A 72089-nucleotide genomic window follows, 5' to 3' on the forward strand; every position below is an offset into this window, starting at 1 on the left:
CACGTGTCACTCGCAGATTACTCCAAAAACTAATTATCTTCTAAAATCTATAACTTTCGCATTCAATCTCCGTTTTGACATTCTTTATATCCACGCGTAGGTGGCTACATACTCTACAACTTTCGTTTAGACTCCGTCGGCTAATTTTGACTTTATTTTTAAAGTTATATTTTAACAGGCCTGGACAAGTAACATCCGTTAAAAATTCATAACTTTGTCATCCGGCATTCGTTTTCGTCTATCTTTATATCGTTCAGTTCTTATTAACAAGATCGTCAATTCTCGTTTAGATTGTGTCGGCTAAAAAACCGGTCGATCTAAATTCGAATTTCAGGTTGTGCACTGCTATGCTAAATCTTAGAAAAATCATAACTTTAGTCAGATTTGGACGTTCTTTTTATGCACGCTCTCAGTTTAACGTATACTACGAATTTCGTTTAGATCGCTAAGGCTAAAAATTATTTTATCGCAAACTCACTTTTTATGATTCCGGTGTCGTGCCGGTTTGGTCGTAAAACTTTGATAGGTCATAACTTATTCGTTATAACTCGTATTTTAGCGTTTTTTATATGTATGGAACCCTTGTGACATATACTATAACTTAATTAAGATTATTTATTCTTAATAATCTTCTATCAAAAATTCATTTTTGACGCTTATTGTCTCTAAATTGACTAGCCCGAATATGCGGGCGTTACAGACGGATAGGTTTGTGTGGTTCAGTTTATGAACTTGACTCATTGTGGGAACGATTTGCAATGGTTCTATATGTCTGGGAGTTATACATCGATTAGGGTTTTCAGTTTCAGGCATAGCGGTTGGACACTCGTTAACTTAGGGCAAAGCTGAGGTTCATTCTTTGTTAAGGCTTGTAATTTTTTTTAATTTGAGTTTAACAACAATAAGGGTGGGCGGTCGTCGAAGTGAGATGACTTCTCCAGCCTTATTTGGAATTCAGGGAGTTCAGATAGGATCATTTGGTTTGACAGAGGAGATAGTAAGGAATGATTTTGAGGACGAAATCTAATTTAAGCGGGGGAGAGTTGTAATACCCTGTTTTGGATCATTCTGTAATTCAGGGTCATGGGACAGAAGTTAATCGTGTATAGGTTTTGGGCCTTAAGGAGGCAAAGTTTAGTCCTTGTAGAAGGAGGTAATGATGGTTGCGAGATCTTCTTTGAATTGTGTTTTGGGCCGAACGGTAAAAAGAGAAAATCATGGGTCGGGGTCTTGCATAAAAAATGGATTTTTTTTTCGAGAAGTTTTTAGTCCAAGCTATCTAGATAATATTGTGGGGATCTTCAATACATTTCTGTGGATATAAAGATCGTCACAAACGTAGTTGGAACGAAAAAGTTATGACTGTTAGAAGTTAGGAAGGTTTTGGGGTTAGGGGCTGTTTGTTTACCTCTTAATTGAAAAATTAAGAGGCAACCTCTTAAAATATTAGATGTGAGGTGTTTGGTAGCATCTTATAAACTACCTCTTAATTAAATAATTGTCTCTTAAAAAATCAGACATCTATCCGCATCTGAATTAAAAAAAGACACTTATGCCCTAAAAAAACACACATCTTTTCTTTTCTTTTCTTTCTCGTACGCGCTTCTAATTTATTTTTTTCTCATCAGAAAACGTTGCCACTTCTTTCTTCCACCCCTCCTCCTCCAACTCCGATCAGGTTTGCCACCGCCGCTTTTCTTGTGTCGCATTCGCCTTTGGCTCCGATAGCTCCGCCTATGACATCTTCTGCAGGTAATGTTTTTCTTTTTTTCTTCATCTTTAATTCAAGTTTAATGGTTGAAAATAGAGTATGGTAGCTTCTTTCCCTGAAAATCGAGCACAAAGCTACGTTTGTTTTCTTTTTCTAAATCCATATACTGTTTGAAAATCGATTTTAGAGGGGTTTTTTTCTGAAATCAGAGGAATGGTTGAAAATCGAGTTTAGAGAATTGATTTTATTTTCATCTCTTATTGTAGAGAATATAATCCAAATTTTCATTTGATCAATTGTATACTATGTAGTCAATTTCTTAGGAGAGTCGATTTAGATGTTTTCTACTCATTAGTGCAGGTTTATCTGTATAGGTATAACGTGAAAAGATGAAGGTACATGAGTTCACTCATTGAAGCTCTTATGCACACCAACTGTTTTTGAAAAGTTCTTTTAGCTTCATCGATGTATGTTTTGTGAAGTTCCTAGTCAGAAAATGCCCTCTTTTTTTTTTACCTCCAATGGTCTAACAACAAAAACCCAGGTCCATAAACTAGAAGAATCATCATTGTCTCACATATGGATTAGAGCATTTGGTGAAGAATAAAAATATGACAACATCACAGTTGACTTTGAAGTTATCCACCTTCAATGGATATACTTTTTCACAATGGATTTTTAATCAAATCATAAATGCCCATCCGTAGTTTGGTGTACAGGAAGTAGGTCTTTGGTTCAGAAATTGGGTAATATACATATAGAATTGGTGGTGGTGTTTTTTTTTTCTCCCATAGATTGAAAGAAGTGCATTTGGAAGAATTTATGTTTAATTTGGTTATATTGTATGATGCTTATGTTTCCATGGATTGAAATAAGTGAATTTGGAAGAATTTATGTTTAATTTGGTTATATTGTATGATGTTTATGTTTCCATGAAAGAAGTGTATTTGGAAGAATTTATGTTTAATTTGGTTATTGTATGATTATTTGTAACTTTTATCAATTATGTATTTATCATTTAGCACACAACAAAACTATAGAAGGGTAAAATGGTCATTTTTATCATTTAGATAACAATTCATATGTTCCAACCAAACAACATGTTAAAAATTCAGATCTTAAAAATTCAGACCCCTTAAAAATCCAGATCTTAAAAATTCAGATCCCGCCAAACAGCCCCTTAGTCTAGTACGCTAGGCATACAGGAAGTACGACATACTGTGCATCCCTTGTACGATGGGCGTACCAGGAGTACGCTCGGTGTACGCGAACCCAAACCCTACTTTTGAGGGTTGAGCCCTATTTAAGCTCCTTAACTTCCCCAAACCCATTCCATTCTCAGCATCCACCTCTCCAACACCCTCCCTTGAATCCCTAACCCTTGTTTGAGCCTTGTGAGCAAAAAAAGAAGGTTGTTTTGAGTGCTTTGGAGTGTGCTGGGTGCATCATGGAGTAGAAGGAGCTCATTAGAGAAGTGTTGGTTGCTTTGAATCTTATAGATCCAAAATTTGTTCACCTTGATCTTTCTTTTAGATGTATAAAGCTTGAATCTTGATGACGCATTTGTTAGATCTAGCTAGTTTTGGGTGTTATGAGCTTTTGGTTACTTTAGTGCATAAAGTTTAGATCTTGAAAGTTTGTAACCTTGTTATGGATAAAGCTGGAAACTTTATCCATCTAAACATCATATTGATTTAGATCTAAAGGTTGGAGACTTGGACTTAATGGATTAAGTTGAAAAAGATGCACTTTTGGTCCCTTTAAGACATAAAGACTAGATCTTGGTTGTTTGGACCATTCCAATGGATAAATTTGGAAACTTTATCCATTATGGAGCTATAAGGAACCATAAAAATGTGATATTGGTCCTTCTATCCCTTCCATGCAAGACTTATGATGTCTTAATGGATTAAAAAGTCAGAGTTTTGGCTTTTGGACCTTTTCTAGGAATGGAAAGTCATAAAGGTGGGAACTTTATGACTTAGAATGATGTTAAGGGTCCAGATCTGAGTGTTAGGTGAAAGGACTTAAGAGAATAAGCACTTAATGGAAAGTGCCATTTGACAGAGTATGATGGGCATACCTTTGAGTACGTTGCGTGTACTCGTGTGGAGTTCAATATATGGATGGTGAGTACGTCATGCGTACGAGCTAAGTACGTTGGGCATACTCAGCTTGAAGTTTGACTTCTTGACTTGTTGACTATGACTTCCATTGACCGTTGACTTTTTTAACCAAGTTTGACCTTGGTTTAAACTTGAGGATTTTGGGCTATTAATTAAGATTTTATCTGGTTCTGGTGTTAGTGGATTCACGGGGGCAAGAGGTGTAGAGAAGGGATCGTATCGTAGTGTTTTAGAGTTCTTCGATTCAGGTGGGTCTTCTCGCTATGCTTGTGGGTCGAAGGCACCAATACCGACCCGCTAATTTGTGTATATAGGATGCTTGTTGTCTTTGTAACTCTTGCATGCTTGCCTATGGGGTAGTTTATATGTGCTGACCAGCTGGGTCTTATTTGTTGTTACTGTGATATGTGATATTGTGTGTACTGAGACTTCGGGTAGTCTCCAGGGTTGTTGATAACCCACCGGGCATGCTGTTTGCCCACTGAGACTTTGGGTAGTCTTTAGGGTTGCTAATAACCCATAGTTGTTATATGTGTTATGGTGTATGTGATAATTTGGGGAAATCGCTAATCTTTGTGCTTATGATTTGTGGTTTAAATGTTTTAAGGTTTTCTTATATTAAAGGAGGGGCACAGATTTATCGCATCGCATCAATGGCAGACTTATGCACATTTTTTTGATGATACTCCGATAAGTGTTTTAAGATTAAATGGGCTTATTTAAGATTTTGTAGTTGGGATTTGAATAAACAATTGAATTTTTAATTGAAAATTTTGGGTTGAAATTTGCGGCGTTACACATAAGCTTATCCCTCTTCGTCTCTAGATCTTAAGCCACTCTTTCTCTGTCTATGGATATGAAAACCCTTCTCGGACTTGTTCATCTCAAGTCCTCAACACTTTCATTTCTTTTTCCTCCAGATTTATGGGTTTGTTCTTAAACACACACACACACACATGAACTCCATGAGTGGACCCAAAATTCAAATAAAGCCCTAAAAACAGTTTTTTATTTCGGAAAAAACCCATAAATGATTACTGATGAAAACACTCTATATTTTTGAATTTTGTTTTCAACACATAGAAATGAACTCCATGAATGAATCTAGATTTCGAATAACATTCCAGAAATGATTTATAAATTTCGAAAAAAAAAAAAACAAAATGCGAATTTTGATTTTGTATGTATGTATTCAGTCCCATAAACGATTGATTTTTGGTATTGTTTTCTTAATTGATTTTTGTCTGACTTGAAGATTAGCCTTAATATCTATGAAATCTAATGAGAGAGATAGAGAGAGAGAGAGAGATGTCCTCTGATTTTTTTTAATTATTAAAATGAATAAATAATTATTAAACTTAAAAAAATGAATTTAAAAATACAAAATAAATACCCAAGTCATTTCAACTTACCGAGAGACCAAATCTGTAATAAAACTAGCTTAAAAAGACCATAAAGCCAAAAAAATCAAGATTTGGTAGGGGTGAGCAAACCCAAACCAAAAAACCGAGAAACCAACTAAAACCGACAAAACCGAAACCGAAAAAACCGAAACCGAAGCAAAACCGACGGTTTGGGTTTGATATTTTTAGAAACCAAAAAATCGGGTTCGGGTTCGGTTTCTAACCAGAAACCGACCCATCCAACCCAAGAAACCGACTCATACTTAAAACCGACAAACCGCCCCAAGAAACCGACCCATCCAACCCGAGAAACCACCCATACTTGATTGTGTTTTAGTTGTAATAGACTATTTCGGGCTTTAGTTGTAAGTTGTAATTGACTATTTGTTGTAAGACTCATGTTTTTTGAAGTACTTAACTTCAATTTGCTATTTTTTGAAGTATCTAACTTGTTGCTTCATTTATGGAAAATGGGTTAAAACCTTAAACCCATGGGTTTAAACCCAGAACCCGTGAGTGTATGGGTTGAACCCAAGAAACCGAAAAACCGCCCAAACCGACCTTAGAACCCAAGAAACCGAACCGACCAGAAACCGATCCTATTGGGTTCTAAAAACCAGAAACCGACCATTTATGGGTTGGGTTGGGTTTGAGTCCAAAACCGACCCAAACCGACCCATGCACACCCCTAAGATTTGGACTAAATCTCAGAATTTTTTTAAAAACTAAGGTGTTGTTTTTTTTTTAAAACCACTTCAGACCATTTTTTTGTTGTGCGGTGCAGCACACGCGCAACACTTACAAGAAATATATAAAGAGTTAGTGCTTGGTTAGCCAAAAATCAAAGTTTATTAGAAGTGTGGTCTAAAATTCCTGGAAAATTAGCTTTTTATGATTACATCAGAAATAATCTGGCAAACCCTCTCGGAACAATTTGTTTTTTGGAAGGTTTCCGACTACAAAACTTCGGCACGTGTTTATATGGCATGTTCGGCACGGAACGTTTTGGAGTGTGTGAGAGCTTCCAGCTTCTAACGTTTGACAAAATGCTCCGTTTAAAACAGAAAGCCTTGTTTGACATTACAATCTTCTAGCGTTTAGTTTAATCAAAACGCTCCAAATCCAAATGTTACTTCATGTAGCGTTTAACAAAATGCTACAAGCTACCCGCTACCTGCTACAAGTTACCCGCTATCAGATAGTTTTGCCGAACACGTTCATAGTGCGGCGCAACACTTGACTTGTCTCTTCATAACGTCTTCAACTTTTATTTTTTCCAAATGATTTTTTTTATAAATTTGGTATAACTATTTTTTTTAACTTTGATTTTTTTTTACCTTTGATTTTTTTATTTTTTATTTTTTATTTTTTTTACGGATTTGATATAATTTCTTTTTATAGTTTCCACAATTTTTTATAACTTAAAAAACTTGGATTTTTTTATTTTTTTTTATCGTTTATGTTAATAATTTTTCAGTTTTGATTGCATATTTTTTAACATGTGTGATTCTTTTAAGAACTTTGTAGACATTGTTTGTAATATTTTCTTAATTTTTTTTTCTTTTTTAAATTAGTTTTTTTAGAATAAAACAGATAATTTCTTTTACATTTTTTAGAAATTTTATATTTTTGTTTTTATATGTTCTTTTTAATATTCTTCAAGGTTTTAAGACTAGAACTATTAAAATTTCAGTGTTAACAACTATTTTCAGTTTATAAAATTATATTATTTAAATTTCCACTGCAATTAAAAAACAAACATGTTTATCCAAACATACTTCTTATTTATTAGACTAGTGGGTGTGGTCTCGACAAGCACCTTATCTACCTCGGCGAACACCGGACCTAGCTCTTGACATGGCGAGCACGGCTCGACAACTCGGTAGATTTGTACCGATGAGAGAGAGTGTATGGTTTAGGGAAAATGGAGAGAAAATGAGGATTTAATTTTTCTTGCATGTAACAAAAATGGAAGAAAATTTGTATAAGTTCACGTGATGGAGAAGACAACAAAATTTTCTAGATTTAACATAAAAGGTCCCTAGGGTTTGGTCTACTAGCAAAAAATACCCCATCCTAAATTCTCTCTATATAAATAGCTTCAAAAATTATATAATCAACCTTTGACTTATAAATCATTTTTATTATTCTATTTAAATGAAATTTTAGTTTAAAAAAATTTATATGTTTGAAATGTTTAATTTTTAAAATTATTTAATTAAAAAAAATACCATGACAATTATGCCAAGAAAATAACAAAATTTTGAAGGAGTATGACAAATGACGATCCAACGTGCTCCCACTTGGACCAAATGTGTCACCACAGCCGGCCTTAGGGATGAGAGAGTCCTTCCCTCCCAACATACTCAATTCATTGTCACATCAGCGCCACATCAGCTTTTTTCTATTCTTTCTTTTCCAACCCTCCCAACCCACAACATATGGAAACTCTATCTTTCTCAATCCATTCAACCCATTTACTTTTTAATTTTAAAATAAATACAAACCAATAAAAATTTTATAAATTAATTAATAAAATATTAATTAATTTATAAAAACAAAATATTAATTATATTTGATATTATTACATTTTTGTAAATTAAAAAAGAAATATTATATATATATATATATATATATATATATATATATATATATATATCCATTCTTAATAAACGAAACCATATTACACGTGTCAATCCTTTCAATGCATCTTTAGTCAAATGTAAAATTACCCTTCTATCCTTATTTTTTAAATATCAAAGAAAACCTACGATTTTAAATGATATGCATGAAATATGGAAACGGAATATGATATCTGTAACTAATATCCTTTTTTTAATATGATCAGATTCTTAAAAAACATACCTGATTCATGAAAGGAAAGACTTTATTGCTTACCATATTGATTCTTCTATTTCATTCAATAACTTATGAAACGGTTGTATTTCAAATTCAACTTCAAATATTTTTATAAAATCTCAGCTATATGAAGATTTCAAATTCAAATACTATAATCAAATCCCTAAATATACGGTTAAATGATATATGTTCCTATTTATAATTTATATTGTATGCATATATTTTCAATTTACACGAATTCGAAGAAACCCTCCTCCTGCGTCGTCTGACTTCCTCCAAAATATGCTTCTTCACATCTACATATTATACAACAGGAAACAAGTTAGTTTCTTTATACTAAGATTGTTCATTCACCATAATTTTTTATATGCAGTCTATTTATCATTATATTTCTCAATTCAAAAAATTAAATATGCTTAATGAATGTTATTTTATGTGGGTTTAGTGTGTTTCTATTGTGTTGTGTTTCAAACCATTTTCCAAAATAACAAAACTTGACAAATAAATTTGTATCAATTGCAAAAATATGTGTGTACTTTCAGGAAAAAAAATCAAATTTCTTTAATTTTTGCAGTTAATCAATTCTACTTCAAATTTGAATATATGTAACCCAAAATCTGTAACTTTTCTTAATTTTTGTTCCAAACTCATAATGGTCTTTTAGATCTCATGAGTATGATAACAGTACAGGGGCGGAATGGTCACCTGTTACAAATAGCTAGAATATATGCATAAAATAGCTTTTTAGCATCAAACTTTTATATTTATTGGATATAAAATATCCAGATATCTAAATTTTTGAAAGTACCTTGCTATTGTATGCATATGTTAAAATGTTTGTTGTCCATTTTTGGGTTTTATGGAAAGTACTTGGACGCATAACACAATAGAAAGACACAACAAAAAAATAGGCCTTTAGCATCCAACTTTCATATGTATTACGTACAAAAAATGCAAAAATTAGTATTTGTGAAAGTACATTGCTATTTTATGCAGTGTTATATATACATATATATATATATATATATATATATATATAAAACTGTAATTGCAAATAAAATTATCGTTCGGAAATAATTGCATGTGAAATATCAACTACAATATGTTTAAACCATGAAGATTAGGTGTAATTTAGCGGTAAATAGCAATTTAATAAAAAAACCGTATCATATAAAGTAGAATGCTATAATATGTTTATAGTAGAATAATCAATGACAAGGTTATTGGATGTTGTATAAAGACTTTCTCATTTATTTTTTTCCTTTTGGCTTTAGGTCCAAGTTCTTCCTGGTTAGCAGTCATGTCCAATACTACCCATTGAAATTATGTCCTCTCAAGAAAGATACAAACAAAATTTTCAAATTGAATATGATGAATTTTTAATTAAGCACGAGATTAAGAGTATCGTTGACTTATTCGAACCAAATGACAATGTCATTACAATTACTGTCTTTCACATAAATTTTCAATACATTAAGATTAACACTCTTTTTTGCCACATGGAAAATCCTCCACTCATTCTTAATATAAGTTAAATTACTTTTATACCCTCCACCTATGCATATCGGTTCCAATAACTTAAAATCAAGAAATCAGCCTCTCAAGATTTTTGGATTGATAAGCAAAATTCTAGCAAATGCAGGTAATCGTTTCCATTGTCAATCTTAATTTATAACATTTGAAATCATCAATAGATCATAGCTCATTCTCATTCTTTCTCTTATTTTCTATGTTTTTTTAGCAGCGTATAGTCACCACATCCGCCGAAATTAAATTAAGCAAATCCAGGTGAGCCTTCCATTTTTGTGAAAGAATCCTACACTTTTCCTTCTCTTCCCCATCTGGTGTTGTAAGGTTATGTAATTTTTGTATGGGATTGTAAATACAACTCCAACGCCATCGATTTCAAGACTATTTCATTGCCGATTCATCACTCCCATTTTCGATTCATGTTTCATCGGTCTTCATTAGGTATGTTTTTTTTTTCTGTTTGGCATACCTATTTATGTTTTGTGTATGTGCGGGTGTGTCAGTGTGTGTGTATGTGACACAATCAATAATCCGCTCGCACATCTATAAGCTATTTATTTAAAGGTATACTTTTATATTTTTTTTGTTCTTATGTTTTTTTGGCAGGCAGAGTGATATCAACTTCATTTGACTATTTTATGTGTTTTTGTGGTGTGGGGTTCTATATGAAGCAAGATAGCCTTTTTAAGTGAACTTGATTATATATATGCAGTTGCGAATTCTGAATGCATGAATCTAGATATCTGTGCAAATTGAGTATCGGTTAGTGTTTTTGTTTTGATGTATGATAAGATGAATATCTTCCTGCACGCCATGTGTTTGATTATTTGCTTGTGTGATAATCTTTAGTGATTCATATGTGTCGAGCTATAAGGACAGTATAGTAGTTGAAAGCTTTCTAGATTATTGAATATGATTCACCGGATTTTGCTTGGTTTGATATATGAAACTTATTTTTATATGTTTTGGGTTTAGTTTCCTCGCTTTCTTGATTTTTGCTTTTAATGTTGGCCTAAAAACGTTGACAGTATGCCATTATCTTGGTTAATATATAAGCTAGATTAAGAAAATCATCTTACCTTGTACAGGGTGTATAAGTTAGCAAAGCACTTACTAAATATATATGGAAATGCTATATACTCTTTACTTGTAAGCTTAATTTTGGTATTTTGCCAGCAATGTACTTCATTTTTACCAATAAAGCTACAGGTATTTCACATAATAATATTGTATTTTCATTTCCTCCGCACGTTATGTTAGGTCCAAAATAGAAATATACTTTTATTTCAAATTATACAACAATTTTGAAAAAGGGTACATTATGTTTTCAAATTTGTTGCTATATTTATATTTGAGCTTCCCTTAGATCATGCTGTCATTTCAAGCCAGATTCGAAAATTATATGGCTTAAACACCAAAGTACAATGTTAAACTATTTAAAATATGACATGGATCCAATAAAAATGACATGGCTAAATCTTATTAATTTAATAAAATTTTATAAAACTTTTACTCGTGGTTTCCACGGGTTGTAACCTAGTGTGTGTGTGTGTATATATATATATATATATATATATATATATATATATATATATATATATATACTAATAAAAGAGTAGCTCTTTTGTCATGTGTCACCATATTAGACATTTTAATTAATGTGTTGCCACTTGTCAATCTATTAGTTTTCCATTATAAATTTATTAGACCTCCTCATTAATGTGATTCTATTTTAAATTATAAATTTTAAAATTTAAATTATTGTTTTCATTAATCCACAAATAAAAAAAATCTAATATATATTAAAAATTAATTTTATATATTTATTTGAATCAATGATTATAATTCTACATAACTAATAAAAAATATCTCTTAAATTAATAATTTATTTAAAATAACTTATTAATAATTTTGATTTTTTATTATAAAAGTTTGATTAATTTTATAACCGTGGTTCCCACGGGTTATAAACTAGTATATATATATATATATATATATATATATATATATATATATATATATATATATATATATATATATATATATATATATATATATATATATATATATATATATATATATCAGGGGCGGCTCAACCAGGTTGGAGGCTCTAAGCGGACCAGAAATATGGGGCCCTTTGCCATTAACTAGTCTTTTTAGATTCAAATTCTCTAATGAAAATTTCATAATCAATTTCATTTACTAAATCTTTTTCAATTGACAAAATAACTAATCTTTTTTTGTGATTATTGATAATTTAATTAACAATAACTATCATCAAGACAATAAAAAGTAAACTGAAAGTAAATAGTAATGGATTACAGATTTATATATTGAAAATACCTATTTTATCTGCTTGACAAAGTGAGTTCTTAACAACAACCTTGACCTTGAGGGCTTGACTCCTTGAGAAAACTGAAATGGAAATATAGAATTGTAAAACTGAAATTCGTTCCAACCACAATCGTACCTTCCAATAGCCAAACTCCAAGCATGATTGTTTGATTCCAATATCCAAAATCCAAACTTGATTCCAAAATCAAACTTCACAGAGTGAAGATTAAAAAAAATAAGTCCTATTAAATATTAACCTTAATAGATAGTCTAATCAAAAAAGAAGAATCATCAATTGAGTTTGATTTTTAAATTGAGAGAATCAAAGAATCGGAAAGGATGAAGAATACCGTTTGATTTTGAATCGATGTTCAGACTTGTGACTTTAGACTCATTGATGAAGTGATGGCAATCGATCTTTTGAACAATCAAGAATCGATTTTTTGATTTTTTTTAACGATCCAAATGATCACAGTTAAGAGTTCAGAGAGGCACCAGGAAAAAGAAGAATGGAGAAGACGAGAAGAAGAACAGTCGGTCGGTAGAAAAGTTGGCAAAAGAGTTTCTCAATTTCAATCGTGCGTGGGATGGGAGAATCCGAAATCAGCAGCAAAATTTAATTAACGGACTTTTGGGTTAAGGGGCCCTTTAAAAATGGGGCCTAAGCCCTTGCTTAATTTGTATACATATTTTAAGACGTTCAAACCATCAAGCTAAAAATACAAATTGTCAATAATAAAATAATATTAAAATTTTAAATCACGTGTCTTTGAAAAGATATCTTTTACCCAACTTCTTTCATATTAATCACTCTCCTCATATATGAGGCTTTTCCTCTGTTTTTTAGGAAAGTTTGAATCAATCAAAGTTTAAAACATAAATCTAAACGAGTCATCTCTCATTCTTGAGACCACGCTCCTCTCACAAAACCCTACAGTCTCACCATTCCTTTGCTTTTTCTCTGGTCAAACCTATATACCCCCTTCCCCATCAACACCACCTCCTAGCATTACCTTCGCCGCCTCTTTTAACCATATCTGATCACAAGCACAAACGAGAAACCATTCACGACCAGCATCGCCATATCCACCTTTTGTTTCTACCAGAAGTATGCTGAAATCATTCACCATCTTCTCTTTTTCTCCCCAAGAAATCAACTATCATCTCTTTATATCTCTACAAAATCAACCGGTCATCTGCTTTGCTCAACGCCGCCGCCATCCTCTACGCACCTTAGATGTCGAGTGACCACCTGGTATGGTGTTTGATTTGTGTTTTTAACTTTTAATCCATCTAGATCTTTTTTGTGTTTCAGGTGTTGGTCACCGCCGTTATTGAAGTTATATCATCAAGTATTAGTTTATAAAGATATTGAAAAGCTATTATTTTTCTCTACGATCATTGTTATTTCCTCATTAATGACGATTGTATGCTGTATTTTTCAGATTTAGGATCACAAAAGCAACACCCACTATGGATGATGGGAAGTGGAAGGCTAGACTCTCTAGGTTTAATTGTGCTTCAAGTGTTGATCCTCTTGAAGAACAGAAAAGAAGATAGATATGCATCACTTCTCCACCACCAGGGTCTCTTTTTGTGTGTAAAGCCTCTCCAAAATCCTTGAAGCCAACCGTCATCACCCTCACCAACACTCTCCTCTATCTCTGCACCTGCCACTTAAAATCTTTTGCCTGAGGATCAAAACAATAAAAGGTCTGGTACTAAAAGAAACATTAGTTTATCGTATCTACTGGTACCACCACTCAATAAACCCAATGTTGGTCACCTGCTAGAGTTTCTCAACTTCGTTATGCCCCCTTTTGAGATCTTTCTTATCAAGAAATCTGCAAATGAAACAAATAAATGAAGAGTTTGGTATCAAGTTCAAACATGTTGTAGATTATGTTTATGTACATTTGTTTGTCACTTTTTTGCTTGATTTTTTTTACCCTTTTTGTGTGCTCGTAATGAAAATCGGTATTATTTTGTTTTTTTTTTTTTTTCAGTCCAGTGCAGGAATGGTTCAAATCGACCACCGGCTTTGATTTTGTACTTACTTTATCATTGTGGTTATCAGCTTTCCCAGGTTCGATTTAAATTTATAATCAATTTTGCAATTGTTGTTTCCTTTATCTTAAAACAATACGAGATGCAGGTGATGTAAAGGGTAAACTAGGTTGCTATGTAAACGGTAAACTAATTGTTAATCATTTTATAATACATTTTTATTATCTTAAACTTATTACCTCCAACTTATGATGCAGGTGATGCAAACTAATTATTTCTTTGATTAATTTTTGTGGTTGTGTTGGTAACAAAGGTATCATTTTTTTAGTTCGTAGTTTTTAGTTTAGTTATTTATTTTATTACCTTTCTAAATTATTGTTTGGTCCATTTTGATTCTTCCATAGTGTCCTGTCAATGTGCATCAATTGAGTGGACAAGCCCAGCTACTCTGGCTGATTTTTTAGGGCTTGATCCTTCTAAGGTATGTATTTGTTCCCTTATAGCCATAATATTCTTTAATTTTTTTTTAAATACTATCATTGAGTCATATATCTATGATTTTGTCTTTATTTTTTGAATAAAATTTACCAAAATAAGTGAAAATAAACTTGTAAATTGTTGATATCAAGTAAAAAAGACAAGTTGACTTGCTTATATCTACAGACTACAGGGGACTAATGAGGCTATTTGAACATTTCAATAATTATGAAGGTTTATAAGTCAATAATGTTTTCATTTGATTTTGAGTTGATTATAATTAATATGTGATTGATTTCATAGAGATTATCATCACAAACATGTTTAAACAAAGGATGGTAGCGTGAAAGCAAGAAATAGTATTTTTAATGTATGTGGCTCACCATTTTAGCTTTTATCGTGCATGTAGAAAAGGTGTCGTGAAGTTTCCTAATTTGTGACAGAGTTTAATGTTGTTGCTCTTCATAGAGGCGGAATTCAAGGCGAAACCGAGGTTGACAACTACTCAAAAATCAATATATCTTTTAATGACAACAACTCAAAAATAGCTACACACTTATTATTATTATTTTGTTTCTTATAGCATCCTACTTTCGAGTGATAGAGGCTAAAAAACAATCTCTCTTTCAGTGGCTGTCAAATAATGTCTGATTACAAATTGTTTATTTGTTATTTCATAGCATCTTACTTTTATTGATTTTTTTATAACATCATACTTTGGTTTGAAACCTTGAATGCTTAATTAAAGATTATTGCTTATTGATTTGTTTTTATAACATCATACTTTGGTTTGAAACCTTGAATGCTTAATTAAAGATTACTGAAGTAATCAAAAGTTCAAATGTTTATGATACTTTGTGTGTCGCAAAGCATCATTATTTTTTAGATTTTAAAACATATGTACATATGCATTTGTGTCTATTTATGTGGGATGTTGCATGAGATTTGACATAAATGTAAAATAGCAAACCTGTTGACTAAAAGTTGAAAATTGTTCTTCACACATGGAATGTGATATGGATAAACACTAGTGTATTAACAAAATGACTTAAGACAAAATTAAAAATATCAATATGGTAAAGTTGTATTTGAATGAAATCATGAAGGTTCCTCTTTCAAAATTAGTTATTTTAAGAGAAATTATAATGAACTGCAAATGGCATATAATTTGTATTAACAACTCATACATTTATGAAGAAAAGTGGACATAATGGAAATTTTAAGTTATAGAAAATAAATATGAAAATGATTAATTAAAATTCAATTTTTTTTAATAATAATCGGTTATTAACTATAAAGTCTACACCTGAACATCTTTTTTTTTTTTTTTTTTATAAATAAAGTAAACTAAATCAGTAACTGTCAAAAGGAAAACACATAAACTGCAATAGAAACGGAAAAACATCAATTTGGTTAACCAAGAAATCGGAAAAGATTGTCATTTTTAGTTACTGGATCGGCTTTTATAAATTCATTTTATTCAAATGTGTTTTTCGAAAACCGTAATAAATTTAAATTCTTCAGATTGAATAACTAATCCTCGAAAAAAATCATAAAAACTTATTTGATAATCTAAAATTAAGTATGATATATAAGTTTCGGATGCATCTAATTAGGTACCAAATGGATCTAATAGCCAAAAGAATTTATTTGTCGCCGCCGCTTTGCGCGGGTAAACGGCTAGTATATATATATATTGGTGTACAGAGAGTATGAAAACCCAAAAAAAAAAAAAATAAAAAATAAAAAAATAAAAAAAAAAAAGATTAATGGCAATTCAATTAACGGGTTAGTGAACCCGCTCACCTAATAATAAAAGTCTCACAAGTTATCATAACCAGCCGGCAACGGTATCGTCCCCTTTGGTACCGCCGGCACCAACCTTGAGCCCACTTATGATGCCGTCCTCCCTTATAGGTTTTTTTGTCCAACGTCCACTCTTTATGCTCAAACTTCAAAGTTCTCTCAATTTGATCTTTGGGATTTCATATGCACACGATAATTGATGCAAATGCTTGCGTTGAACATGATGAACGGGACTCCCAATTTCAGATCAAAGCTTAGGAAGATGGAATTCCCAGTTCCATGGAGGAAGCATCGCGCCAAGACCGATTCTCGTCATATCTTTCCTCGATTACGAACTCAAACTCACGTTCTTTGGTACGCTTAACTGCTGCTTAATGTTTTACAATTTCACCGTTCATCAACTCATCTGGAATAAAACGTAGTTCGAATTGAGAGTCGCCACGGTTCATTATGGATTTTGAATTTTTAAAAACCTAATATAGTTCTAGTTCAAGTGACTGTATATATTTGATCATTTTAGCTCTTGAATTATGGTGAAAGAAGAAATTTGAAAGCCTTTTGCTCTTATTCTTCCTAAAAGGATATAATGGATTCAGACTTTAATCTCCTTTGACGTATATGCTGTCATCCTTGTCCATTCTTTATAACTTAAATTCCAATTCGGCTGCTTCCTTTTATGTAACTCACAAAATCCATACATTAAAATATCCCCAATCTTCATCCAAGAACATTCCACATCATCCTAGAGATACTCGTTAATCAAGGAACACCTTTTTGACTTCAACCAATAATAATTCAATCCCCCTATCTTTGGTTGAATCAACATGAAGTAACTCATATATTAACTGTGAAAATCGTAACAGAAGTAGGTGCTGTTTTTTTACTTGACGGAGACAAGACTTAATCTGGCAAAGGTCTCCTAAATGCAGAAAGAATAACTTTCATAACTGTTTACAAACTTGAACTTATTTTTTATATCCTAGTGAGCTGTCAATCTCTTAAATATTTTTTAAATATCACTTATCAAGACAACGCATCATCCAGATAGCAATTAAGGGGAAAAAACAGTACCTTTCTTGAACTTGTTGTTAAATGCAAAATGTAATAGTTGTACATGTCATTTCTCTTATCCTAAATAGGAAAAGCCACTAATTATAGAAAATTTGGAATGAACTTTTGTAATCACTCTTGCTTTTGCCTCACTTAGAACATGTAAATTAGCATAAATAAACACTCAAACTACCATAAAAGCAATTACTTGACCCATTACTTGGATCCAAGTGGCACTCACTACGGGTGGACGTGGATCCGAATATCCGATCCATGACCCAAAAACCAACTTACTTGGATCAAGATTCCCCATATCTCCTTTATCATTAATTACATTCATCAAGCTAGCATTAGTTTCCAATATTTGTGGGGCTGAGGGGACATAACATACTTCTTTCCTATATCTGTCTTTTATGATCAGCTTGATGCTTATCTATAAAAGATGTTTATTCAACATAATATAGTACCTTGATTAGTTTCAGCAATGAAGAGATTGAAGCAGAGATCATGTTTTCTGCAGTTGGTATTGGTGTCTCATTCTCATCATCTAGACAGGTACTAGAAAGTTATATGACATGCTTTGTTTGTTATTCTTGATAGTTTCTATTCTCCAAGTTTTAGAGCCATTCCCTTAACTTTAACATCAAATAGGCTCATCTTTTTCTTATATGCAAATAGCTACAGTTCATTTTATATAGCTTCTCAATGCTAGTCTACATCAATTCATCTTACGTAACTTCATTTTTTTACAAATCTTTTTTATGATCAGCTTGATTTGGAATAAACAAGAAAGTGATATGTGCTTGATTAGTTTCTTTTATTTGAAAATGCAGCTTCCTATGCAAAAAGTTTTGAGCCCTCAAAATGGGAAGGAGTAAGGACTGACTTATTGACTTGGTTCCATAGTTCATAAAGATGGGATTAGTAGATGAAAGAGGGTTGTTTTTGTTTATCATATACCTTTCACTTTCCATTCAAATTGGTTGTGGTTGGAGTGACACTTTCACTTCAGCTATTCCATTGAAGGATGGAAACAGAAACACCATAGTTTCCTCTGGTGGAATCTTTGAAATAGGAATCTTTGAAATAAGTTGATAAGTCATTTTTTATTAAAAAGTATGTTTGGATAACCTTATAGTCATTTTAGATGAAAAAGTTATAAACACTTTTCAAAAGTTGTGTTGTAATTTTTTAAAAACACATTTTTAAGGGTAGTAAAAAGCTGTTTTCAAAAGCAAATTTTTATTTACCAATTACTTTATTAAACTTATTTACCTTTTGAAAAGTTAATAAGATGACCAAACACTCCCTTAAGTCTACTTATTTAAGAAGCTTTCTAGGAAAAGAGACACAGGCAAATACAATGGAAGTGGTTGGAACTTGGAACTTAGTATGCATCTCCAATCTTTTATTTCACTTTCAAATATGTTATTATTATGTTTTTTTTTATCATTTTGTTATTTATTATAGTTTTATTTTTATTTTGTAGTGGTTACATATCCCTAAGAATATGCAGTGGATGGATTTTTCTCGGTAAAATCTGACGTACTTAGCTTCATTGTTTTGGTGTTGGAGATTGTTACCGGAAAGAAAAACAGTGGATTCTTTCACCATGACTACCATCATAACCTTCTCGCACATGTAAGGGGCTCTTTCTTTCTTAACTTTATGGGCTGAATGGTTGAACATTTGAAATAGATAAGTTACAACACAACAAATAAAGAAATATTGTCCCTAATTAATTGGGTTAATGTCATAAAATAACAACCAATAACACAAAATTTGCTCTTTAAGCCACTTATCTTTTAATTTTACTCAATAGGCTTTTAAAGTTTTTTCGAGTTCCCATTACACGATTAAAGTGCATTTTAATTTGGTAATTTTGTCGTACCGGATGTCACAATGGATGCAATCTCAACGTAGTGTAGACCTAAATGAACTAATTTTGTCATATTGAATGCCACGGTGGACGCAACATAGGATTATGTATCAGTTTAGTCAGTTGAAATCTATCTCAATGGAGTAATAAGAATCCAAAAAAAAAACCTTTAGTGACCTATTGAATACAATTAAAAGATAAGGGACAAAAAAAATAAATTGTTTATGTAGCACCCGGTTCCTGGTACGTAAATGTTATTTGAGTATTTCCTTTCTTTTAGCCTTGGACTCGGCGAGTCATAGGTCCGACTCGCTGAGTGGATGCGGGACCCGGGACACGTTTAAGTTGGCGACTCGGCGAGTCCATATCCTGGACTCGGCGAGTCATAGCTGTCGGATGAAACCCTAAGTTTCAGGGGTTTGCACCCTATTTAAAGGACTTATCAGCCCCAAGCCGGCCCCCATTGACCCTTAAAGCCCTGTATCTCTCGTTCTAAGCTATTCTTTGAGAGTTTGAGGTTAGTGTGTGTGTTTTTGAAGGTTTGGAAGGAGGAAGGAAGTAGATCCAGAAGAAGGGAAGCCATCCAGGTATTATTTGTGTTCTTCCAGCAGTTCCTTTGAGGTATAACCCGTTTTCCCCTTGATTCTATGCTTAAAACTTCATTTGGGTCCTTCTTGGTCAAATCCCCAAGCTTGTATGTGCATTGTATGTCGTAATAAGATGTTTGGCCTCTGGATCTAAGCAAGATTGAGCTCCAGGAGCTCAGATCTGTTAGCTTTATGGCCCCATGTTGCTTGTTAGCCCTAGATTTACCCTTTTGAGACATTTTGAGCCCTAAAATCCATATTGGTGAATATCCACACGTAAAGTTGGAAACTTTACGTGTGATTCGTGTCCCAGAAGTCCAGATCTGTGAATGGCATGGACTGGAATCGAGCAAATCTGTGTATTTAGTGGATTCATGGCAACGACTCGGCGAGTCGTTCATATGACTCGGCAAGTCTGTTCGCGAGTCTCCGAGTTTGTCCCCTTTTCGTAGTGTCGAGTGAGCAGTGAGTCACGGGGTGTGACTCAGTGAGTCGGAAGCTTAACTCATCTATGGAGGTACTCGGCGAGTCAATGCCCTGACTCAGCGAGTTCAAGGCAATCTCCTTAGATCAAGAAAATACTCGGCGAGTTGTTCATACAACTCGGCAAGTCTCAGCATAAGTGTTCTTCGGATGAAGATGGACTCGACGAGTTGTTCATACAACTCGGCGAGTCTTAGCATCAGTGTTCATCGGATGAAGATGAACTCGATGAGTTGTTCATACAACTCGGCGAGTAGGATGAAGGACTTGAATATTGGTTAAGAAGGTAAACCCGCCGAGTCGTCGCCTAACTCGAGGGGTAGGACCGGGATTCAGGGTAGTCGTCTGGATAGGGACTCGGCGAGTTGGAAAGCCAACTCGGCGAGTCGGGTCAACTGAAAGTTGACTCTGACTATGGCTTAGGGCATGGTCAGGGGTAAAATGGTCTTTTACCCAAATGTCAGTGCGCAGTGTTTGATTGGGTATATTGTGGGAATTGCAGCCGGAGGATTTCCGGAGCAGCAGCAGTAGGCAGTCAGTTCCCGATCAGATCAGCAGCTACTTCGAGGTGAGTTACCTTCCAGTAGCGGTGGGTCTAAGGCCACAACGCCGACCCGCCAGTAGGAGACGTATGGTAGATGATTGTCTTTGTGATATCATCTAGGTTTACTACTACCTGATATGTTATATGCTAGCATGATACGTTGTATGTGATAGTAGTCGAGTTCGGTTGTTAGGACCGAAGGGTAGTCAGACACCCCAGATACGTCTGACAGTATATGATGATATGTTTGCATGCTGGCTTGTTATGTTATATGCGATAGAGGTAGTATGAGGGGACCAGTCCCTGGGGTCAGTTGTTAGGACCGACGGGTAGTCAGCACCCCAGAATGGCTTGACATGGGTAGTCAGCACCCCAGAATGGCTTGACACGGGTAGTCAGCACCCCAGAATGGCTTGACATGGGTAGTCAGCACCCCAGAATGGCTTGACACGGGTAGGACGGCACCCCAGAACGGCCGTACCGGGTAGTCAGGCACCCCAGAATAGCCTGGCAGTATGTATGTTACGTGTTTGTATGGTATGTGGTACGACGGGGGAACTCACTAAGCTTTGTGCTTACAGTCTTCAGTTTTGGTTTTAGGTACCTCCTCAGCTAGGGGAAAGGAGCCGGCGCGGTAGCAGCATGTCACACACACACACTCTCCGGTTTCCGCATTTACGAGCTTCACTGGGATTTGTACTCTGATATTTTGATTGAAAATATGAATTGACTTTTAGACATGGTTCACTTGTGTTATGATTTGATCAGACAATGTTTTTAGTTTTTAATATTTTCTAAAGTAATGTTTTTAAAACGAAATTTTTGGTCATGAAAATTGGGTCGTTACAGTTTATCTGTAACAGCCCAAATTTTTGCAAAGAAAATTTTTCGTTTTAATTAATCAACCGATTACATATTCTATAAGTTTTCAAAACATTTGTTTCCAATTCACATTCATTACATCAACGTTGTGTTTTTATGAAATCATCAGAGAGTCCCCAAAACTTCCAAAAGAAGAGGTAGAGTACACGCCACGTCATCATGCCTTGCCTTTTCCCTTAGGCTCTGAAGTACCTGCAACAATCAACAACCTATAAGCGAAATGCTTAGTGAGTTTCCCAAAGCATACCACACAATCACATATCCTGATAGCCATAAAGCTACACACATAACACATAAACCATGCATACATAAAATCTGTAATAGTGTCATGGGCTACCCCACATGGTCTTACATCCAGTGCCATGGGCTACCCCACATGGTCTTCACCTAGGACTGCCATGGGCTACCCTACATGGTCTTACATCCAATGCCATGGGCTCCCCTCGGGGTCTTCATACAATATGCAATCTCATAGCAAAGCAAACACAGAGTATCTAGCACATCTACCATAATCACATAATGGGCCGGCCTTAGTGCCTTAGACCCATAGGTATGGTGAGAAGACTCACCTGATACGAATGCTGAACTAATACTTTTTCGACTGGATATGCCCCACGAACTGCTCCAACTCACTACCTAAAAGTGACATATAATACCCAGTCATTAACCTTAAAGTCCGCCCTGGTCCACTTCAGTTAGGATCAAGTCAACAGTCCATGTTGACCATAACTCGCCGAGTACAACAAGTGACTCGCCGAGTTTCCCGGGATAACATCTACTCGCCGAGTCATTGAGATGACTCGCCGAGTTCATAAGGTCTTGATAGATAATCTAAGGTCCACTCGTCGAGTTTCCTTGCTTGCCACTCGACATGTTTATGACCATCGAATCAATTGGGGGAATCTTACTTGACTCACCAAGCTGTTCCTTCAACTCGTCGGGTTCTAGGCAATCTTCATCCGGCTTGCCGAGTTGTTCATCCAACTCGTTAAGTTCATAGCAATATTCATCGGGCTGGCCGAGTTGTTCATCAAACTCGCCGAGTCCATGCCCGTCTTCATATGACTCGCCGAGTCTCCCCTGAGACTCGCCAATCTCGAGCCATACAGACTCCTTAGAGCCATGCAATGCTTCCAAATTACAGATCTAGGCTCCTGGGGCATGCTTTTTCACGTAAAGTTGCAAACTTTACATGCATGCAAGGCTTTAAGGCCCCAAAATAGCAAATCTAAGCTTGGAATTGAGTCATACACTTGAGGGGAGGCTCATGCTAGGCTAAATGGATAACTTTATGCATCTCAAGGTCAAAAGGAGTCCAGATCTGAAGTTACAACTTCAGATCTTGGCTTAAACACAAAAGCCCTTTCCTAGAATCCATGCACAAAAGGGTTTTGGAAGGAATGAGTCAAGGAACAGCTTAATACCTTCAGAAAGTGCTCCATAGAGGTAAATCTTGAATCCCCACGAGTCCTTTGCTTCTTCTAACTTGTTTCTTCAAGTGCTTCCTTCACCAAATCTCTCCTTCAAGCTTAAACCACCAAGAAACACACTCACACTCGAATCAAGGTTTTTGGGAGGAAAGGAACTATAAAGGGGAGGCTAGGGGAGGCTTATGACCCTTTAAATAGGGTGCAAGGCCCCGAAGTTTAGGGTTTCATCTGCCAGCATCTACTCATCAAGTCCCATAGCGAACTCGGCGAGTAGATCATTAAACTTCACAGGCAAACCCACTACTACTCGACGAGTAGGGAGGCCAACTCGCCAAGTAGGTTCTAAAAAGACAAACCAAAATATTAATATTAATACCTGAGGATCAGGGCGTTACATTGATTGTCATTTTATGACATTAACCCTAACTAATTTTGAAAAATGAAGTCTATTGATCTGTCAATAGTCATTCATTATCATCGGATTCAGTAAGTCAATTCGATCCAAAAATGAAATATTCTTTATGTATACAACACTGTATCTGAATCTTGACAGACATCATTACTAATTCATCCACAACACATTTGGCTTAAGTGGGTTAAAATATCATTTTTTTTGTTGCAAGCATGGATACTTTATCAACAGGGCGGGTCGATGGAGCTAATTGATGAGAATTAAGTGAGTCGCATCGTTTATATGAAGTGTTGAGATCAATTGAAGTGGTTTTGTTGTGAGTTCAAAGAAACCTTGAAGATAGGCCTACCATGTCTTCAGTAGTTGTGATGCTCAGTAATGAAAGTCAACTGCCACAACCCAAGCAGCGTGGTTTCTTCTACATGAAGCATGCCCCTCAAGATGACATGTCATTTAGCACCCATGCACCATCTTCAACTACTGCAATCACCATTACACTAGTATATGGGAGTTGACACTATATATATATATATATATATATATATATATATATATATATATATATATATATATATATATATATATATATATATATAAAAGCAAAGAAAATTATGCTAGTAAATGTATATATAAAATATAATTTACAGGTGCACTGTTGAATTCTACTTTGTTTCCTCCTTGAAAACTAAGATCCAATTAGTTTTCATTTTGGTACATTATTTGGAGTTGTGTTTATTTAAGGACCATCTATGTAAGAAATTTTACATAAAGACCAAGCATTGTACGTTTTGCCAAGCATATGGATCATTTATGTAATTTAGATTTTTTATGAAGTAAATCTATAGGTTTCAATTTTTGTGTTGGTTAGTTCCTAACCCATGTAAAATCCCCTTCCATTCCAACCTGCGTGTAACATCCCAATTTTCGAGCCCAAAAATTTCATTTTTAATTAAGTAATTCACAACATAGTTTACCAAAACATTTCCAATGTCATATCATTTTATAAAAACAATAACGACGTGTCTGAAAATCATATTGTCAAAAGTAAAATGAATCATAGTACAATCCCAGAAAACTCCATGCGGAAACCATGTGTGTGTGATGCGCTGCTACACCACCATGTGTGTTTTCGGTTGGCATGTGTGTGTTTTTAGTTGGCCAGAAAACCACCATGGCTGCCAACCATGGTGGTTGTCGCCTCTATTTCGGTTCTACCACACTCTACCACCACCGGCCACCACAAGGGTGGTTGTATGTGTGTGTATGTTAGTTAGTGTGTGTGTGTATGTGTGTTTATTTTTGTAGTAAAGCATTGTAAGTGTAATTAGAAAAAAGAATAATGAAAAGAAACTCTAACCACCACCGAGAGGTGGTGGCCGCCTCCTTGAGCCACCATTGACCACCACTACCCGAGGTGGTAGTGGGTGGTGCCCGACTAGCGAAACTCTAATGGGCCTAATAAACCCTAATTGATCAAAAGACCTAGCTATTGGGCCTAATGGGCTATGATTGGGTTGGAAAACCCTAATTTTGGGATTATTGGTTTGGACTTATTGGGACCTGCATTTGGGACCATTGGAGTGAAGTAATGAATCAAGCCCAATTTCATTGTATGTTTGGACTTAATGAATAAGTTCTTAAAGGATTAAGACCTTAATGGGTTAAGTAGGAACACTAAACTCTAAACGACATTTTATGTGAAAAACCCTAATTGGGTTTGGGTTCTTATTGGGCCACTTATGGACTAAGGAAATTATTGGGCCTTAGGATAAGACCCATTAGAGAGGATTGGGCCCAATTTGGAAAATTGGGCCTTGAGGACTATTAGCTATTGGGCCATCAAGATGCCACATGTTTGGACTAGATAATTGGTTGGGCCTTAAAATAAGTCCATGTAGAGGTTTGGGCCCAATTTGGAAAATTGGGCCATATGTTGGGCTTTGGCCCATTACTTGAATATCGGGCCTTTGGAGTGTGAGTTGGACCTTTGGCTTGGAACCCAATTATTAATTGGGTATTGTTTGATGTTGGCAGTTCGGGAATCTATCAACCAGCAGCTGGAGTTTCATCCGCGGGACTTCAGTAGTGCAGGTGAGTCTCCTCATCATACCAATGGGTCTAAGGCACCAAGGTCGGCCTATTATGTGATTATGGTATATGTGTTAGTAGAGCCATGTAGTAGAGATATGTGGTACGATAGTTAGCAATACTTTGTATATTTCTAGCTATAATTGTTATACGCGGGGAAATACCATGGGGTGGGCCCATGACGCATGAATGTAAGACCATGGGGGTGCCCATGGCCTTCCGGCAGGGAAAAGACCATGGGGTGGTCCCATGACACATGGGTGTAAGACCATGGGGCGCCCATGGCATCCTTGTGCAGGGATATGTGGTACAGATAGCTTTTACAGCTAATCTGATATGTGATATGTGGTAGACATAACTTTTACAGTCAATGTTATATGGTAGAGATAGCTTTTACAGCTAACAATATATGTGGCATGTGGTAGAGATAGCTTTTACAACTACTGTGATATGTGTTATGTGGTAGAGATAGCTTTACAACTAATGTGATATGTGTTACGTGGTAGATATAACTTTTATAGCTGATATGATATGTGGATTGTGTGTGGGGTATGCTCTGGGGAAGTCACTAAACTTCGTGTGCTTATAGTTTCGCTTATGGTTTCAGGTATCATCGATTTGGAAAAGAAGGGCTCGGATTGATCGCAGTGCACACACCTATGATTTCCGCAATGAATGATTTTGGGATAAACTCTGATAAATATTTTACTGAATGATGATTTGAAATGTTTGAAATAAATGGTATCAATGTTTTAGCTATATTAAAAATGAAAATTTTACCCCTGATTTTTGGGTTGTTACACCGTTTGGATCTCCAACATAAAATGTAACATCCGGATATCCAGGCATGGAAATTTGAGTATTCTATTTTGGGATATGAAGAAACTTGGCGAGTTGACGCCTCAACTCGTCAAGTATGGTCGTGACTTGGTGACCTGTTTCATGAAGGGACTCGACGAGTCGGGTATCTAGACTTGCCGAGTCAGCGCTGTTAAGGAAAACCCTAATTGTCCGGGTTTGAGACCTATTTAAAGGTCCTTATGGCCTTCATTTGCGGCCATTACACCCTGAGAAACCCTAGAGAGCAGAGAGGAAGCTTATAGTGCAAGAGGAGGGCTAATTCATCATCCTTTGGTGTGTTTTATCAAAGGGAAGGATGGATTTCGAGTTAGACTGTCTTTTGGGACTCAAATCTTCCATCATTTCGTTCATAGCTGCTGTGAGAGGTAAGGATTCATGTCCATCTTCGTTTGTGTAATAGATTTCATGAATTTAGGGTTTCTTCTCTTCTTTTGGTAAGAGATCTAGAGTATGTGATGTCCCCTTGTGTCAATATCTTCAGATCTGGACCTTGAGAAGTCCAAAGAGTCCCTATTCTCCAGCTTTATGCAGTCCTTTATGAGTTTGGGGCTTAGGTTATCATTTTATGGGTTATTTCTCCACTTATGGCTATATGTGTGTTGCATGAACGTAAAGTTTGAACCTTTACGTGACTTTTGAGTACTAGAAGGTTAGATCTACTAGTTAGAGAAGCAGATTTGACCCTTAGAAGGTCGAATGAGCATAATCATGGAGGAAACTCGTCGAGTCCGTGGGAAGACTCGACGAGTTGAGTCGGGTTGCCCCGCAATTCGAATCCAGTGGAAACCCGTCGAGTGGAAGGTTCACTCGACAAGTCGAGTGAGGCCTTGGAGGAGTCAGAAGACACGCATGGACTCGCCGAGTCACTCTTGAGCACTCGACGAGTCTGGTCAGAGTTGACCGTTGGCTTGAGTTGACTTCTGTTGACTTTGGGGTATTGGTCAACATAAGTAATAGAGACCATGGAGGGGTAAAATGTTCTTTTACCCACTACCCGATTAGAAAGGGAAAGAGTAATCTACGGTTTAATTAGAGTTAAGATTTCGAGTGTTAATTAGAGATATTTGCCTTATGTGTTAGGCGGTGGCGAGTTCGAGATTCAAGTCTAAGGATAACTGCTTTCTGCTTGCCAGGTGAGTCTTCTCACTATACTTTACCATGTATGGTAACTAGTGTTATGTGATAGAGTATCTTGTATGCTATGTATATGATGTGTTGCACTGCATTATTTCTATGTGATTTATGTTGTGTGTATATCAGAGTTTGCAAAGCTATGACCGGAAGGTCCACAGAGTTAGGACCAGAGGGTCCACAGAGTTAGGGCCAGAGGGCTCATAAAGTTATAGTCTCGAGTGGCTAATATGCGTTATATGTGGTATTTTGGGGAACTCATTAAGCTTCGTGCTTACCATGTTATGTGTTATGTGTTTCAGGTTTTCTCAGGATCACGGGACGGCACCGGCTCGATTGTACACACCAGAGGAAGAGTTATGTTTTTGAGGATCCTAGATTATTATTTAATTGAATATGGAGTTATGTTTTGTAATTTAAACAAAATGAGATTTTTACGAAAAGTGTTTTAAGAATTAAGTGATTTTAAATGAAAATTTTAGTTTGAAAATTTCGGTGTTACATAAAACGTCAGGAGGTGATGAAATCACCTGCCTTAGAGCTTATATTAAACCAAAATAAAATTATAAGTGCCAGCTGATCCTAAAAATGATGTAAATATGCTCAAGTGTCGAGAGAATCATAGAGAAAGTAGTAGTCAAAGTGTGTGTGTGAACAATGACCAACTAGGCTTTTATACATAACAATAATAACTAAAATTCTGACATTCTTGGGGTCTTCCTTAATCCATGCTTGACCCGAATTTTACGATGGTCTTCAACGTTCATGAGGTATTGACCACGTGTGTTTTGATCTGGTCAATTCCTTTTTAATCAAGATTTAAATTCATGCACAAGATATCTTAAGAAACACGATGACAGTCTAAGATATTGATTAAATCCAAGATCTTGGACTTGCCCGATATATTAGTACGAAAATTGTAAGACAAAAATTCTACCCATAACAACATAGTAACTGAAAAGTTAGTTGTTAGCTGAAAAGCTAGCTACTAGGTGAAAAGCTAGTTGCAAGCATATAACCTAACTGATAAAAATGATATTTTGTAAAAACTAGTTGAAATATTTAAAATAACATAAAAACATTTAAGATAATAAGTTTTCTATAATTAATTAAGGATATATTTGGAATATATTAAATAAGCTTTTGAAAAACCAGAATAAGTAGTTTAAAAAAAAAATTAGCTTACAAGCTATTTTTTGGCGAGCAAAACATAACAAATTAAAAAAGTTTAAAAAATAAATTAGTTTATCAGCTAGCTATGGTGTGTCAAGCACAACCTAAATATTATAGATCTACTCCATGATATCTTGTTAAACATGACAAATTAAAAAATACTTAAAAGAATAAGTAGGTTTATCACTTGCAGTTTGTAAAACATAATATCAAGAAGAAACATAATCTTAAGAAAAAATGGTCAAACTAAAAGTATTTAATCGAAATCTCGACATATCCTCTAAATAAATTTAAACTACCGTCAAATCCAACATCTCGGATGCAAAACCTAAGGTGTGTTTGGCTTAGCTTTTTTACTTCAAAGGTCCTTTTTACAAAAGGCTTTATTGACTTGTACTTTTGCCAAAAAAATGTTTTTAAAATATGTTTGAAATAGCTTTAACTTTTTACCATTTAAAAACCCAAAAGTCATCAAAAGATAACATTTTATGACTTTTAAAAATGATATGTTTTCTTTATATCAAAAAGCTATTATAAAAGAACTCCTAGAATTCTCAAACATCTTATTAAACTTTTTGACTTTTTCAAAAAGAAGAAGACAAAAAATCATTTTAAAAGTAATGCCAAACAATAAGGATCAAACTAATGCCTTGTTCCAGAGTTTTTTCTTAAATTCAATAAAAGAAAAAGAATAAAATTTTTGATAGAAAGAAAGGAAGGGGAAAAAAATATTCATTATTACGTGTTTCTCAGTTCGAATGAAATGAAAGAAAATAAAAAGAAAATTTTAAGTTTTTGTTTTCTAAGTTAAAAAAAAAAAGAAAAAAAAAAAAAATCTTTCCTTAGCCTTGTCTTCTTCCGTTAATAAAACACTATTTTCCGTCAACATCTTTTCTGCATCTTTCACTTTCCTCAGAATACTTCCTTCCCTCGGTATCTCTCCTTAAATAGAACTCGGCCCAAGCGTCATCCTCGCGATAAATTTAAACCACCGTCGACACATCCTCGCGATAAACCACCGTCAAATCCGGCGTCTGTAAATCTCAAACTCTTTAAACAGGGAATAGATGGGAGAGGGGCAATACACAAATTATTTGCAAACCATGCAATCAATGAGGCCTGTTGTTATGTCGAGCATAAGCAATGGTTTTCTTCCTGCATCCACAATGCATCGTGATATGCGGAACATAAACCCTAAAAATGGGATTATGAAATTGATGGACAACAAACACCAGCCTCGTCTGATAACGAAAGCAAAACATAGAGACTTCGTGGGAGGTGTTCTTCCGTCCGGTAATCTCTTCTACTATAAGGTATGTTATATTTATTGATCTTTGGTAATGTTCAAACCTTTTGATGTGATGTGCAAACAATTGATTTATTTCATATAATGACAGTGTCTTAATTTGTCGTTTTTTTTCCCTACTATATGCATTAATTTGCTCCAATAGTTTGATTAGCATCCATCAGGTTTATAGGAGAACAACATATTGTACGTTGATCTCAAATCCAAAACTTGAAAACTCCTTATGGACAAAGTCATCTATTGACCTCTGGAACTGGAACCAACAACTCCAGAAACCAATGCAAGTGGAAACGGTTTAGGTTTCTAACCTGGGTTGGGTTGGTTCTCAATACAATGTTTTTTTAGATATACTTATATTAAAGTTTAGATAAACCTAATTGAAGCACAGTTGGTTCTCCAAACTGTTAGGTTTGACTTATTTTGCTCTTTGTGTTTGAATAAATTCCTATTGTATAGGAAGGCTTGACCATTACAAAGCAGCCCTTAGTCTGCTGATAAAGTATACAGTACTTCCAAGTTACTGAGTTTGTGTGTTAATTATGCAATTGTCCATTTGATTCCAGCAAAGTGGTATAAGATCTGTTCACAAAGACCTGATCAGTGAGCAGAAAATCAGAGAGAAAGTGAGGAATCAAATGATTTTATCTGATTCATCGAATATTAAATGTGTGTATTTTTTTATCTTAATTGATTATTACTTTTATGTTTTCGGACAAACATAATTAATTGATTCTATATTAAAGTTGTGTATCCCCAATAATTTTATGTTATTATTAGGGAACCGAGCATGCAAAAAGCAGAGACTTCCTTGATTTTACCTCTGGAGCTCTTCCTCCGGTCGACAAATATTTCATTTCATCGGATCTGTTTTCCACCTCTAAGGTCTGTTTTATGTTTAAATTATTACATTCAAACTAATAGGCATGATTATCATGTGTATGTGTAAAACCATAATGATCACATGTAATTTAATTATTAAATTATTATGTTTTTTATCAATCTATATTATAAATATGGATTGAGATAATTATGACAAATGTTGGTTAAGAAAAATAAATTAAGATTTATTTATAAACTAAAAGGCTTAGGGATAAATTAAGGACCTCCCCTTTATTAGATTTTACATATTATTAAATTAATAGCATACCAAAAGTATGTTATTTAATACATTTATTTAACTGTAAAATCATATATATATTCCTACATGTTATTATTTATTTATTTTTTTATCTCTAAAGTTGTACTTACTTTTGCATATATATATATATATATATATATATATATATATATATATATATATATATATATATATATTCCTAATAATTAACGTTATCATGTGGAAACATAGAATATGAAGTTGTTTTATCTGTTATAGACTCTTGCTGAAGAGCTTGCTGCATCAGCTTCATTTGCTGAAGCTAGTTACCTCTACCCCTCAGCAACAGCAGCAGTTGCGGCTGCATTGACACATGCAGGAGAGTTCCAATCTTTTGCACATAGCACTTGTGGTTACATCTCTTTGTCTAATAACATCCCTCCTACAAGTTCTCCACCTAAGGACATTGGTGAGGTAGAAAAACTTGTATCAGAAGGCAAAGTAGCTGCTGTCTTTGTCGAGCCCATACATGGCAATGGAGGGATAAAAAGCTTTACGCCACAATACCTGCAGTCTTTACGGACTGCTTGCGATAAATCTGGAGTATTACTTGCATTCGATGAGGTAAATGCTAACTACAATTTATATACTACAACTAACTACTACGAATACGATAATGTTTATTGATATCACCTTGCTTGCAGGTTCAATGTGGCATAGGTCAAACAGGCCGGCTTTGGGCCCACCAAGCACTCGGTGTAGAGCCGGATTTTATGATTGTGCGATTCCGTGGTATGGACATCGGGGCTCTTGTGGTGAATAAAAAAATGAATGCCCTTATACACAAATATGAAAACGAGCACATGCACATCCCTCGGGAAAGTGGTGAGGCTTTAAATGTCTTCAGAAAAGTAGCTCAGCGCCGCTATTTGGACCACGTAACAGAAAAAGGTCGATACTTGGAAGATATTCTAAGTAAGCAACTAGGAAGAAACGCTCGTGTAAAAGGAATACAAGCATTCGGCCTTGTAGCTGCAGTGGAGCTAGATGTTGATGCGCAATCGTGTGTCGATGAATGTAAGAAGTGTGGTCTTGGGATAGAGGCTGTAGGGAAAGGGAACATCATCCGTATCATGCCTCCATTTATGGTTAGTTCATATCAGCTGGATGATGCAGTTGGCATCATAGATGAGTGTCTGGGCGTTCTTGGAGGCAATGATTGGGTCGGACCATTGGCATATCATAGAGACGAGGCATCATAGAAACGAGCACATGCACATCATAGATTAGTGATTGACTTAAGGTTTTTTTTTGTTGTTTCTTTTATTCCTTTTCGTGGATGGCTAAGACGAGTAGTTTTCTATCCAGTGATTAGGGGTTGACTTATTGTGCCAAGGGGTTTGATATTGGATGGCTGTGGTTGCATGTCTTGGTTTCACGTCTACGTGGCCTCCTCTTCTTGGTTAGAGTATTAAAAAAATAATCTGAAATTGATTTCAATAAAGTAGTATTACACCTTGACAGTTTGGTTGTAAATGACTGGAAGTCATAATTTTGACATAATTTGACGAAGATGGTGGATACAAGACAAGTCTTTTAAACTAATAGGTATGAAACTCACATGCTATATTACCTATGGGGTTATAAAAGCATCACTTATGATGTTATAAAACTGCCACATCACTTATGGTGTTATAAAAACATCACCTATGATGTTATAAAAACATCCGGTAGTGCAAATGAACTTGCAAACCTTTAACCTTTGTGAACATTATAAAAACATCCGGTAGTGCAAATGAACTTGCAAACCTTTAACCTTTGTGAACATGACATCTAGTAGTGCAAATGAACTTGCAAACCTTTGTGAACATGACATGGTAAATCAAACTCGAGCAAGTTGTTGCAAATATAAAAAGGCTTACAAATGCAAAAGTGGATCCCTCCTTTCATCAACTTGCTACTTGCTATATATAATTATATTACAATATTTTTCAGTTATTTAATTAAATCACTTATTAAATTAATTTAAGGACCATCAATGCTTTACTAATTAGTATATTACACATCTTTGAAAAATTATCTTGTTTCGTAATCACTCAAGTAACGGGGCACTTAAAATACTATTATTAGATTATATATTTTGTAACTATTTTATTAACTATATAAAAAATTTAAAGTGAAATGGATGATTATAAATATCTATGAGGTAGTAATAGATGGGTTCGTGGGCCTATATTATCTTTCTTAATAAATGAAAGTTTTTTTTATTAAATGTAATCTCTCATGAGTTTTGACACTTGTCATTTTGTAGTATTTTTGAATAAATGTTTTTTTTTTTCATTTGTTATTTTCTCATTTTTTTTATATTTCTTAATTAACACATCATATTTACACCTTAATTAATAATTGCCATAATTGAATATAATCAATAAATTACAATATTATAACTCATATAGTATTTAATATGTTTCCTTTTAAATTTAAATTTTAAATTTCAAATTTAAATAAATTTTTGTTTAAACTTTCATATTTAATTTTTTTTTATTTTATCCAACCCGTATAACATACGGGTTTCACAACTAGTTGATATTATATCGACGGAAAATGTAATTTAAAAAGCTGATGTGGCATTGTAAATAAAAAATTGGTACTATATTGATGTGGTTGGTCTAACACTATTAAGTTATAGAGAATGGGAATATTTTTATCACATTTTTACATCATTTTTTTAACTATCATGTTATTTTCCACTTGGTTAGCATATTTTTTTATTAGCATTTCATAAAGAGTGGTAGTATCTCCAACACTCGTTGATTTTTTTTCAAATTTAAATAAATTATATTTTTTTAATACACAAACATTTCATATTGCATAATTTATATTTCTTTAAAACACAAACACTTAATATTAAATAAAAAAATGTTACAATAAATTAAAACATAAAATACGAGTAATAAATTAAAACATGATTTAATACCTAAAAACAAGAATTAATACCTAAAACTAGACCTAATATCTAAAACACGACTTACTACTTGACTTAAAACATAAATTAAAACTACATTTAAGACATAAAAATACTATTACTTATCCCACTTATATTGTTTAGTAATCTCCACCCTTGCATTATTGAAAATCCAACGATCATGTTAGGACAAGTTTTTTCTCTTTTTTAAGAAAAACTTTAGTGCAAGATTTTTTTTTCCTTTCCCATATCCAAATATTTTCCAAGTTTAGTGTTCAACCCTTGGATGTCGATCCTTATCTCCTCGACTTCACTTGATGAACTTTGACCACCTTTTAGCTTTCTTTTTCGTTTTGTCTCTTCCCATAGGAAGAGTTGGAACTTCATATGGATCTTCGTTGTTGAGATCAATCCCGATATGCTTATCAAAAGATTGATTGCGGGTTGATTCAGAAGTTCTGCTTCGTTTGGACATACTCACAAAATCATCAGCACTTTTTAGAGTAAGCCATTTTGGTTTGTCATTTACAACTCCCTAAAAGGCCTCATTTGCAAAAGGTCTACTGCCTTACAAATTTGAAGAACTTTTGCTAGGACATCCACCTCATTTGCATCGCTTTGCGAGTTCCAGGTCACGTTCATGTAGATGTCATTGAACTCCATTGAATTTCTTTTGGCGGTACTCCTTTTTCATCTTGGCACAAAAACTTTTTCAAACTCTAAATTTAAAAGCTAGCCCACTTTTGCCATCCTCGTCGCCGGATCCTCCGATACATCTAGCCATGCTTGCGCCAATGCATTCTCCTCTTTATTCGTCCATCCTTGGCATTTTGCCTTTCCTTTTCCCTTGGGGTCAACTTCGAGCTCTTAAATAGGACCTTCATGGGAAGAATCGGTAGACTCATCGACTAGGCGACATGGTTCAGATTGAAAATTAGTTTGGGGTTGGGGCTGTGAAAAGAATTGGGTTTCTTGAACCGACTCAAACAGATCAATTTCGGAATTTGGAAAGGGTTTGGGTTGGGATTGGAAATTAGTTTAGGGTTGTGTTGGTAAAATGGCATGGGTTGAAATTGGAATTGAGAAGAGTATGGATGGAGTGTATACATTTGTGGAGCCATAGTAGGATAATAGTAACTAGCAGGTGAATAAATGGGTTGATCGAGTAAAAGTCGATAACAAGTTCGTGATTAAAGGTTTGGTGATGGAAGGTTTGTTGATTGAGGGTTTGGTGATGGAAGGTTTAATGATGAAAGGTTTGAAGATTTTTTTTTTTGTTTCTTCTTGGGGTTTTGTTTTGGCTAGGTGAAGACATTGTGTTTTGTGAATTGAGAATTTTTGCAAGAGAAAGAATGATACTGTGTATGTGAAATGTTGAGATTGTATTGTTTATTTATAGTGGTTTGATTAAAATTTAAAAATTTGAAGTTTCATGGTTAAAAACGGCTGGTCTTTTTATAAAAAAAGAGAGATTTTTGTTAAATTGAATAATGGTCGAATGTGGTTTAAATTCTGGTCAAAGTACAAGAGTCTAAGCACCAATCAAATCCTAGCCCTTCTCTCTCTCTCTCTCTCAACTAGAAAGTTTTGGGTCAAACCAAGTCCAAGGGAGTCTCATGTATAAGGGTATCCACAATGTAAGACGTAACTTTATTGTAATAAAACATTTGAAAGCCATAAGGGCATTGATTTTATAAGCTATCATATATATATATATATATATATATATATATATATATATATATATATATATATATACCTATTCTAATAAATGAAACCTAAAAATGACATGTGTCAGTTTTTTAGAATGTCTCTTTAACATGTGACATTTTTCTATGATTTTTATTATTTCTTTTTTTTTTTGTAACAAATCAAATGTAATTCAAATTTTGAAAATACAAAATCATATCCTAATAAGATTATTATGTTTATTTTTCTTAACAAATTAATTCATAATTACTTACAATCAATAATATCTTGGTTTTTTTTTACATTTATTATTTTTTATCTATATAAAATTTTTAAATATACCGGCCGTGGTTTCCACGGGTTATAACCTAATAAATAGGTATATATAAGTCTTGAGGAACCATGTTGTAATTAGCATTGACAAGTCAACAAGAAAGCACACATTAAACGATTTCTTAGAAATTATAGCTAAACACCCCACTAAGTCCGAAAACCCTTCCATGGGGGATCCAAAACCGAAATCAACCCCTAAAACAAGCATCTAGGACCGAAATCACTTAAATGGGACACACCTTGGCCGAAAACCACCTTAATGGATCATTTCTTGGCCGAAAACACCCTTAATGGTCCATTAGTATGGCCGAAAACACCCTATGATCTTCTACAAAACTTGATTTCGGTCTAGGCGGAAGGAAAAGATCAGATTAATTGACTTTAAGACATGATATCATCCTATTTACCAATAAAATCCCAGTAACCCACGTAATATCCACCAAATAACCATGAATTTGTTGAGTTTTTTATGCATCAAATACACTCTAAAACTAGGCAGCGGAAAAATTGAAACAACGATATACCTAAGTGTACATGCATCCTATGGATCTATGGCTTCATGCTAATTACATCAACCCTAGAAAACTAAAACATAAGTAAGAAAACATACCTCTTATGTAGCTCTTGATCTCCATGCTTGAGTTCTTGAACCTCCATGAAGTTGCTTGGATGAAAGAATCCAAACCAGAATCCCTCTAATGGTATCACACCCAATGACACCAAAGAGTGGAATAAAAATAACTAGGAGAAGGGTCAATTTTACGAACCCAAAGAGGGTTAGAAATCGTCCCTAAGAGGGGGAGGAAGAAGGGTTGGCAAATACTTCAAGCCAAGGTGCAAGGAGGAATGAAACCCCTAAGGCCCTATTTATAGCCTTGGATACCTTATTACTCCTACCCATGTGGGATGGAGGCCTAACCACGAAATTTCACTCCTTTCCCATGTAGGATGGAGTGATTTTCATCCAACCCTAATTCCATAAGGTTCTAGAACATTCCTGATTAACCAACTATCGATTAATGAACATTCAACCCTTTAATTAATTAAACTGTTAATTAATTCCCATAATATATTTCCAAAATATATTTCCAATTAGTTTCTAATTAATTATTAACCATAATAATTAATAAACTAATTTCTCCTTTATTTATTCTACTCAATTTGGGTCTCGAGGGCAACCCAAAAGGACCCTGATATTATTAGAAATATCACCAATAGTTAATGACCTTGGACACTATTCCAACAGTGTCCCACTTGGACAAGTCATCAACTATACGTGGACTAATATTTCTCCAATAATCAACAGAGAGTTAGCCATCCAATGCAACTACCAAACTCTTGATCTAATCAAGATTCAGCCCTTAGATAAGTGATCAACTATCCCTTCATTCTATGATATTTGTATGAATTCGAGACATGAATAATGGTCAATCTCAAGAATTCAAGATTATGTTTCCCGATATAGATTTGTGACGACTGCATCTGACTACTAAATTGAACACATCAATTCCATTCAGGGCTCGGCCAAGCTCTTTAGATGTCAGCACCAAATCATCGAGGGGCCCATAAATATCGCTTCTCCTATTAAGGCAGAAGGAACGAATAAACTTTAACTACATAGTTTTTGTCTATTTCATCATGTCACACATGGACATACCCTTTATAACTACCAGTTACGGTTAGCTTTGGAGTAGACCAATACATAACAGAATCATAGAGCAAAACCCCACATGTATCTAGGTTTGAAGAATAGAAGATATTATCGTCTTAGAATTACTCGTGACTGAATCAATGAAGTAATCTCTAAGCATGGGTTGGTCCAATACTTAAATCTCTATTAAGCACTCATGAGTGTTAGCGTAATCTCTATGCTATGTCCAATCAATATGGGTAATCCACTAATACTCACGATAGTATTGAATCACTACTTACTTCCAAGAGTATGACTGACTGTGGACATTTGAGTAAATTAATACTCGGGAAGTGGGTTCTAAACATGCAAAAGTGAGAACGCAGTGATAGGCTAATTGAAATGACCGAAATCCATCATATATTAAGATCACCACTTAATAATCGCAAAATCAAATTAAAACTTATACCACTTAAAGTTCTCGAGTTTTAAAACAAACCAAGCTATGAGTGTTTAAGCCAATTCATTTGCAAATCTAATGCCTCTAGACTTTGTCTGACTGTCAGACTTGGTCAATGACATCGGCTTATGGAATGGACCGACAAGATTATCTTTCGATATGAATCATTGACTATGATATCTTTACATTTGACTCACTATCAAATGTGTTGGTACTTACTGAGTATGTGTAATGTGAGCTTGTGTGACTTGGGATCCATACTCGAGGTAAGTTCACCCTTAAAGCCACAAAGAGACTTCATAAGGACCATTAATGATTGAATTTCAACAAAGATGTCACTAATGAATATCTTTTAGTCACATTGTCTTCTTTTCAATTTAACCAACCACAACATACTCTAAGTTTGCAAAAATCCACTATAGTGTAATACTCGGTACTCTTCCAAGCTAAAACTTCACCATTTAGAGAAGCATGAAATACGACTACAAACGTAATCGTCTTTATCAGTATGGAATTTAGCATCAATGTAACTCTTACAATGATCTCTCCCATACTGTCAAGACCATATCTTCTGTCCTCCAAGGACACTTAAGAATGCTCATGATCTTGATTCATTGATTATTGCCAAATTGAACTAGTCCAACTTAATCGTCTTTATTAGTATGGAATTTAGCATCAATGTAACTCTTTCAGTGATCTCTCCCATACTGTCAAGACCATATCTTCTGTCCTCCAAGGACACTTAAGAATGTTCGTGATCTTGATTCATTGATTCTTGCCAAATTGAACTAATCCAACTTGTGATGCACGAGGCATACAAGTCATTAGATGTGGTACATGTCATAACATGTATGATCGATCCCATAGCAGAAGCATATGGGACATGACTCATTTGCTTTAGCTTAATAGTATAACTAGGACATTAGCATTGCTCAATGTCATGCCATATTGTAATAAGCCTAAACTCCTTTTCGAGTTTCCTCAACATTCCATGTACTTTGGCTTAATCCAATGAATCACTTTGATCTATCTCCATAGATCCTTATTATGCACATGTCTTGTATCTCCCATGTATATCATAGCGAAACAGTTCTCATACCAAGCCAAGCTTTTACACCTACTAAGTTAGAATATAGTTTCCTATGAATCGTACATTGTCTATGTATAATACAAGGGTGACTACAGTGCTCCCACTAGCACTGACATATATATGGCTTATCTATGTTTCTCGAAATTCAAACTCCTTGAACTTTTCTCATTGAAACAAAGATTCCAATTACTCCCACTAGCTTTGACATATATATATATATATATATATATATATATATATATATATATATATATGGCTTATCTTTATTTATTGAAATTCAAACTCCTTGAACTTTCTCATTGAAATAATGATCCCACTTGCGAGATGCTTATTACGGTCCATAAATGAACTTATTAAGCTTACACATCCTTCAAAACCTATCTTGGTTTAATTATGTGTTTTTTCCTATCCATGATTGTCTCTACTTGAAGATCCACTTGCACCTAAGGGTTAAGGTCAAGTGCAAGGTCTACCAAATAACAACATACATGGATTGAATCTCGCTTTCCAATTCCTCTTTCTATGTTGTTGCCTTTAGGGCCTACCATAGCTTCCGATAGCTGGTACACTCTGATTGCTATCTACCAGTGACTCAAATACCTTAGCAATATAAACTCTTATATAACTAGGTCCATGACGTCTTCTATCAGATCTATAAGGAAAAATGGAAATATGTCAGTTTCCTTAATAACTCTTTCAATTCCAAATTGAATGCTATGTCCAACTTTAGGCTCTTCGTTGGTTGACTCTTGAATCTTATCAAGATCAATGTGGCTCCCACTAGCTCTTTTGGAAATCAACTCCCTTTCTTGGAAGACTTACCTTTGAGAAACATACACTTTATTCTTAGAGGGATTGTTAAACAATTATCCAAAATGCTTGATGGCCTCTCCAACGAAATAACACATCTCTATTCAAAGTTCTAGATTGTCGAGCGCTTCACGACAAGCGTAAGCCTCATAATCGTAGACTTACATATATGGCAGTGAGGATAGAATCCCACTTCACATATCATAGAGTGTTTCAGGAACCTACTTAGTTGGCACAAGACCAAAGGACTTCTTGTAACACTATTCAAGGTACAATCCACAAATTGTTATGTAACATCCCGAAATATCAAGAGTAGAGTTGAAGGGATAAAAGAGTAAGTTGTGAAAGAGTGACTCGGCGAGTCCATGGATGGACTCGGCGAGTAGAGTCGCGACCGGGTCGCGTGCTAAGTAGCCGACTCGGCGAGTCAGTGAGGAGGACTCGACGAGTAGGCGCTGATTGGAGAAAACCCTAATTCTCGGGGTTGAGCCCTATATAAAGAACATTATGTCTTCCTCCCAGCCTCCTTATCACCCCTTGATCCACAGAAAACCCTAAATCGCGGTGAAGCACCATTGTTGAGTGGATTGGAGCTTGGAGAAGTAATTGTTGAAGGAATTTTGGGAGATTGAAGGCTTGGAGCAGGGGGCTTTGCTTGGATTCGAATTACATTGCAGTTGGGGCATCTCTTGGAGGTAATATCTCGTTCTTGGGCTGTTGTTATGTTGTTTCTTCATTTTGGGGTTTGTGGGAACTTGTCTATGGATGTAATGGGAAGTCTAGAGGTTAGATCTGAGGTTGCTACCTCAGATCTGGAAGGGAGAAGAATCAGAGAGCATGAAAGTCCCTGTGTTGGAGTGTTTAGTGAAGCTTTCATGTCCCAAACCCTAGCCCAATGTGCAAATGGCCTAGATCTCTTTGGATTCACGTAAAGTTTGCCACTTTACGTGATGGATGAGTGGTAGGAGGCTAGATCTATGTTTTGGAGCAATTGCATGGCCTGGAATGATTCTGAATGGTTTCAGACCGGTGGTACTCGGCGAGTCACATGGGTGTACTCGACGAGTTGCTTGAAGATGAGCTGGGACTCGGCGAGTTGGAAGAACAACTCGGTGAGTTGGATGAAGATGGCCTGGAACTCGGCGAGTTGTATGAACAACTCGGCGAGTAGGTAGATGATAGTCTTGGACTCGACGAGTCTGTTCTTGGACTCGGCGAGTCTTGTCGAAGAGTCCCGATATTCCCTGGTTGAGTCGAGAATCGGTGAGTCAAGGGATGAATCGGTGAGTTGTGTGCGAGTGGACTCAGAGTTGTTGGACTCGGCGAGTCTCGGAGTGACTCGACGAGTTAGGTCACGGATTGAGTGAAGTTCTGATTATAGGAACTCGGCGAGTCGTAGGGTTGACTCGGCGAGTAGGGTCAGTCAGGGGTTGACTTTGGCTGAGGACTTTGATTTTGACCAAGGGTTGACCGTTGACGTTTAGGGTTTGGTCAGCGATGTGGCCTTTGGTCCAAGAGAGGGGTAAAATAGTCTTTTACCCTTAAGAGGGTGCATTGAGAGGATTGATTCTAGTCTCGAGAGTTATAGTCATGAGAGTTTTGCCTTACGTGTTAGGCGGTGGCGAGTTCGAGATTCAAGTATGGAGATATCTGCTTTCTGCTTGCCAGGTGAGTCTTCTCACTATACTTTACCTTGAGTAGGTAACCAGAGTTATGTGACAGAGTATTTGTATGCTATGTATATTTTGTGTTGTACTGCATTATTTCTATGTGATTATGTTGTGCATGTTTGCAGAGTTGGAACCGAAGGGTTCCTAGAGTTAGAACCGGAAGGTTCACAGAGTTAGAACCTGAGGGTTCACAGAGTTTGGGTGCACGGACCCATAGAGTTATAGCCTCGAGTGGCATATATGTGTTATTTGTGTGGTATTTTGGGGAACTCACTAAGCTTCGTGCTTACAGTGTTTTGTGTTATGTTGTTTTCAGGTTTCTTTCAGTATCGCGGGACGGCACCGGCTTGATTGTACACACCAGAGAAAGAGTCATATTTTGGAGGATCCTGGTTTTCTATGCAAGCGAAAATGGAGCTATGTTTTGTAATTCGATTATGAATGAGATTTTAAACAAGTGTTCTAAGAATAAAATGATTATTTAAAATGAAAATTTTGTCTTGAAATTTACGGTGTTACAAGTTGGTATCAGAGCCTTGGTTTGAGGGATTCGGATGCGCCTTCGGGTAATTCTGGACTCAAACTGAGGAAGTAAGAAAAGTTTTCAAAGAAATAATTTTCTAAAGCGAATAAGAGTTCAAAGAGAAAACGAGAAAGAGCAGTGTGTACAATCAGCCAGAGCCCGAACGGTGATTTCCCAAAATACCCTTACTTTTGTGTTATGAGATATTTATGATGCACTTTATGAGATATTATTGCATGCTAGAGACAGGCTAGGTATTCCATATATTAGGACTAGAGTGGCCTGATTTGTGATGCCTTAGCCTAGGAATTGCTGTGATATGCGTCGTGCTTTTGAGTATGTGATGAGTGAGAATATTTGATTGGAATCCTTTAGGGGATTTGAGTAGAGGAGTAATCTAGGGAAGATACCTAGATGAGTACTGTGGTACTTGGAGAAAGAATAGTTAGAGCCCGCAAGGGGAAGAGTTGCAGAGTTCGGTGGTACTTCCGAGGATGAGCAGAGCAAGCGGAGTTATCACCCAGAGTGAGTCATATATATTCTTCGATGCTCGAATGCTGCTTGCTTCGTGCTTTGTGGAACTCTCGATGATGGGAGTTAGCTACCAAGCGAATATGACGATATTCAGGAGGTAGATGGCTGACATCATTAGGAGCTCTTCAGCAGCTGATGGCAGAGAAGTGTGGGAATCTGAGAAGAGCCTAGGGAGTAACCCTAGCCAGATGAGTGCACTGGCAGGGTAGAGAATTTCGCTGGGGAGCGAGCGCGTGACGGAATTGGTGAACGAGAAGGTCAAGCAGCTACTTAGGAGCTCCGGGATAGTCCGTGTGGAAAGTATGGGTAGATGTGGCAGGTAGTATGGGCCCGTACTATTGAAAGCAGAGGACCCATACTTGATACAGGGAGTATTCTGAAGATTCTAATGAGCGTATTAAGGAGTGATGTTATGGTTCGAGTACCATACATCGGAGCAGATTGAGGAGTGATGTTATGGTTCGAGTACCATACATCGGAGCAGATTAAGGAGTGATGTTATGGTTCGAGTACCATACATTGGAGCATATTGAGGAGTGATGTTATGGTTCGAGTACCATACATCGGAGCAGATTGAGGAGTGATGTTATGGTTCGAGTACCATACATCGGAGCAAATTGAGGAGTGATGTTATGGTTCGAGTACCATACATCGGAGCAGATTGAGGAGTGATGTTATGGTTCGAGTACCATACATCGGAGCAGATTAAGGAAGTGATGTTATGGTTCGAGTACCATACATTGGAGCGGATTGAGGAGTGATGTTATGGTTGAGTACCATACATCGGAGCAGATTGAGGAGTGATGTTATGGTTCGAGTATCATACATCAGAGCAGATGGAGGAGTGATGCTATGGTTCAGGTACCATACACCGGAGCATATTGAGAAGAGATGTCATGGGATGAGTACCATGGTTCGTAGTGAATGATGCTTGTGATTCTCTGGTTATCCGGTCACGATTGTTGAGGTAGAGATTGGACGCTATGGGTTTTAGGCCTGTAGGCCATGATTGAGTTTGGAGAGGCGTCCCTCGAGAGGGGGTCGAGAACCTATCAGAGTATTTTGGTAAGGAGTTAGAGGGAGAGGAGAATTTCAGTCTGAGTTGAGCAATCAGTCGATAGAGGAGAGGTCACCTTCTATGTGAGTGGTGCTATTTATGTTTGTGTGCGGAACATGAAAGGCCTGATGTTTTAGTTTTGGGTTTGGGGGTAAACCCTGCAGGTCGTTATTGATGATGATTTCTCCCAGAGTATCAGGTAGCATGTGTGTCGCGAGGCAGTGATTTGTCATGAGCAGATAGTCAGTTGGGACTGAGATAGTCGAGGACCACACTACACCTATTTGAGTATAGTAGGATGTATTGTAGTGGTATCAGTGGGGAGTTCAGTCGAGTTTAGCAGTGCAGAGAGTTTTTCTATCTATGTTGGGTGTTGAATATAGGAGTGGGTCCCTGTTCTTGGGATGATCCTGGTGTTGGAGCGATGTTTGATGAGTTGAGGTGAGGGGTACGATGATTTTGTGGTTCGGTCTATGAGCCAGGGATGTTATTGAGCAGTTGAGTTGTTTGGTACTTGATTGGTACGAGATTTGGAACGACTAGAGGCAGTCGTGGCGAGAAGTTCTTGAGGAGTTCATCTGAGGATCAGAGTTACGAGATCGATTAATTTCCTTAAAGGGGATTATTGGGTGTTACATAGCACTTTCCAGGGGCAGGTGCGTTATTGCTGGTGGAAATAGTTCGTGAGGTTGTTGATGTGTCAGATAGTGATGGTTCGAACCCTAAGTGGGGGAGAACCGGGTGGTTTATTGAGAGAACTAGAGATTGGTGCAAGAGCGGTTAGGGGTTGGATGCAGAACCTGCGGCTTGAATTCATGAGATCAGGGTCATTGGTGATTAAGGAAAGGTGCAGGGCGAGATAATGCATGTGATATATGTCTAAGAGAAGGATGGGTGTCTCCACGGCGGGTGGTCAATGATCAGGAATCTGATGGTGGTCAGAGTCGTTTCGAGTGTAAGGCTCGTAATTATGGTATGGGCAGTTGAGAACTTCTGGGTTGAGATATGGGTAGCCGAATATCGAGTAGCCAATTCCCAGGCTAGGATGTGTATTCTTGCTTGAATTTTGAGCGGTAGTGGGAAGGGTTTCGGAGGATCATCAGTGTGTTCTGAAGGGTTAGCGCCTTCCTTGTATTCCAATTGAGTGTTTGGATGCACTGAAGTTGCGCATCGTGTGATATCAGAAATTATTATGGGATTCAGAGGAAATGTATTGTCGTGAGTGTATGGTATTGGGAGTAAGGGAATCAGTGGTTGTGGCAGGATCTTGTGATTATCTGTTGGGATATTCCGAGGTATCCGGGTATGATACCTTTATTTCGGAGTTACTCGTAAATCTTGAGTTGAACGATTTGTGGTGTATCAGGTATCTACGGATCTAGTGGGAGCCCTTCGAGTATGGGCATCCAGGGAGATTATTAAGAGAATGGAACTTCGCAAGGGTGGGCATTTTGATATGTCGATTGCTTCCAGAGTTTGGAATGTGTATTCGAGTCGAGTATGGGTAGCTGTCGGTGATAGTCTGCGGAGCATGAGCTAGTGGAGTTAGAGGGTGTTGTGATACTGCGGGGAGCCGTAGTACTCACTAGTCAGAGGGTGTTGTGATACTGTGGGGAGCCGTAGTACTTACTAGTCAGAGGGTGTTGTGATACTGCGGGGAGCCGTAGTACTCACTAGTTAGAGGGTGTTGTGATACTGCGGGGAGCTGTAGTACTCACTAGTCAGAGGGTGTTGTGATACTGCGGGGAGCCGTAGTACTCACTAGTTAGAGGGTGTTGTGGTACTGCGGGGAGCCGTAGTACTCACTAGATGGCAAGAGAATGTGATGATGGAATGATCTCCGATCAGTGCATGATGTGGAAGAGTTTTGGGCTTGAGTATCCCTAGTATTGAGTTCTGGAGCCTGGGTGTTGAACCGGGGGCGAGACTGGGGTCACCGTCTCTGTCGGGAGATGCGGCGAGATGCGCAAGGGATATGCGCAGCAGAAACCAGAGATCAGAGTTAAGGCGATCCTTGGTTGGATTGTATTTTCTCGCATGAGGAAAAGAGAATTTTGTGACTTGCGCATCCCTGGGCCGGGATAGTGGTCACGGGGAGGAAGTTAGTGGGTTATTTGGATCATGATATGGGTGACCTTTGGAGGCTCAGCTGTGGAGTCAAAAGCTGACCTGGTGCTTAGTCTCGAAGAGAGATATGAGAAATGAGCTAGAACTTATCATGATGATGTCTGAGGACACTTCAGAGCGAGCAAGCGGTTCAGACGCTCGAAGACATGCTTCGGGCATGTGTATTAGACCTCAGAGGGAGTTGCAGCACGTATTTATCTTTGGTTGAGTTATCCTATATCAACAGCCATCATTAGTGCATTGGTATGCCACCCTTTGAGCTGTTGTGTGGGAGGAGGTGTCGGACCCTCATTTGTTGGGGAGAGGTAGCGCATGGACCAGAGGGCCCTTGCGAGCAGATCCAGAGCATGTGTGATACATGGAGTAGTGGCAAGGTTGGCTAGTGGTTTCCCTGGGTAAGGGAAGAGAAAGGTATGTAACCCCCGAGGGGGGGGGGGGGAGTGTTGGTTCACGGAAGTGAAAGTAGTAGTGAGAGTGGATGATTTGGAGTATGGTCGTTGAACACTGGGTCTGTGACAGTGGAATGGAATGACATCATGTTGGGATGTCTGCTGAGGACGCGGAAGGGGTTCCGCGGGAGTAGAGCCAAGAGTCTCAGGATGGATGCAGGGAGGGAGTCTGGGACTCCCAGCTTGATTCTGATCAGGGTATTGGATATGTACTAGTGGTTCATCCTGGGGGGATGTTGGAGGATATCATCAGTGCATCGGGTTTTTCCCAACCTGAGGGTGCTGGGAAAGTTCAGCATGCGTATGTGATTGCAAGAGGAGAACTCGTGGGAGTTGCTCTGAGATTGAAGAGTGGGTATTTCTGTCAGCTCGAAATGGATAGAGTGGGATTCGGATCAGGGATCCGATGGTTCATGGCTTTCTAGCCCTTATGGGTCGAGCGATTGTTGAGATTTCGAGCGGTGATGCATCTCGGGAAATTCTCGATTGTTGAGTGTGATTATCGGAGGGTACAGTCGGTGCCCGGTTTGAGACGGTGGTCAGGACACCGCAAGGAAAGAGGAAGTGAGTTCGAGTTCGATGGTTATGCTTGAGGAACCTGGTCCAGTTAGGGCCAGGTGGCGCATCGTGGGAGTATTTTGGAGTTGAGTTGCCATAGGCTTCGAGGACGAAGCCTAATTTAAGTGGAGGAGAATTGTAACATCCCGAAATATCAAGAGTAGAGTTGAAGGGCTAAAAGAGTAAGTTGTGAAAGAGTGACTCGGCGAGTCCATGGATGGACTCGGCGAGTAGAGTTGCGACCGGTTCGCGTGCTAAGTAGCCGACTCGGCAAGTCAGTGAGGAGGACTCGGCGAGTAGGCGCTGATTGGAGAAAACCCTAATTCTCGGGGTTGAGCCCTATATAAAGAACATTATGTCTTCCTCCCAGCCTCCTTATCATCCCTTGAGCCCCAGAAAACCCTAAATCGTGGTGAAGCACCATTGTTGAGTGGATTGGAGCTTGGAGAAGTAATTGTTGAAGGAATTTTGGGAGATTGAAGGCTTGGAGCAGGGGGCTTTGCTTGGATTCGAATTACATTGCAGTTGGGGCATCTCTTGGAGGTAATATCTCGTTCTTGGGCTGTTGTTATGTTGTTTCTTCATTTTGGGGTTTGTGGGAACTTGTCTATGGATGTAATGGGAAGTCTAGAGGTTAGATCTGAGGTTGCTACCTCAGATCTGGAAGGGAGAAGAATCAGAGAGCATGAAAGTCCCTGTGTTGGAGTGTTTAGTGAAGCTTTCATGTCCCAAACCCTAGCCCAATGTGCAAATGGCCTAGATCTCTTTGGATTCATGTAAAGTTTGCCACTTTACGTGATGGATGAGTGGTAGGAGGCTAGATCTATGTTTTGGAGCAATTGCATGGCCTGAATGATTCTGAATGGTTTCAGACCGGTGGTACTCGGCGAGTCACATGGGTGTACTCGACGAGTTGCTTGAAGATGAGTTGGGACTCGGCGAGTTGGAAGAACAACTCGACGAGTTGGATGAAGATGGCCTGGAACTCGGCGAGTTGTATGAACAACTCGGCGAGTAGGTTGATGATAGTCTTGGACTCGACGAGTCTGTTCTTGGACTCGGCGAGTCTTGTCGAAGAGTCCCGATATTCCCTGGTTGAGTCGAGAATCAGTGAGTCAATGGATGACTCGGTGAGTTGTGTGCGAGTGGACTCAGAGTTGTTGGACTCGGCGAGTCTCGGAGTGACTCGACGAGTTAGGTCGCGGATTGAGTGAAGTTCTGATTATAGGAACTTGGCGAGTCATAGGGTTGACTTGGCGAGTAGGGTCAGTCAGGGGTTGACTTTGGCTGAGGACTTTGATTTTGACCAAGGGTTTACCATTGACTTTTAGGGTTTGGTCAGCGATGTGGCCTTTGGTCCAAGAGAGGGGTAAAATAGTCTTTTACCCTTAAGAGGGTGCATTGATAGGATTGATTCTAGTCTCGAGAGTTATAGTCATGAGAGTTTTGCCTTACGTGTTAGGCGGTGGCGAGTTCGAGATTCAAGTATGGAGATATCTGCTTTCTGCTTGCCAGGTGAGTCTTCTCACTATACTTTACCTTGAGTAGGTAACCAGAGTTATGTGACAGAGTATTTGTATGCTATGTATATTATGTGTTGTACTGCATTATTTCTATGTGATTATGCTGTGCATGTTTGCAGAGTTGGAACCGAAGGGTTCCTAGAGTTAGAACCGGAAGGTTCACAGAGTTAGAACCTGAGGGTTCACAGAGTTTGGGTGCACGGACCCATAGAGTTATAGCCTCGAGTGGCATATATGTGTTATTTGTGTGGTATTTTGGGGAACTCACTAAGCTTCGTGCTTACAGTGTTTTGTGTTATGTTGTTTTCAGGTTTCTTTCAGTATCGCGGGACGGCACCGGCTTGATTGTACACACCAGAGAAAGAGTCATATTTTGGAGGATCCTGGTTTTCTATGCAAGCGAAAATGGAGCTATGTTTTGTAATTCGATTATGAATGAGATTTTAAACAAGTGTTCTAAGAATAAAATGATTATTTAAAATGAAAATTTTGTCTTGAAATTTACGGTGTTACATATTAGCAAACACAGTGCGACTTATCTAGTACAAAATCAATGAACGATTTGTTTCTCTATCTAACTAACGCTTCCTAGTGGTAGTGTTTTGGGTGGAGATAGATCATGAAACTCTTTCACGGTCACTTAGATGATCGATAAAGTTTGGACTGAGATTCTCACTATGAGTCTCTCATCCTATTGCCTAATTGATTCTTAACTTCGCTATATGAGAGCTCTGAACACCTGAGAGGTTCCAAACTAAAATTCATACGAAGTTGGTCTCACTATGTATCGTGGTGAATCTGAATGGTCCATTAGTGTGAACTAATTCCAACAGATACTCACATCACCCAGTGACGCATTCATCATCTATCTTGATAAAAAAGATTTGCATTTATCATAAGACTCGAGGTCAAATGATATCCAAAATCTGTTCTAACTGGATACTTGGTAATGCATTTCTCATTTATGTATCCAAGACTATGATTCCACAAATACATTTCACCCAAACATTTGGATGTATTTGAATAAGTACATATTATGGTTAATCTGAATGATCCATTAGTTGAACTAACATCAACATATATTCACAATAATACACCATATTCAAATGTTTGAATCAATTTTGAACTATTGCTACTATACTAGCTTCATAGATTTCATGACTTTCTTTTAACATGTTAGAATGCTCCACATTTAAATAAGTCAAAACTATCTCATGAATCATAATATAAACAATTTCAATTATAATACCATAGACTAAACATTTTGAAAAGATTTGTCTTTTGATCCTATGAATGTAGCAAGGGCTTGGCATTCATGATCAAATTACTTTCTCCATGTTTTAGTCTTCTTACTTCATTTTAGTGACTGCACATTCTTGCAAATGTCAAGACTAATCCTTAGCAACACACTCAAGGTTTAGAAGTAATGTTTTGACGGCATTATAAATCCATATATTTGATTGAATAACAAACATTGAAGAACTAGTTATCTTTTGATCCAATGGAAAGTAGCACGGGCTCGTGATCCATGATCAAATTTAACTTGTTCATGTTCCAGTCCTTTCACCTCAAATATACATTTGGGCAAGTTTGATTTCTTAGTCCTTTTCTTGTTATGGAAACGAGCAACTATCAGAACATGTCTTAGAATAAGCATTCCTTTGTCCTTGGTATTAGGGCCTAGATTAGGTATACCCACACTAATCACCTTTTAAACCGTGGGCAATTGGTTTTCTTCTTCTTGACACTTTTATTCATGATAGTAAAATATGGGAGTGTTTTGAAGTATGAGTTTCTATGATTGGCCATGCTATTCCGAAAGGGAACCTCAACATGCTACATAACTCCTTAATGGATATTCCAAGTTGTTCATATCAAAATCAGAATGAACTGATCATATGTACATGTTAGCTAGTTGACTAACCATAGTCAACTCCTAACTCAAGGAAATTCCACTTTACTTCAATATGTCAATTTACAACGTACATTTGATAATTGCTCTTTCTAACAATTTAGAATGCAATGTTTAAAGTAACCTAGGAAGAGCAAAGGCATGACCTTTCCTTTCGTTTAAGAGAACTATTCCCAAACTACGAATTTGACAAGATTGATCATCCTCATAGCTAATCCTCTCAAAGGTTTATAGTAGTAGATTTTAGTGGATAAGGTTATAGACATCATTCAATAAAATTCCATTATAGTTTGTTTTACTTATCCTTAGAAAATAATCAACCTAAATTATTTTAGAAGGCTAGGATCCATATTTGGCTCCATGATGTGTAAAGGGATGCCATAAACACACCATAAAGTTATTTAGGTAGGCAAAGCCCTTTGCCAATTTCGATCACCACGAAATTCCTAGATCTTTGAGATTCATTGACTATCAATGGCATGTTAATCTCGGATTATGTTCATCTCAAATTCAATGACGGGGTTGCCGCGAATCACTGAACAGATGGTGAATCGACCATACAAAATCGCGTGGTCCCCGGCTCAAGTTACGCTTGAGATTCACGAGTTCCACATCATTCTCTACCTATACTCTCAAATTGACGTGCCGGTTAACCACGCAAGCTCCATCAACAAGTTATAAAGAGAATGTGCAACTTTTATGGATAACATAAGATTCACATTAAATAGATTGAGAATTAACCATACAAAATCGCATGGTCTCCGGCTCAAGTTACGCTTGAAATTCGCGAGTTCCATATCATTCTCGACTATATTCTAGATTGATGTGCCGGTTAACCACACGAGCTCCACCAACATAATATAAAGAGAATGTGCAATTTTCATGGATAATATAAACTCACATTCTATTAATAAAACGAGATTTTGTTTTATACTTGTATTTAGAATACTTTTAGATTGACCAATATCACGATCAAACTTTTTCGGTAACTCCATTCTCAAAATGCAATAGGGCAGTGAGGGTGGTAAGCACGAAGCATATTAAAAACCGACCTCATTAGAAATCATAGAGACCTCCTTAAACCCTTACATTAGAACGGGTGAGCCTAGTCGAGGTAAGACTGACAATGTCAATGCTTAAACACGCGAGGGCACATGTTGTAACTTTCTTATACATATAGTAGACACGATTCTAATATATATAAATTCAAAGGGTAAATTTAAAACTTTTTAAATTTGGTTGTCTATTATTAATTCTAATTAAGTGCGAGGACGCAATGTAACAGTTAATAAATCATGAGGGGTAAATATACAAATTTATAAATCTCTATTACCGTAACATCCCACAGTCAGAATCAAGAGTTCGGGGGGTAAAAGTGTAAGTTTGGAAGAGAGGAACTCGGCGAGTAGGAGCTGCAACTCGTCGAGTCTAAGTGTGTGTCGGGCACATGTTAAGTGACCAGACTCACCGAGTCGGAGGATGGACTCGACGAGTCCGTGCTGGAATGAGAAACCCTAATTCCTAGGGTTTGCACCCTATATAAGGAACCTTAAGCCCCACCCCAGCCTCTTTAGCACCCCCTTTGATGTACAGAAGCTTTCCCCATCGTTTCCAAACCCTAATTTGAGAGTGAGAGGGATTTAAGTGTGTTGTGGAGCTTGGAGAAGAAGGATACTTGAAGCAAGAGTTGGTGGGATCATAGAGGAGCGAAGTGGATCAAATTTCCTTGCTTGTTGGCATCAGATTAAAGGTAAAAAGCTATTGCCTTGAATTTGTTGTGCTTAGATTGTTCATGAATGAAGTTTTAGGGCCAAATTGTCATATATGAGTCTCTTTTCAAGTATTGGGTTCAGATCTGTGGTTGCTACTATAGATCTAGACTGGTCTTGACTCATGAATCCGGAAAGTGATAGCTTTGGGGCTTGATTGAGAGTGTCCTTGCCTTAAACCTTCATTTTAGCTTGATTAGAGCTTGTTGGGCCTTGCATGCACGTAAAGTTGGAAACTTTACGTGTGGATCTGGCCCTAGGAGTCCAGATCTATGTATTGGAAGCAATGGAATGTCCTGTGATCATCTGAATGAAGATATTACGTATGGACTCGGCGAGTCTGGGAGATGACTTGGCGAGTCGGGCTAGATATCAGACTTGAGTCGCATAGTAACTCGGCGAGTCACATGGGTAGACTCGGCGAGCTGTATGATGATGGGCAGGAACTCGACGAGTTGGAAGAACAACTCGGCGAGTCTGTTGAAGATTTCCTTGGACTCGGCAAGTCTGTTCTTGGACTCGAAAAGTCTGGTCGTAGAACCCTAACCTTTTCTGGTTGAGCTATGAATCGGCGAGTCGAGGGATGACTCAGGGAGTTGAGCAGGAAGGGACTCAGAACTTGTTGGACTCGAAGAGTCTTGGGGAGACTCAGCGAGTTGAGTCGTGGCATGGGAGTTTCTGAGCATAGGAACTCGACGAGTCAACGGGTTGACTCGACGAGTAGGGTTAACCAGGAAGGTTGACTTTGACTGAGGACTTTGACTTGGACCAAGGGTTGACCAGTTTGACTTCCAAGGGTATTTTGGTAATTATTGGTGTTTATTGGTTTTGGTTATTTGGCAATGATCAGTGGTGGAGTTCGTGCTGGTGGTCGGAGCAACGTGGTCTTATTTCTTCAAGTCGGCAGTTGCAGGTGAGTTATCCTCACTATATCGATAGGGTCTAAGGCACCAAGGCCGGCCCTTTATTGGATGGGAATCCGGGTAGTTTTTTGTTATGTTATTGCTTTGCTATGTCTGCATCCTGGTAGTTAGGATGGTATATGTTAGAGACCTGGTTAAGGTCGGTATCCTGGTATATAGGATGATGCTATGTTAGTGACCGGTTGGGTCGGTATCCTGGTTAGGATGTTGCTATGTTATGTGATCTGCTAGATCGGTTGATTAGTCGTGAATTGCTATTTGATTATATGTTTATGTGCACATGGTTGTTGGACTGGGGTTGGGTTGAGGCGTGTCCTGCTTTGTGTTGTAGGCCAACATACCCAGGGCGGACCAGTTAGACCGAAGGCTCGACGAGCGGTCCGGATAGGCTGAAGGCCCCAAGAGGGCAGACCAAACATGTCGAGGCTCGGAGAGTGGACCAAACAGACTGAAGGCCTGGTGCGGGCAGACCAGTCATACTGTAGACTTAGAGAGTAAACCAGGTGGACTGAAGGCCTGGTGCAAGCGGACCAGTCACACTGTAGACTCGATATGCATGGTTGTTCTGTTTATGATATGATATGATATGTGTATGGTATTGTGTTTGGCATTTTGGGGGTAACTCACTAAGCTTTTGGGCTTACAGTTTCAGTGTATTGTTTCGGGTACTTCGGGAAACCATGACAAGGCGAAAGCGTGATCGTACCGCTCCTCAGTTTTATGTTGATGTTCTGGGATACTCTGATAATAAAAGAATTGAAAACCTTTTTGTAATAACTTAATGAATATGGGTTGTTTTGAAAGGTTCAAATTTGTTGTAAATTTTTATGGTGTTACAATTACAAATAATATTAAATATTTATATTCACTTAAATAATAATAAATATTCAAATTTAAAATATGATTAAATAATATTTATCCATAAATATTCAAATTTAAATAAACACATTTAAATAATATTTAATTTTCCAGATCTAATCTAATTAGGTATTTATCCATGCAAGATAAAGCTTGAATTTGAAAAATAAGCAAGATTAAAAATCGATAATGCTGATCTGCTAAGGTTCACGTCGTGAACAACTCTGTCACGTCGTGAATTAGGGTTTTCATCAAATTACGAATTTTTTAATTAAACTTTCATCATTCAGTTCCAAAGCCATATTTTCAGAAAACATGGACGTAGGGTGATAGTAACCATGAACCAATGTCTCTGATACCACTGTTGAGTTTTTATGCAACAAATACACTCTAAAACTAGGCAGCGGAAAAATCAAAACAACGATATACCTAAGTGTAAATGAATCCTATGGATCTATGGCTTCATGCTAATTACATCAATCTTAGAAAACTAAAACATAAGTAAGAAAACATACCTCTTATGTAGCTCTTGATCTCCAGTCTTGAGTTCTTGAACCTCCATGAAGTTGCTTGGATGAAAGGATCCAAACCAGAATCCCTCTAATGGTATCACACCCAATGACACCAAAGAGTGGAATAAAAATAACTAGGAGAAGGGTTAATTTCACGAACCCAAAGAGGGTTATAAATCGTCCCTAAGATGGGGAGGAAGAAGGGTTGGCGAATACTTCAAGCCAAGGTGCAAGGAGCAATGAAATCCTTAAGGCCCTATTTATAGCCTTGGATGCCTCCTTAGGTTTAGTACTCCTACCCATGTGGGATGGAGTCCTAACCACGAAATTTCACTCCTTTCCCATGTAGGATGGAGTGATTTTCATCCAAACCTAATTCCATAAGGTTCTGGAACATTCCTGATTAACCAACTATCGATTAATGAACATTCAACCCTTTAATTAATTAAACTATTAATTAATTCCCACAATATATTTCCAAAATAAAATTCCATTTAGTTTCTAATAAATTATTAACCATAATAATTAATAAACTAATTTCTCCTTTATTTATTCTACTCAATTTGGGTCTTGAGGGCAACCCAAAAGGACCCTGCTATTATTAGAAATATCACCAATAGTTAATAACCCTGGACACTATTCCAACAGAATTATCCCCCAGATTACCAAGTAGGCATCTTATCGCTTCTCTTCTTTTATAGTGGACGAAATCACCCATAGAGTCCTCCCCATTTCAAATTCAACTTCCAGTAGAACTTCATTTCATCTCTAAAACAAATTCCAAGCTTTCAAGTGTAAAATCCTTCAAGCTATCCCTAAATCTTGGTAAGTATTTTCAAGATTGCTAGTGATTCTACACATTATTATGTTGATTTCATCCTATTTACACATAATATTATGTGTTAACGCCCTTAGGGTATCATAAGCTTCAAAGAGTTCATCCAACTCTTCAAGTGTTTTAGGTTCGAAATCTTCTCAACACCCATTTGAATCTAGCCACACAAAACCACTCAAGGTGAGCTTCATACCCCCATTTTTCGAGTTTTCATGTTTTTAGGGGGGATACAAGTCAAAACATGTTTATCTTATGGATACTTGCTAGTTTTGTAACACCGTAAACTTTCAAACAAAATTTTCATTTTAAAATCACACATATCACAAAATCCCTAAAATGTCAAATTATCAAAAACACATGATCATAGTTATTTGAATAAAATGCAGGATCCTCATAAACATAACTCCATCTCGTGTATACAATCAAGCCGACGCCTTCCTGTGATCCTGAGAAGTACCTAAAACACATAACACATAACACAGTAAGCACGAAGCTTAGTGAGTCCCCAAAATACCACACACATATCATTAGCCTCTCATGGCTATATCTCGAATAAGACCCTTTGGCCAATGTGTCTCAGTGGAACCCTCCGTTTCCACAACTCGGGTGGACCCTCTGGTCCTATCCCAACAATACACAGGATAATACACGACATAAATCACAAAACAAAATGAATGATATAAGATATCTCAGTATAAGCACATATGATCAACATATACACGGATTACTATAACATCATAAGTCACAAAGACAGTATGCACGATAACACATATCACATTATAAACAAATAAGACCCTCTGGTCAATAATGTACTAAGACCCTCCGGTCTACAATGTACCGAGACCATCCGGTTAATAATGTACTAAGACCCTCCGGTCATTAGTGTAAATAAGACCCTCTGGTTAATAACACGAATAAGACGCTCCGGTCACACATAAATTGCCACACAGGTAAGTATAGTGAGAAGACTCACCTCGGATGACGGACAGATCCTATAAATACTATTGCTGTACTCTGACCTCTAACACTGAGCCAAACCCACAATTAACCCAATTAGGATCTAAGACCAAACCTTCACATATTAGGTCTAAATATGGTCCACCAACCCGGCCCATAAATAACCCAAGACCATCGGTCCCACCAAGGCCTAATACCAAATAGGTCCACTAATGGCCCAACTTTCTAAATTGGGACCAAACCCTCATTTGGGCCTTACCCTAAATCCCATCTACATATTCTAGTCCACATGATTGTTCTTGGATGGCCCATCAATAGCCCAATCATGAAAGCCTGATAGAAAGGCCCAACTCAAGGCCCAAGCAAAATTAGGGGTTTCACATGAAATGACGATTAGGGTTAAGTGTTCTCACTTAACCCATTAAGTCCATTATTCCACTAAGCCATCACTTCCTGCCAATCAAAGAAACATACAAGATGGAGAGACTGACGCGAACCTACATCCGAGAGATAGTACGACTGCACAGTGTGCCCACATCCATTATCTCTGATCGGGATAGCAGATTCACCTCGAGATTTCGACAGTCACTGCAGAAGGCTCATGGAACTAAGCTGGATATAAGCACAACTTACCATCTCCAGACCGACGGGAAAAGTGAGAGAACCATTCAAACGCTAGAGGACATGCCGAGAGCATGTGTCATCGATTTTGGCAAGTCATGGGATACCCATTTGCCCCTAGTCGAGTTTTCATATAACAACAGTTATCACATTAGTATTAAGGTTGCTTCATTCGAAGCCCTCTATGGTCATAAGTGCAGATCCCCTTTGTGTTGGGCTGAGGTGGGTGACATGCAACTAGCTAGAGGATAAGTCTCTGATAGCACTCTCACTGGCCCTGAAATCATTCGAGAAACCACCGAAAAGATTGTGTAAATCCGAGAACGACTAAAAGCCTCCAGAGATAGACAAAAGAGCTACGTCGAAAAAGACGAAAACCCTTGGAATTCCAGGTTGGTGACCGCGTTCTGTTGAAGGTCTCACCCTGGAAGGGCATGATAAGCTTCGGAAAGTGTGGAAAGCTAAATCCAAGATACATTGGGCCATTCGAGATCCTCGCTAGGATCGGCCCCGTAGCCTACAAACTCCGGTTACCCCAGCAGCTTAGCAACATTCATCCCGTCTTTCACGTGTCAAACCTTAAAAAGTGTTTATCCGACGAAACCCATGTGATCCCACTCGATGAGATCAAGATCAATGAAAATATTAACTTTCTGGAAGAACCAGTCGAAATCATGGATCGGGAAGTCAAGCAAACGAAGCAAAGTCGCATCCCAATAGTGAAGGTTTGTTGGAATGCCAAGCGGGGACCCGAATTCACTAGGGAGCGAGAAGACCAGATGCAACAAAAGTATCTGCATTTCTTTCCCTAGTCCATAATTTTATTCTTTTTAGAAAGAATTTCGAGACGAAATTCCCTCTAACAGGGGGATGGTGTGACAACCCGATACTTTCTAGTTAACAAAAGTCAATTATGTTAAATAAAATTTCGAATTTTATTTGTTCCGTTAAATTCTTGTGGGTTAGAAAATAATCTAAAATATATATAAATAGAGGTTATATAAGTTTTCAGAACCAAAAAAACTCGAAAAATCAAGATTTTCCTCGAAAAATCAGCAAACTCATCCAGCCATGCGTTTACAGTCGTAAACCCCTGGGCCGTAAACCCGTTTACAGCCGAGAACCCGTTTTCGGTCGTAAACCCAACAGGTATAAAGGTTTTTCCGAGAGAGATTCTTCATTTCTCATTTTTTCACCCGAAAACTCTCTCAAGTTGCTCCCAAGAACCTCACAAGAACATTCATATCCTCAAGAACAAACCTTCAAATCTTTATATTTTCACCAAGAACACCAATAATAGCCTTCATATTTTCAAAGACCACAAACTCAGTTCACAACCACAAACTAAATTCACAACCGCAAACGCAGTTCACGGCCGCAAACAGCCTTGAGCCGAGAACCTTGGTTGAAAACCCTCTTTTTCCACTTCAAACAAGTCTCGGTAACATTCCTAACCCAAAAGTAAGTGTTTTCTAACACTTTAATTAATGGTTTCGCTAATTAAAATACAATTATATGTTAAATTATCATTAGGATACCGATAATTCCGTGTACTCCAACTCGAGGGTCATCTTTCCGGCTTTATTGTCGAGCACGTGCACATAATCAACTGTGAGTTCATACCCTTACGCTTTTTACTGCTTTTAACGTTCAGGGAGGAATACAAGAAAAAACACAAAGAAATTTTATGTTGTTATATAAAGAATCTCAACATAATTAAAAACTTATGCAATTGATATAACGAGGAGATCACTACATTTTATAAAACATTTAGATATTTTATCCCTTTTGTAACATGCTGAGCATAAGGGAAGTTTTCAACATAAAACCATAATTGCAAAGTTTTCAGTACAATACGTGAATCAAATACATAACATACATGCAAAATATAATAGGTATAGTTTGGGATTCAACACACGGTTTTTATCCATCCCAGAGGGATTCAACACACTGTTTTTATCCATCATAGAGCTTATACATTAAAAAACATATAAACTATGATAGATATAGTCTATGGCGTACAATACTATTTCCTGAACACAAGAGTACAATATTAGATAATTATTTAAGTATAATTATTTTTACTCTACAAGTATAAATACAGTTTCAAGTACAAAAGAACACTACTACACTACATGTAAAGTAGTTAATACAGGACTGACAATCCCACACCAAAACTGCTAGCTACAGTTAGGCAGGCATGCCTGGGGTGACAAATATCATACCGTTCCGACGCCTAAAGAACTTTGTAGAGGACACTAGGTCATATCAAGCATGGTTATATCAAACTCACGACAATATAACTAACCAATGTTTACGGGATTTCATTCTTCATTAGTTTTATTTTAATTAATAGAACATACCATACATACTGGTGGTAGCCAGGGTTTTCCATACTGAACATACTATACATACTGGTGGTAGCCAGGGTTTTTCAACAGAACATACTATACACACTGGTGGTTGCCAGGGTTTTCATATAAAGGTTTCCGTACAAAACAACACTATACAGTACAGCCGATGGTAACCAGGCATACAAAATAACATTTTCATATACTACTACAGAATACAGTAACGAACATACGTTTTTGGTCTTAGGGTTTAAGACCACCCTACACTACTAAAGAAAATATTGGATTTTCTTGAGAAGCATACAAACATTTTTTTTCAGATTCAATGACAGGTTTTCATTACAAAAACATTCTTATGAACTCACCAACTTAAATGTTGATACACTTTCAAAATCGCTTGTATTCTCAGGGAATCAGTAGACAGGTACGCTCGTAGGCTTTTGAGAAGACGGGGCATATAGAGTCGCATCTTTTATACTTTTGTTATACTTTTGTTGTATACAAACTATGTATCAAACATATGTAAATACCTTATATATATATATATATATATATATATATATATATATATATATATATATACTTTTGTTATATATATATATGTATATATATATTCAATGTAATGGTTGTGCTTATTTTGATTACTATGATGCAATTGTTATGCTACTGTACATGACGTTCTCCACCCCCGAATGTTTCCGTCGTCTTGGTTTAGGGGTGTGACAGTGTACACATAGCGTACTGGAGCTAAGGCCAGTACGCGGGGCGTACTTTGGTGTATGATGGGCGTATTAGGCAGACGGATCACGTAGCCTTAAGGGAGTATGCTCAGCGTACTCCAGTCAGACCTAAACCTTAATTTAGTGTCTTGGAACCTGTTTAAGCTCCTTAACTCACCACCTAACCCTATTATCTTTAGCCTTCATCCCTCTAAACACTATAAACGAAACCCTAGCCCCCATTTGAGTGGTTTTTGAGCTTTTAGTGGTATTTCATGCTTTTTGGTGTTCATAGAAAAAGAAGGAACATCTTGGAGAAATATGGGATTGCTTGAAGCTTTCAGATCCAGGCTTGTTGCATCTTGTTCTACATTTTGGAGGTATAAGGTTTCTATATCGATGAATTTAGGTGTTAAATCTAGTTTAAGGAGTATTTTGGGTTCATTTTGGTTCTTAGAGTCATCCTTGAGAGTATGAGCTACTCTAAGAGCGTAGAATGTTGGATCTTGGCCTTTGGGAGGTCCTTTTGTTCATAAAAATGTCAGCTTGATGAGTTATTTTGGACCGTACATGAGTTTGGATGTTTATTATGGATGTTATTAAGGATTTAGTCCGATTAAGCTATGCAATGGAGTAAAGTGGTCAACTTTACATGTTAAGACATCTCATTAGGGTCATATCTGAGTTTGGAAGTCATTGTCTTAACCATTAAGAGCTTAATATGGATTTTTGGTCCCTGATGAGTACGTTGGGCGTACGCAGGAACTACGCTGAGCATAATGAAGGTTTTGTGCATCAACCGCTTGTACTTTATGCTTCGAGGGTGAGTATGCAGGGTGTACTCCCCAACTTGTCATTTTGGAATTTTTGAGGTTTGGGCCATTGGGCTTCTAGCTTTGGGTCATGGTTAGTCTGTGGGCTTTCTTGGTTTTGGTCCCATGATAGGTTTTGGGCCCAATTAGGAAGTTGCGCCATATTGGGCTTTGGATTGCCATTTTGGGTTTTGGGCGTTTTTGTGCATTTTGGGTTGGGCCTTGGTTTTGGGACAAGTAAGAAAAGGGTACAATGGTCTTTTACCCTTTAAGAAGTTAGTTTATGGATTGGGCCTCGGTTTTGGGTTTCGGGATAATTATCGATTAAGTTTTATATTTATTGTTAGTTGGTGCGAGGTTATTCGGTCCAGCGGCCCGAGCAGTCATTTGATTATCAGCGAATTGAGGTGAGTTTCCTCACTGGGTTTAGCAGGTCGAAGGCACCAATGTTGTCCCATGGTTTGTATGTTAGGATGCTAGATGTATGCGTGACTCTTGCATGTGTTATGTGATGGTATGCATGTCGGGCAAGGCCAGATGCCAGGTGGGGCCTGATGAGTATAATGTATGATAGTTATCGGTATGTGTTTTTATGCATACTGGGCAAGGCCCGATGCCAGGCGGGGACCCGGTGACCGTCTTATATGATATCTATCTTGAGATTATTGCATGTGTTATGTGTATATGTACTTATCGGGCAAGTCCAGATGTCGGGCGGGGGCCCTATGACTATCTGACATGTTATTACCTTAGTGATTATAACATGTGGTTTATGTTGTTATGTCTATTTGCTTGTATATGTACTAGGCGGGGCCCGATGATTGATAGATCTGTATGCCGAGCAGGGCTCGACGCCGAGTGGGGCCCGATGACGGGTGGGGGCCCAATGTATGTTTGATATGTATGGTATGTGGTAATCTGGGGAAATTACTAAACTCTATGCTTATGGTTTTTATGGTCATGGTTTCAGATACTTCCGGTTCGAAGGGGGAGGACCCGGTTTGATCGCAGTGCATCCACCCATGTTTCCGCATTATGATGATTTTAGGTTTGTACTCTGATAACTATTTTCTTATAAAGTACTTTTGAATATTTAGATAAAAATATAATTAATGTTTTAGTTGAATTAAAATGAAAATTTTACCTCATAATTTTGGGTCGTTAAACCGATCAATGCTGTTGTGATAACTGTTGTTATACGAAAATTCTGCTAACGGAAGATACATATCCCAACTCCCACTAAAGTCCAAAACACACGCCCGTAACATATCCTCTAGAGTCTGAATGGTCCGCTCGATCGGACCGTCAGTCTGCGGATGGAAGGTCGTGCTGAAATGCAAACGAGTACCCAACTCATCATGGATCATCTTCCAAAATTTGGAAGTAAACCTGACATCCCTATCTGAAACCACGGAAACCGGCACCCCATGTCGTGCCACAACCTCCCTGATGTATACCTTCACCAACTTCTCTGTAGAGATACTCTCTTGGATCGGGATAAAATGCGCGCTTTAGGTCAATCGATCCACGATGACCCAAAGTGAATCCAATCTGCGTGCAATTCGGGGCAACTTCATAATGAAGACCATGGTAATCTCCTCCCATTTCCAAACGAGAATATCCAACGGCTACATTTTTGCGTGAGGTCGTTGATGCTCGACCTTGACTTTCCTGCAAGTCAAGCGCCGCTCCACATACCATGCTAGATCTCGCTTCATGCAGAGCTACCAATAATCAAAATGAAGATCCCAATACATCTTCGTCGCTCCGGGATGAATGGAGAGTCTCGATTTGTGCGTCTCTTCCATCAACATCAGACACACGCCACCCCAATACGGAACCAACACTCTCCGATAAAGAGTCAGTAATCACACATACCACACATACACTATAAGACACCAAGAAGGAAGTTTGTACATGTACTTTTGTGGATCCAGATTACAATAAGCCAAGTAGAATCGTTCGCTTAGACGTCCGATGGAGTGTTTTACTCAAGATGGTTTCAGTTTTCGAGAAATCATTCGATTGATCTGAGGTAGATTTCTTGCTTGTTTTATGGGGAAACCGAGCTAGTACCGGAGATTGTCTCGATTATCATCTTCTCCGATGGAGGAACTAGAATCTAGTTTTAACCTACGAAACTACATTTATTATAAAAGACGGTTTAGATCTAGTTACCTTAAAGATTAGTTTATTGGGTGATACTCAAATTGAAAATCAAGTTTTATATGAGTTTTTATTTTCTCATTGCTTTATAATTTCTTTTATCATTTTCTTCAGAAAAAAGTACAAAGGAATAATGATATTATGTATTTGTAATAATCTTTAAATGGGTATGATTGTTTTTATTTATTATTATTTTTTATTGGGTTATAGACAACATACGCGGAGAAATAGTGAAATATTTTATCGGATTATAGGTTTCTATAACTTATAAAATAATGGGTATTGTTCTATTCAGTTACTTTAGATAGCATAACTATTTATATTGAATTTTGTGTTGCATAACTTTTCTTATGGCTAGTTTAAAATAAGTTAATTCTATAATGTGATTTTTATATTTGAATAAATTTATTCTTCGTAATTTATAATTTAATCTATTTCATTATCGGTATCACAGAATTCAATTAGTTTGATTTTGTTCTTATTGCTTCTTTGAAGACTAAACAAGAAATTATGAGAAATATAATTTTATGAAGGGGTCGACGAAATCTCAATTTTGATGTTTTTTGTATTTTTCTTTTTCAAGATTAAATATAAAAAAGATTTAGAAATATAGTATAGAGATTATGGGTATTGTAGATTTTAATATTGTTGGTATGGGATTGAGAAGTTCTCAGTTTTGGAAAAAAAAATATAAAAACTCTTCAAAAGTTTAGTTTTGTATTTTTTTTTCAAGATTAGTCAAATTAGATATTAAAATTAGATATTAACAAGAAGTCATAGAAATATAGATTTTACTTAATTTTATGATGGGTTGTAAGAAACTTTTATTTTTATGAAAAAAACAAATCGTTAAAACATTTATTTGTATACGTATGAGATTGTTCGTACTGTATTATTACATTCGACACAGCAGTAATGGACGCACCACCACGATCACCACCACTCTTCTAACAAACTAATATAAGACAAACAACCTGCTGCAAGGTGATTTTACATCATTTGAATTGTTTCAAGAGGTAAACCCTAGCGATAGCATTCAGAGTAGCTAACATGAATTCAATCTTCTTCAACAGCGGTAACTTTGCTCGACTTGTAGTGAAGAACAACACCAGGAAAATGGTGGAATAGATAGGAATATAAAAATGTGGAAAACAGAGCATGTAGTAATGATATCGAGCCCTTTTGTTTGTATAATTCCAATGATGTTTGTTTTTATCGTCGTAGACCTGTAGTAATGATATCAAGTTGTATTTTTTTTATCATCATAGAGCCTAGGGGAATTTGATTGCCTTTTCTTATCATTTATCAATCCTTTCAAAATTACTGATCTTATTGTTTAATGTCTATTATCATTTACAAAAGTGCTTCGATTCCATAAAAACTTCTTAATCAAAATGTGGAAAAACAGAGCCTCTGTTAATGATATTGATCTATTTTGTTTATATAGTTCCAATGCATTGGTTTTTTTATTGTCTAGACCCTAGATAATTTGATTGCTTCTTCTGATCTTCTTTATCATTTATAAATTTGTGGGAAGTGCTTCAATCCTTTCAAAACTACTGATATTTAAGGCTTAAACCCTCTTTTTTCATGTATAAATGAGTGTGAAGTGCTCGAAACATTCAAAAGGTTCTTTTCTTATATTTATGGCTCCTACCAAAAAAACTTCAGGGCAAAGAAAAGGCAGGACTCGATTTCACATACTCCGGAGGATTTCCCCGTTTGAAGCAATCCTTCATTTCTTCCGATCCTAAACGCCAGGTGAGCTTAATGGTTTTTGGTCTGAAATGGTTAAGACACAAGCTCATATTCTAGATCTAGTCCTTCTAATGTCTCTTAACCCATAAAGTCGAAGCCTTTAAGCCTTTGCATGGCTGTAAAGGTCACCAATCACTCCAAACTCTTAGCCTCTTTCCTTATTAAGCTCTTATCTCATGCATGACTCAATATTAACCATCAAGATTGGATTTTTATAGATCTACAACACATTTTATACTAAAATGGGGCAGATCAAGGCTTATGGAGACCATTTACTCATAAAGTCTCCATATTTGGGACAAAAACCCTAAAAATGGTCCATAATGCACAAATCCAAAAAGGTTAAGAAAGCTTTGAGCTTTTTACCTCCAAAAGATGCTCCAACCTCTGAAAAGCTCTGATCCAAGGCTTGCACTTCAACTCTAGCTTCTACAATGGCCCTTCTTCTCTTCAAAATCTCACAAAACACTTTATCAAGCTCAAACACACACACACACAAGCTTTAAAACGAAGGCTTAGCTCATTTAGGATTTCACTCACTGGAAATGGTGGCTGGGATGGAGGCCATAACATTCCTTTTATAGTGCTCAAGTCTCATTTAGGGTTTCATGACTAAGCCCAGTACGCCCAGGGTACACTATGGTACGCCCAGCGTACTGGGTAACATCCGCGTCAAGAGCACGCTCATGAGTATGCGCAGCGTACTCTTCAGTATGCCCAACATACTCATTTGCTACAATATTCTTTCATGGACTGGTTTTGACAACTTGGAAAAGAAGAGGGATTAAATAGATATACTTGATTCTTGGATGTTACACATGAACCAAGATGACATTGTACACTCCCAACCCGCAAATAGGGAAATGACCTTTTGCTAACCACTAATAATTCACGACATGCAAATGGCATATGACATCAGTTGAAGATATAACCCAAACACAAGCATAGAAATAAACCCAGAGATACTCTTACCCAAACCCTTGGGACGAAAAACTCCATTATGCAGTCTCCCACAAGTGTTGTACTGAATCCGACCCTGCTGGCCTCTCAAAAGCTGATCCGAAATCTTGGGTCTCATCCCAGGACCCTCCAATATATGAACCCGATCTGGTCTCCTCTTCCCAATGTGCTCCAAATCAATCTCCCGCTCTTGGGCTCTAGAAATCATATCATTTAGGGTCATGCACTGTAACAACCCGGATTCCCAGGTATTATTCATTTATTTATTTTTGGTAATTTGTGAGGAGACTCAGCGAGTTGGAGCCTAGACTCACCGAGTATGATCGCGGATTTAGACACGGGTTCGCGTCCGGACTCGGTGAGTCCACGCTGTTTAATGAAACCCTAATTTCCCGACTCTGAGCCCTATTTAAAGGACCTTATAGCCCTTCATTGCGGCTACCTTCAACCTTGAGAGCACCAGAGCATCAGAGAGTCCTTGTGAGTGAGAAAAGAGGCCATTGTTCACCATCCTTATGTGTGTTAGCAAGAAGGGAAGAGGAAGGCCAAGCTAGGAGGTTGGGGAGCTTGGATCTACTTTCATTTCGGCAGAAGAAGCTATTCGAGGTAATATTCAGAGCTTATTCTCGTGTTTTTATTGATATAGTCAAATATAGGGTTTCTTCATGCCTTGTTTACCTTGTAATTGGAGTGTGAAAAGTCCCATGGGGAATTGGTACCTAGATCTGGACCTTAGTAGGTCCAGAGAGTCCCAAATACTCTGCTTTATGCCTTTCCTTTTGAGTTATGGACTTAGGTTACCATTTTAGATGTCATTTCGCCAAAAGAAGCCTTGTAGGCGTCGCATGGTAGCCAAGATTGTAACTTTACGTGATAAATGTGCTTGGAAGGACTGGATTTATGAGTTACTGGACCGGATCTGACCTCAGGAGTGAGTTTGAGTTCATGCATGGCTTAGACTCGCCGAGTCCGAAGAACAGACTCGGCGAGTAGCATGAAGATTGTCCATAACCACTCAGCGAGTGGTCTTACTGAGTTAAGGGTTGACTCAGTGAGTCAGGGAGAGTCAGAGAGGGTTGACAGGTGGACTGAGTCAAGCTGGAACTCGCCGAGTTGTTCTTGAGACTCGGCGAGTTGAGTCGTGGTGGCCCTGCGATTCATGCCAGGTGGAACTCGTCGATTCAGGGAAGTACTCGACGTGTCAAGAGAGGATCCTAAGGAGTCAGTGAACACGTATAGACTCGCTGAGTCGCTCCAGTGCACTCGCCGAGTCCGGTCAAAGTTGACCGTTGACCGTTGACCATAGTTGACCAGTGTTGACTTGATAGGGGTAGTCAACCTTAGTTGTGAAAGTGTTAATTAGAGATATATGGTATTATAGGAGGATTATAGCTCGGAGGATCGAGCGCGAGTGATTTCCGGGATTTGCGAGTTATCGAGATACGCGAGGTGAGTCTTCTCACTATACTTTACCTTGAGTAGGTAACCAGAGTTATGTGACAGAGTATTTGTATGCTATATGTATGTTATGTGTTGTACTACATTATTTCTATGTGATTTATGATGTGCATGTTTATAGAGTTGGAACCGGAAGGTTCCCAAAGTTAGAACCAGAGGGTTCACAGAGTAGGGTCCACGGACCCACAGAGTTATTGCCTCGAGTGGCTAACATGTATTATGTGTGGTATTTTGGGGAACTCACTAAGCTTTGTGCTTACAGTGTTGGTGTTATTTGTTTCAGGTACTAGTGATGACCGTGGGAAGGCGCCGACTTGATCAGTACACACACATGGGATTTTTATGATATGTGATCTTGGGATTCATTGTATGACATTGATTGGAGTTTCAAACACTGATGTTTTATGAAAATTAAATGAATATGTTTTTATATTATGCGAAAAATTATTTTGAAATTCATGGTGTTACAAGTTGGTATCAGAGCTTTGGTTTGAGGGATTCGTGTACACCTTCGGGCGTATTTGAGCTCAAACTGAGGATTTGAGAAGTATTTTCAAAAGAGTAATAGATTTTTGGAAGAACGCAGAGCAGAGTTGTGTGTACGATCAGTCCGCGCCCGAACGGTGATTTCCCAAAATACCCTCATGTTATGTGATATTGATATTGATATGATGTATTCTCATGCTAGAGTAGGCTAGGTACTCCTATTAGGACTAGAGTGGCTTGATTTGTGATGTCTTAGCCTAGGGAGAGGTGAGCTGCTATGAGATGCTTGAGAGTGAGTAGGTAGCAGCGAGGGGCTTATGAGAGATCTGTTAGAGAATGGATTGTGCATGATAGAGTACTTGGAATTTGGGATCCGAAGAGGAGGACTTGGGGTGTATTCTGATACGGTGCGGACAGTAGTATTGGGCCCGTACTACTGAAAGCACCGGAGCGGTGTACAGCCCAAGTAGGAATCTTTGGAATACCAAGGATCAAGGAGGGATGAGTTGTTGAGTGTGAGTATGCTCGAATGGATTCTAATTTATCGTATGTTGTATTTCAGAGGTAGATCATGGTGAGGACACGTCTGATGCCTGAGAGCAGTGAGACCAGTGATGAGGAGATCCGCCAGATCATCCATGAGGAGGTGGCTACGGCCATCAGGGCAGAGATACCAGAGATGTTCGGGTCTATTAAGACCACGTTGATTGAGACCTTCGATGAGCGTTATGCCGCTCTTTCGGAGGCTGCTGCTGCAGCGGCTACCGCAGCTATTGCTGCCGCGAGGCCGCAGGGTGGTGATGCGTTGCTGTTCCGAGAGTTCAGCAACACAAAACCACCAGAGTTTGATGGGACCCAGGACCCGGTGGCGGCTATGAGATGGATTTCTGACATAGAGGGGTGTTTCTTCACTTGCTCAACTCCTGAGCATTTGAAGGTTCGGTTCGCGCTGAACCAGCTTCGCTTGGGAGCGAAGGACTGGTGGAAGTTTGTGATGGCGCACTTTACGCCTGCTGAGCTTGCGGCAGTGACCTGGGAGAGGTTCAATGCCATGTTCCGAGATGAGTACGTTCCCCAGGTGGAGAGGGAGCGTTTGGCCCAGGAGTTTCTGACCCTCAAGCAGGGTACTGAGTCTGTTACGGTGATTACCAGGATGTTCCATGAGAGGGCGATGTTCTGCCCTGAGCATGTGTCCACAGAGCAGACACGTATGAGCCGATATTTGAGTATCTTGAGGCGAGACATTCGGGAGTTCGCGGCGAACTCCTCGTACCGGACATTTGCCGAGCTTCAAGCAAATGCCCGGAAGAGGGAGATTGAGATAGAGACTCAGGCCAGGGAGGAGGCAGAGTCTCAGGGGAGGGATCGGCGACCGGCGTAGTCTCAGCCGGCAGCCAAGCGGGCCAAGCCCGCTGATCCCAAACCAGGGAGCCAGATGGGCCACACTTGTGGGAAGTGTGGCAAGGGTCATGATGGAGTCTATAGAGCGGGATCTTGCTACAAGTGTGGCAAGGAGGGGCACATGGCCAAGGACTGCCCCAAGGGGTTTGCGGTGTGTTTTCACTGCAACCAGACCGGACACCGGAAGGCAGAGTGTCCGCAATTGCGAGGATCATCTCAGGGAGCACCTCCGGGATCTTCCCCTGCCGCCATCAGAGCTACTGAGAGTCGGTCAGTGAAGGCCGAGGCGCCGAGAGCATGAGGGAGAGCTTTTCAGTTGACCGCGGAGGAGGTCCGCACAGCACCCGATGTCGTGGCTGGTATGTATTCTTTCATGTATTTATTTTGATGTTGAGATATTATGCTTATATTATGTTATGCGTAGGTACTTTTCTTGTGAATTTTGTACCTGCCTTGGTGTTATTTGACTCGGGTGCGAGTCGGTATTTTGTATCTTTGGCTTTTAGTCAACATATCAGTGTTAGTCGTGAGGCGTTGAGTCGGCCTCTGAGAGTTTCCATAGTTGACGAGAGGGTGATATATGCCACGGAGGTTCTCCGAGGGTGCGTAGTCGAGATTTTCGGTGTTGAATTCCCGATTTATCTGGTTCCTATTGCGATGGGTGACGTTTGTGTCATTGTGAGCATGGACTGGTTGAGCAGATTCAGTGCGGTTATCGACTGCGAGCGACAGTTGGTGACCATACGAGACCCTAGTGGGGGAGTTCTTACGGTGTACGACGACGCTACCCGTTCTGGATCAGCGTTTTGTTCGGCTGCTAGGGGAAGGCAGTGTCTACAGCAGGGCTGTAAGGGTTTTGTGGCGTATGTGATGGATACACGGGTGGATTTCGAGAGACCGAGGTCTGTTGAGGAGGTTCCGATAGTGCGTGAGTTCCCTGATGTATTTCCTGAGGAGTTGCCGGGTGTGCCTCCTGTGAGGCAAGTGGAGTTCAGTATCGATTTGGTTCCGGGGGCCGTGCCTATCGCTAAGGTGCCTTATCGTCTTGCACCTCCAGAGATGCAAGAGTTATCCTCGCAGCTTCAGGAGCTGCTGGGAAAGGGGTTTATTCGGCTGAGCAGCTAGCCGTGGGGAGCACATATCCTGTTCGTCCAGAAGAAGGATGGTTCACACCGGATGTGCATTGATTATCGGGAGTTGAACAAGCTGACGGTCAAGAACCGTTACCCGTTGCCGAGGATCGACGATTTGTTCGATCAGTTGCAGGGAGCATCTTGGTTCTCCAAGATCGATTTGAGGTCTAGATATCATCAGGTGAGGGTGTGAGATGAGGACGTCCAGAAGACAGCGTTCAGGACGCGTTATGGGCATTACAAGTTTGTGGTGATGCCTTTTGGGCTCACCAATGCCCCGGCAGTGTTCATGGATCTCATGAACCGAGTGTGTAGGCCGATGCTGGATCGGTCGGTGATTATATTTATCGACGACATTTTGGTATATTCGAGATCTAGAGAGTAGCATGAGGAGCATTTGAGAGAGGTTCTCGGAGTTCTGAGACCGGAGAAGCTTTATGCCAAATTCTCCAAGTGTGATTTCTGGTTGCGGGAGGTCCACTTCTTAGGACATCTCGTTAACCAGAAAGGGATATTGGTCGACCCGGCCAAAGTTGAGGCGGTGATGAGTTGGGAGGTGCTGAAGTCACCCTCCGAGATCAGGAGTTTCCTAGGGTTGGCAGGGTATTATCGGAGATTTATCAAGGATTTCTCTAAAATCGCAGTGCCACTCACCAGGTTGACCCGGAAGGGTGTTGCTTTTTCATGGGGCCCCGAGCAGCAGGCCTCCTTTGAGACACTTCGCCAAAGGTTATGCGAAGCCCCGGTGTTAGCCCTCCCGGAAGGGATGGAGGACTTTGTTGTATACTGTGATGCATCGATTTTGGGGTTAGGGGCGGTGCTGATGCAGAGAGGGCATGTGATAGCATACGCATCGAGGCAGCTGAAGCCTTATGAGACGAGATATCCCGCCCATGATTTAGAGCTGGGGGCAGTGGTGTTCGCCCTCAAGATTTGGCGTCACTACCTATATGGGGTTCGGTGTATGATATACATGGATCACAAGAGTTTGAAATATTTGATGGATCAGCCCAACCTAAATATGCGACAGAGAAGGTGGTTGGATGTGGTCAAGGATTATGATTGTGAGATCCTATACCACCCAGGCAAGGCTAATGTTGTAGCCGATGCACTGAGCCGCAGGGCGGAGAGCACCCCGCTACGGGATGTATGTTTGAGATTGACCGTGATAGCCCCAGTGTTGGACGCCATTCGTGGGGCACAGGCCGAGGCTGTGCAACCTGAGTTGCAGAAGAAAGAGCGGGTTGTTGGTTTGGTTTCAGAGTTCGTTACCGATGGTCGGGGGCTTATGACATTTTAGGGGCGTATCTGGGTGCCGTTTGTGGGAGGAACGCGTACCGTTTTGATGGAAGAGGCTTATCGGTCGAAATTTTCGATCCATCATGGGGCCACTAAGATGTATTTGGACCTAAGAAAGGAGTATTGGTGGCCCTGTATGAAGAGGGATGTTGCGTGGTTTATTGAGAGGTGCTTAACCTGCCATAGGGTTAAGGCCGAGCATCAGAGACCGCATGGTAAGTTGCAGCCGTTGGAGGTTCCCGAATGGAAATGGGAACAGATCACCATGGATTTGATCACCAAATTGCCGAGGACTGCCAGGGGAGTCGATGCAATTTGGGTGATTGTGGACAAGTTGACGAAGAGCGCTCACTTTCTTGCTATCAGCGAGAGTTCTTCAGCAGAGAAATTAGCAGAGGTGTATGTGAGGGAAGTGGTGTCACGACATCGAGTGCCGATCTCGATTGTTTCAGACCGTGATGTACGTTTCACTTCCAGATTCTAGAAAAAGTTTCACGAGGAGTTGGGTACTAGACTGCATTTTAGTACCGCATATCACCCTCAGACAGACGGACAGAGTGAGCGGA

The 72089-nt window shown here is 38.1% G+C and overlaps 2 protein-coding genes and 2 long non-coding RNA genes across 36 annotated transcripts; all 4 read left to right on the forward strand.

The window, feature by feature from the left end:
- Positions 1 to 9847: 9847 nt before the first annotated feature.
- On the forward strand, positions 9848 to 10590 carry LOC145049281 (uncharacterized). Its single transcript, XR_013683251.1, has 2 exons — positions 9848 to 10070; positions 10236 to 10590. It is a non-coding gene; the product is annotated as an uncharacterized LOC145049281 (long non-coding RNA).
- A 2214-nt stretch (positions 10591 to 12804) lies between these two features.
- LOC145052018 (uncharacterized) lies at positions 12805 to 15160 on the forward strand. Of its 15 annotated transcripts, none has more exons than XR_013683923.1 (5): positions 12806 to 13218; positions 13409 to 14283; positions 14375 to 14451; positions 14857 to 14940; positions 15031 to 15160. It is a non-coding gene; the product is annotated as an uncharacterized LOC145052018 (long non-coding RNA). The 15 variants fall into 15 exon arrangements; XR_013683915.1 differs by having other exon boundaries at positions 12807 to 13218; positions 13409 to 13873; positions 13970 to 14049; positions 14228 to 14283; positions 14375 to 15160; XR_013683919.1 differs by having other exon boundaries at positions 12807 to 13218; positions 13409 to 13855; positions 13970 to 14049; positions 14228 to 14283; positions 14375 to 15160.
- Positions 15161 to 16208: 1048 nt separating this feature from the next.
- Positions 16209 to 28090, forward strand: LOC145052020 (uncharacterized). 19 transcript variants are annotated; one of them, XM_078999824.1, is made up of 9 exons: positions 16213 to 16607; positions 17780 to 17858; positions 18137 to 18177; positions 18644 to 18693; positions 18793 to 18944; positions 19722 to 20820; positions 26216 to 26834; positions 27550 to 27602; positions 27903 to 28090. In XM_078999824.1, the coding sequence occupies exons 1-5, from the start codon at positions 16453 to 16455 to the stop codon at positions 18807 to 18809; spliced, it is 342 nt and encodes a 113-aa protein (XP_078855950.1). In that variant the 5' UTR covers positions 16213 to 16452; the 3' UTR covers positions 18810 to 18944; positions 19722 to 20820; positions 26216 to 26834; positions 27550 to 27602; positions 27903 to 28090. The 19 variants fall into 19 exon arrangements, with proteins under 19 accessions (XP_078855965.1, XP_078855950.1, XP_078855952.1 ...); XM_078999826.1 differs by having other exon boundaries at positions 19722 to 19803; positions 20755 to 20820; positions 26216 to 27602; XM_078999832.1 differs by having other exon boundaries at positions 19722 to 19769; positions 20755 to 20820; positions 26216 to 27602.
- A 1597-nt stretch (positions 28091 to 29687) lies between these two features.
- LOC145052021 (acetylornithine aminotransferase, chloroplastic/mitochondrial-like) lies at positions 29688 to 32605 on the forward strand. Its single transcript, XM_078999841.1, has 4 exons — positions 29688 to 30086; positions 30857 to 30961; positions 31455 to 31799; positions 31880 to 32605. Exons 1-4 carry the CDS (start codon positions 29841 to 29843, stop codon positions 32435 to 32437), a joined length of 1254 nt encoding a protein of 417 aa, XP_078855967.1. The 5' UTR covers positions 29688 to 29840; the 3' UTR covers positions 32438 to 32605.
- The last annotated feature ends 39484 nt before the right edge of the window (positions 32606 to 72089 follow it).

The sequence above is a fragment of the Lactuca serriola genome, chromosome 5 (assembly GCF_051521515.1).
Source record: "Lactuca serriola cultivar US96UC23 chromosome 5, Lser_US96UC23_V15, whole genome shotgun sequence".
Lineage (NCBI taxonomy): Eukaryota > Viridiplantae > Streptophyta > Magnoliopsida > Asterales > Asteraceae > Lactuca > Lactuca serriola.

Excerpts from the sequence above, each read along its gene's own strand:
- LOC145052020 (XM_078999823.1), top strand. The coding sequence starts at position 16,453 with ATGCAAATGCTTGCGTTGAACATGATGAACGGGACTCCCAATTTCAGA. Across the intron at positions 16,608-17,779 it reads ACTCAAACTCACGTTCTTTG|TTTCAGCAATGAAGAGATTG; the intron begins GTACGCTTAACT and ends TACCTTGATTAG. Across the intron at positions 18,178-18,643 it reads AGCCCTCAAAATGGGAAGGA|GAAAAGAGACACAGGCAAAT; the intron begins GTAAGGACTGAC and ends GAAGCTTTCTAG.
- LOC145052021 (XM_078999841.1), top strand. The coding sequence starts at position 29,841 with ATGGGAGAGGGGCAATACACAAATTATTTGCAAACCATGCAATCAATG. Across the intron at positions 30,087-30,856 it reads GTAATCTCTTCTACTATAAG|GGAACCGAGCATGCAAAAAG; the intron begins GTATGTTATATT and ends TGTTATTATTAG. Across the intron at positions 31,800-31,879 it reads TATTACTTGCATTCGATGAG|GTTCAATGTGGCATAGGTCA; the intron begins GTAAATGCTAAC and ends CCTTGCTTGCAG.